Below are 72,089 nucleotides of genomic sequence, written 5' to 3' on the forward strand. Positions count from 1 at the left end.
CTAAAGAGTAAACTCCAATCTTGGTGACAGGTGGTGCTTTCCTATTCCCCATGATCAAGTTTATCTTCCCATGCTCCATATCCCTACTTCTTCTTAGACCCTGCAAATCAGAACAAATGTGAAAATCACATCCTGTATCAAGAACATACTCTTTGTCCTCGTAGCGGGTGACCATGCGAATGTTGTGGATCCAATCATTAAAATTGGACCCATCGAATATCACCCTCCCACACAAGTTCATGAATGAGAATGAGCCGGAAGGGGTCGAGCCAGAAGCATTGTTGTTGTTCGAAGTAGACATCTGAAATAGTAAAGGAACAAAGTTTAGATTAGATAAGAATCCCCAATTAAACTCCCAAATGAGAAATTAGGGCTAGGACCCAACACAATTATTTACAATTCAGAAGAGGGATGCTGTAATCTAATTGCAAATAATTTGAAGGTAGGTAAATGACGATTTACCAATTTCCACCATGAAAAACGTAAAGAACAATTAAGTTTTAAATGAATTGAAATTCCTAGATTCTTTTGAGATTCACTTAACTTTTCAATGGCATGTTTAATCTCGATATGCCCTTCAAGTTTGTGACTAGGATACCGAGGATCACAAACAAGGTGTTAATAACCATGCAAATGTAGTTGGTACTCTCGATGTCATTTACCACCTAATCAATGTGTCGGTTAGCCACACACGCTCCATTGATCTATGTTAAACATCGATCTACCCTTTGCCACCTTTGCTAGTCCCAAATTAGTGTGTCGGTTATCCACGCACGCTCCACTAACGACTTGGCAGGGTGCAAAGTTTAATTTCATGGAATAACATCATTTCACATTTTTTCCTAAAGTAACTAAGATTGGGAATTTTATAAAAACATTTAGTTACTTTATTAAAATCATTATACTTATTAATGAGGATTTAGTTGCCCTATCCTACCCGTTCGGCTACCGACCCTCCACCAATCAAGGAAGTGGTGGGTGAGAGTGGAAACCCATTAAACCACCATTTTATAGGTAGTAACCTTATACCCCCTTATAGATCGGCTTCGTGAATGAGGCCTACTAACGGTAAGACTAGCTTATCTTTTATATATATATATATATATATATATATATATATATATATATATATATATATATATATAGAGAGAGAGAGAGAGAGAAAGAAAGAGAGAGAGTTAGGTTCAAATGTTTTCACTATCTATTGTGTGTATTTATGATTGATTATGGACCAATCATTTTAGTTATTTTAAGAAAGTAATTAATGCATATTAAATGCTGAAAATGTAATTAATATCCATTATATTTTCAACATTTAACATGCATTAATTACTTTATTAAAATAACTAAAATGATTGGTCCAGAATCAATCATACATGCACACAATAGATAGTGAAAACAAAATAACCTAACCCTATATATATATATATATATATATATATATATATATATATATATATATATATATATATATATAATTATTAATCTTATAATATTATAATAGTATAAGGGTTGAATTTTAAACTTGTAAAACTCTAGGGTTTAGGATTTAAGTATTTCAAAATTAAAACTTTTAAGTAAAATTTTAAATCCCAAAATTTAAGGGCAAGTTTTGAAACTTTTCAAAACATCTTATAGATCAAATTTAAAAAAATAATTAATTAATCATATTATTAATCTTTTATCACATAATTTGACATAATCTATTTTTTTGACAAGATAATTCAAAACAAAATACAAATAATTAATATTTATCATATAAAACAAGTAATTATCTTATTTATGACAATTATCTTTGAATTGCATTAGGATAATCAATACCTTATTGAAAAAAACGGATTTTATCACTCAAAAACGTTTTTGGTAATTATCCTAACTTTATGTCAGTCAAAATCCCAAAAAATCAGCCACCAGACGACCCAACTCGCCGAGTCACTAAATGGACTCGTCGAGTTCATCAGGCAGAGGCACAAATTTTTTGATTTTCAGCTTTGAACAAATTATCAATGCATCAAATACAAAAGAAAAACGACCTAGGCTCTAATACCACTGTTGGGTTATGAGCAAAACATCAATCATATGGTGTATATGCAAACCCTAAAGCTTTGGATCTAGGTTTTTCTATTTGTATATGCAATAATCATCCAAAGCTCTCAAACCCTAATACTAGCATACTAAAATCGAAATTAACATTTAATAAACAAGTTAGAAAGTTACATTTGATTGTAGCCTGATGATCTTTGAGCTTTTGAGAACCTAGCACCTCAAATGCGATGCCTCTAATGAATCACAAACACCAAAACAAATGGAGAATCTTAGAGAGAGAGGGGAGAGGTAATTTTCGGCTCTTGGAATTCTTCTAGGGTTGTGGTAGCTGAAAAAGGTGAAGCCAAGGGGTTCCTTATATAGGTGAGTTGCTAGGGTTTCAGTCAAAACCCTAATTAGATTGCTTAGGCCTTAAGCAGTCCACAAGATCCTTCCAGAAGGCCTCTTATGGACAATTTCTATGTAGGCTTCCCCATAGAATTCGTTCATCCCTTCTTTAGGGTTCCTCTGCCCATATTGCAATTATCACATAATCACAATATCACTCCCCTTAATTTAATTAATCTCTTTTGACCATAAAATTAATTCTAAATTAATTCTTGATCAATATTAATTAAATAATATGATTTCTCTTTTAATATATTATTCAAATAATATGTTAATAAATCATATTTATCCTCTTTCTCCATTATTCTTCCAGTCAAGTTGCTTTGGTGAAGGCAGCCCAAAAGGACTATGCTACAACCGGGTCAAGTACATACCAAATATAGTTATGACTTAGACACCTAATCCAACGGTAACTACACCCTAGGAGGTTAGATCTACAGTTTGGAGCCTTGGTTTCGCTTAAAAGCATCTGAATGAGAAAAGGACCGAAGAAACTCGACGAGTTGCATAGTTAACTTGACGACTTGGATGAGGGTTTCACGCTTTCTGGATTCTACATGAACTCGGCGAGTTAGTGAGATAACTCGATGAGTTGGTTAGGGTTTTTCCCGATATTCTGGATGTTGCATGGACTCGACAAGTTACTTGGTAACTAGGCGAGTTGACTGGGGTTTCCACGATTTTTTGAGTTCTGAAGGAACTCGGCGAGTCTATAAGCTACACTCGACGAGTTTAGTCAACATGGACTGTTGACCTTGATCGTTGACTTTGACTTTGACCAAGGGTTGACCAATTTTGACTTTTGAGGGTATTTTGGTAATTTGGGAATTGATGGAATTGGATCAATGGTGGTTGTATGTGAGTTGTCCTCACTATACTAACAGGGTCGAAGGCACCAATGTGAGGTGAGTTGTAGGTGAGTTGGCATCAATGGTGGAATTGGAGCCGTGTTTTGGGAGTTTGATCTTTTCAGTTTTGTTCGACATTGTGAGGTGAGTTGTCCTCACTATACTAACAGGGTCGAAGGCACCAATGTCGGCCCTTTTAGATTGTTATCCTGGTTATCGCATGATGATATGCTTAGTGACCGTTAGGTCGGTATCCTGGTTTATAGGATGATGTTATATTTAGTGACATGTTAGGTCGGTATCCTGGTTTATAGGATGATCTTATGATTAGAGATCTGTTAGATCAATCTGACTATTTATATATGCTAGAAGTTGTTATCTATGTGTTGATTGTATGTTCAGGAGTGGGTTGAGGCGGACCTGCTTTGTGTTGTAGGCCAACATAGCCAGGACGACCCGGATAGACCGCGGGCCCAATGGGGAATATCAGTCAGGCCGAAGGCCCAGAGAATGGTCCAGGAAGGCTGAAGGCCCGGAATGGCGGACCAGACATGCTGAAGGTTTTGAGAGTGGGCCAGATAGACTGAAGGACCGGTGAAGGCGATCCAGTCATATTGTAAACTCTATATGCATGTTGTTTATTATGATATGGTTATGGTTTGTATGACGTTGGTATTTTGGGGGAACTCACTAAGCTTTGGGCTTACAGTTTTGGATTTTGTTTCAGGTACTTCGGATGATTGCAGGAAGGAGAAGGCTTGATTGTGCACCTCCTCGCATTTTATGATTTTGATTTCTAGGATACTCTGATATGAAACTATTCTGAAAACATTTTGTAATAAATAATGGTTTTTGAATGCTTGAAAAAGTTTTAAATTTTCATGAATTTTATGGATGTTACACTTTAAGGATATGAGTTCTACCCTTGTTCCTCTCATTTTCTCGCTTTTGTGGTTTATTTTTTTTTCAACTTAAGATGCTGGCGTGGCATGCCACGTACCACTTTAGTAATGCTTTCACCATAGGAAGTGATATGGGTAGGGATATCAAAAAGTATTGTGGGGTCCCGTCCCGTTTGGAGGTATTTATTAAAAAAATTAAGGGCGGAGACGGGGGCAGGGGCAAGGTTAAACCCCGTTTTAATTTTGGGGGTGGGGCGGGATGGGCAATCATGTCCCGAAACCTCCATGGGGACCCCATTAATAAATTATACATATATTTATATATATTAATTATATAAATATAATAAACAATAACATAATTTTGATCTTCCAAAATTCAACAAAAACATGTTTTTAAGTTATCAGTATAATGTTTTTAAGATGTCATAACTTTTTATTTTTAACATATAAATTCTGTTATAAATAATTATTTGTTACCTAAAAAATAATTCTTTTAATGCTAACAACTTCTTTTAGCATAAAGAAGGCAGTCCAAAATCAATCGGGGACGGGGACACGGGGGTGAGGGCGGAGGTAATATGGGGGACTCGGGGACGGGGACGGGGACGGGGGCGGGGGTAGGAAAGTTGGACATTTCGGGGACGGAGATGGGGATGAGGAACAGGAAAATTTCGGAGACGGGGAATGCACTTTTCATCCTGTTTGCTCCCGTTGACATCCCTAGATATATAGAGGCTACTTACTAAAAGGGTCAATAAAGTATGAAACTGAATAATTTAGCCGGTTTTCTTATTCGAAAAAAATATATATGTGAATTTTTGAAAATATTCACCAAAATATTTGGATTTTACTCTAATACCCTTATAAATAATAATAGGAATTAGAAAAAAAAAAAAATACCCGATGGACCATTTATGAACTTTACACAGATATATATTGAGATCAAAAAGGACCAGCAGAGGGCAGTAATTCACATCCCTCGATCGTTACCTCTCCTGCAGTCCTGCTAATCCCAAAGCAACATTCTCAAGTCTCGCCCATAACAGTCAACACAACCAACACTCTTGCCACCATGGTTAAAGCAATTAGAGTTCATCAGAACGGTGGCCCTGAGGTCATTGGTCACCTTCTTTAATTACATTGCTTTTTTTCTTTGTTTATTTGAATGGAGACTTAACGGTGTTCATTTCTCTTACAGGTGTTGACATGGGAAGACGTTGAAGTCCCCAATCCAAAAGAGGGAGAAATCAGGTTGAAGCAAAAGGCAATTGGTCTAAATTTCTTGGATGTGTATATGCGTCAAGGTCTGCACAATACGTCTCCACCCTTGCCATATACCCCAGGTATGGAAGGAGCCGGAGTTGTAACAGCGGTGGGTCCCGGAGTAACCAGCTGCAAAGTTGGAGACGTCGTGGCTTACGCTAGCCCGGAGGTGGGTTCTTACGCCCAAGAGAGAATACTTCCCGCAGATCTAGCGGTGCCTGTTCCTTCTTCCGTTGATCCCGTTGAAGCAGCTGCCATCATTTTTAAGGGACTCACTGCGCATTTATTGATCCATAAAGGCTTTAAAGTAGGTGACCCATTCAAATCTTGATATTTATGTATATGTACGTCAACGTGTAGATAATTAAAAGTTTCTTAATTTGAGATTTAGTTTTAAATGGTCAAGGGGGTTGTCTTGTCGATATATAGGTTGAACCTGGGCATACAATCCTGGTACACGCAGCTGCAGGTGGAGTCGGATATTTGCTCTGCCAATGGGCAAGTGCGATCGGAGCCACCGTGATCGGAACAGTGTCGACCAAGGAGAAGGCTGTGCAGGCGAAAGAAGATGGATGTGAGCATGTGATTCTTTACAAAGATGAGGACTTTGTGGAACGTGTGATGGAGATAACATCAGGCAAGGGGGTGGAAGTAGTTTACGATGGAGTCGGGAAAGACACCTTCAATGTACCAAAATCAATTCATTCATTATGATCGATCTTTTAATTAACTTGTTAATGCAACTAACGATGACAACGCGTGTGTTTCAAAATGAAGGGATCGTTAGCATGCTTAAAGAAGCGTGGATACATGGTGCTTTTCGGGGTGGCATCAGGTGCACCAGAGCCTGTACCTGTTGTTAAACTTATACCCAAATCACTCTACTTGACGTTTGCATCTATCACAGAATACACAATTGATAACCGAGAGGAGCTGCTTGTAGCTGCTCAAGACTTGTTTTCCAATCTTGCAAATGGAGTGTTGAAGGTTCGTGTCAATCATAAGTATCCTCTGTCTCGAGCAAACCAAGCTCATGCTGCTATTGAGAACCGGGAAACAACTGGTTCGATTGTGTTGATTCCCGATGAAGAGTGATTTTTGTTTTTTAGATCAAAGAATTTGCATGTGTTAAAAATACACTTCGATCGACTGAAAATAATTTTGATAGAGTACTCTGTACAACTAGGGATGAGCATCGGAACCGGGTACCCGTTTTTGGAACCGGAACCGCCTCAGAACTGCCGGTTTTGAAACGAGAACCGCCTTAAGCGGTTCCGATTCCGGTTCCTAAAGTTATGGAACCGCCTTAAGCGGTTCCGGTTCCGGTTCTCGTTTTTTTGGAACCGCTACCCGCTGGGTACCCGCCGGAACCGGTTATATATATATATATATATATATATATATATATATATATATATATATATATATTACTTAGACCGATTTAGAATATATTGGTCCGATTTTGTCCGTCTTTGGTCCAAATTGATTTGATTTGGATCGAACTAAATTGCGGTTTTGTCGAAAAAAGTTAACAAAATTAATGCGACCGGGTTACCCGCTTCCGGTACCGGAACCGCCGGTTCCGGGACTGGTTCCAAACATTTAAGAACTGCCTAGAACGGTTCCGGTTCCAGTTCTAACTTTCTAAAAACCGCCGGTTCCAGTTCCGGTTCCAGTTCCGGTTCTCACCAGATAAGACGGGTACCCGCCTATGCTCATCCCTATGTACAACGCCAAATGATCATAAATAGACGTATTTAACAATTACTTTTGATATAATAAATGTTTCTTTCCTTATTAAGTATTATTTTCACCAAATCTGCCGCTGATCGAGAAAAATAAAATAGGGGAAATGCAATATTGTGGTGCGTAATTACTCGGGGGCAGGTAGCGACCCATAAACCAATATTTTTATATTTTTATATACATAAAAATATGTGCATCGTCTTCACATGACGGTTTTGGCGGATCAAAACTATATATACATTACATTTCCACTTAAATATCTTTTTGATAGCTATATAAACAATTATTTGTTGTAGTTTACATGGTGGAAATAATAGCTAGAATATTTAAAACCGGTTTAATAAAAACAAACAATTCATAAAGAGTAACCATTATATTACTATAAAGTTACTATAGAGTGATGTCTTCTCTCGCTCATTTTGAGCTGTAGGCTCCAGAATGTTGTAACATATTTCTAGCGAGATATTAAATTAAATGTGTTACCTTCTAGAAGATGTCCTTTAAATGCTGTTAGATTGAATATTTTGGGTTTTTGGTTTCCTTTATTTCCTGATGTATAGTAATAGGATATGTATTGCCAAAAGAGATCCTATTTTCAGGTAATCCATCCTAAAAGAGAGTATAATATTAAACTTAAAAGAGATTCTATTTTGATTCTTTTTTTTTTATAAATTTTAATTTTATCTTTTTTTGTAATTGATTTTTTGTTATGCTTTCATTTTGGGGGTTTTGATTTAATTTGATTTTGCTGTGATGAATTCTATAAAAACAAATAATAAATAATCAAGGCTAATAAAATAGGGATGAAAAAGTCGCAAAGGAAACCCAAACACAACAATCATTTAACATGCTTTAATGGCTTTGATTATCTTTCTGTTGCTGTTGAGTCTAAAGGCAGACCTTGGTCCTCTATTCTATTTGGAACTTTCTTTTTTATTTTCTTTTTTATGAAGTGATCAAAAGCAATTTTTTCATTTTAAATACTTTTTATTTTTTAAGAGATAAAATGTTTATATATATTTATAGAAGACGGAGTGGACCAAACATATATAGTTTGAAAAAGAAAATTGTATTTTAAGTAAACTTTTAAAATAAACTGATTTTTTAACTTAAATAGTTTTCTTAGTTACTTTTTATCGATAGTTATCTATAGTTAATAAAAAAAACTAAATTGCAAATTCAAAATAATATTGATGCATAAATAGAATCAATCAATTGATTTAGACCATTTAAAAAAAATTAAAATGCTATGTATGAGAAAATTCGGGAAACCATCTACGACAAATCATCTAAGTGCAAAAGTAACTTGTAAAAGTAACATGTAGAAATGGTGGAATATGAACGAAATTGATGCTCAGAAGATCAGTTTGATTGAAAAAGTACAATCAACAAGAACACAACGAACAAAGATAACTTTAAAATTAGATTCTTTATTAATAATCGAAAAAGCTGTCTAACAAACAAAGAAAATGAGATACTTATAAGGATGAGCAAATAAGATTCATTCCTTAACCCTTAGAGACCATAATTTATTAGGAAAAAGATCTCCAACCAATTATCTAAATTAAAACTCAAAATAAAAAGTTGTCCCAAATAATGAAAACATAAAAAATAGGGATGAGCAGTTTGTCCCAAATCCCGATCACGTACCAATACCGTATCGGAACCGGTACCGAACCATACCGAATTTGAAAATATGAGACGGTACTCGGTACTCCAAATACATGAAATTCGGGATTCGATACCACCGGTACCGGTACTAGTACCGAAAACCGGTAACATTCCCCGTACCGGTATCGGTGATGTTAATTCAGTTCGGTACTTGGGATTGACTTTCAATAAAATTTGGTTTTTGGGAAATCGGGAACAGTACGAGTCGGCACTGGTTCCATCCCATGCTCATCCCTAATAAAAATGTGTTTTGAGGCCCTTAATGATCCTGAATAGCCGAAAAACACCACACATTACGTCGAAGCTATGAGTTCTCTTAATTGTCCCATTTTACATGTCGTGTGCGAATTTCGTCTAATCCCAAGCTAGTGGACAACTTCGATAGATTTTTAGTTGATGTCATCATACTTTCATCCCTACGAGTGTATACATCATCAATTAAGCCATGCATCAGCACTTGTACCACCTATATAATCCTCCCCCTCTTGAATAGGACTCAACCTCGAGTTGTTTCATCATCAGAATCCCCAACGAATGGTGACAAATATGCAACATTGACCGTAGAGAAAACATTGTAATGACCCGGTAACTCGATTTTGTACGCATTATCGTTGATTTTCTTCAAAACAAAAAAAGGACCATCAACTCTTGATTGGAGATTGCTAAAAAGTCTGTAGGGAAACCTCTATTTCCTCAAATGTATCCATACAATATCATCTTAACTATAAATAACCCGCTTGCGATATTTATTGGCACGATCAACATACTGTTTATTATGCTTCTCAATCTACATTCGAAACTGTTGGTGAAGCTCTTTAATTTGACTTGATTGCTTGTCACCTTCAACATTAAACTAATCAACAATAGCTAGAAGAGCTAAGTTAAGCAGGGTTTGGTATCAGAGCTCAGCCGAGATGGTTAGTTGTGGAAGATCTCATGTAGTAGCCGACGCTAAAGAGTCACAAGATATGTAGATAGAGCAAACAACATTATGATCGAATACATGCGACGATAAGTGCAAAAAATCGAGTTGGTCCATCAAGAGTCATCGGGAAAAGAGACTAAATCATAACCGAACATTTGGGATGACGGCTGCGAGGAGGTCAATCATTTTTCAGTGTTAAGACGAGATCCTCGCGAAAGAGGATACCATGATGATTCATTGAGGAACATTGATGTAAAGACCGAGAATCCTAAATTCATTGGATTAGAAGTATGCCTCTAGAATTTGTATGAAGCTAGCCAAATCTTTTGGGACGAGGAGGATAGAGGCAAGAGTAATCTTTTTTGTGACACTAATTTTGTTTATGGCAAGGAACCCGTCTACAACACCGAAGATGAAGGCGAAACGTTTAAACAAGAAGTTGGTGTTCAAAATCAAATATCATCACCAAAGTTTGTGATTACAGAAACCAATGGATATAATGTCCACAAAGTGTTTTTAGGTTTTTACATTCTTTATAGACATAATCTTAATCTTATAACTACACAAGAAGTAATTTAAGAAATTAATAAGTATACTAGAAACATCTTTGATTGAGAGTGTTTTCCCATTTTGCTACATTTATGTTCGTTTTAAAGTTTTGAAGTTGTTTTCCTTTTGGAAGTCATAAGTAAGAGTAATTATAGATGAATACTCGGGGTTAGAGATGAAGACTCTAAGATGAGTCTTTTTGAAAAGGGGAGAATGATGTAGCGAATTTCAAATATAATTTGAAGATTTATTTTTCTTAGATAAGATTTTCCCTTTTTTATTAAGATTTATTTTAATTAGGAAGTGTCTCCTAATTGAATAAAATATTTTGAATTTATATTGTTTCATAAATCAGATGATTTTTGTCTTAATTATAAGTCATATTAGGGTTTCTCTATTATTATAAATAAGATATTTGTCATAGGATTATGTAGTTTTTGAGATTCAATAGATTTTATGAAAGAATTTGTTTGTTCTTGTTGTTCTTTGTTCCGGTTTGTGTTAATTTTGCTTAAGAAATTATGTCTTTTTAATTTTACCATGAATACATATGCAGACTTGAAAAGAGGTAAGTACATGCCTTCTCTAAGAAGAGGACACACATGGCTTATTAAGTTTGCGGTCTTCGAAAAAACATACGGTCTATTGGAAGAAATATTTGCACGTTATTTGCACGACGCAAACCAAAGATGTCAGGAAGCTCTTCTTGAGAAAAAAAAACACCTTCATATCTCGTACTGGAGTGGTGTTTCGGAGAAGATGAACTTTATACATGTTTATGCCCCCATTGATATTGATGAAAGACCGCGGTTTTGTTCTGATTTATTACGTATTAAATAGGATACACAAGTTATGAGGAAATTGTCACTAATAGACATTTTTGGGGGGAAATTCCAAAATATGGACACAAAAAACCAAATTTTCGGGTATAGACATGGATTCCGCGAAGGTGAGCTCCGAGGGCTCCATGGAATCAGCTTAATCTCCGAGGAAGTGATGTGGCAAAAAAAATCTCAAGATCCATTATGCGGACCTACCTCCGAGGAATGAAGTCATTTTGCGGAGGTACCTCCAAGGAATGGATCTTCAGTTTTTTTCACATTGATTTTTCAGGGTTTATACTCATTTCCCAACTAATTATTTTCAAGAAAAGAGTATGATGGTATGAAATTTTCTTGACAATGTTTGAAATGAATGTGAGGTGGGAAAAAATTGTCTTTTAATCGGAGTATAAGCCAAAAGAATCAATGTGGCAAAAAAAATTCTCAAGATCCATTCCTCGGAGGTACCTTCGTGGAATGACTTCATTCCTCAGAGGTAGCTCCGTAGAATGGATCTTGAGATTTTTTTTTGCCATGTCGATTCCTCGGAGATTAAGTTGATTCCGCGGAGCCCTCGGAGCTCACCTCCGCGGAATCCATGTCTATACCCAGAAGTTTTAGTTTTTGTGTCTATTTTTTGAAATAGCCCCCCCCCCCCTAAAAAAATGTCTATTAGTTGTAATTTCCCCAAGTTATGTGGCATCTTTTGGGATATTTTAACGAGGTTAGGTAAAATAGTGATAGGTTTTCAAAGAATGATTATGCTATGATCATAGAGGCTTTCAATGTATTCATAGGGGTAGTAGAGCTCTTTGATTTTGTCACAATGGTCTATAACTTTGGTTATTATTTTTCCTTGGTTGTATTTGGACCATAGTTCAGTGATTCTTGTGAGTGAGTTCTTTGACTATAGCCCGATTCTTTAAGACTTTTAAACTCACGGTTGTTACCAGAAGGCATTCATGACACAACTTTGGACTCTTAGAATGCTTTGGCGGTGGAGGATAAGGCAAGCAAGTTGTTATTGAAACTTAAAACACTAAAAGTCAATATTAAAAGTTGGAGACATTATATACAGATCATAGAATCTAGAGATCTCTTTTCTCCTTAGAGATGTGCTAGAAAATAATTGAAAAACAAAGTGTTAGATATTGATACCTTCAAAAGGTTGGATCTTAGACAAAAAGGAAGAATATGGGCAAGGGAAATGCCAATGGAGATGAAAACATTAAATTTTATCACATAGGTTTAAAAGGAAATGGAAGGGAAAAAAGATAAACATGCTCACAATTAATGGTGAATGATCGACGAATCTTGAAAAAACTAAAGATGAGGCTTTGAAGTTCTTTTCTTCAAAATTTGATCAAAGTGTCCCAGATAGATAGGCTGAAGTTGATAAATTTAAAATTCAAAAAGTTTGACAATCAAAGATCGTGATATTTTTTATTGTCCCTTCTCACTTTCGGAGATAAAGGAAATTATTTGGTGTTGTGGAAACGAAAAAACTCCGAAGCCTGACGACTTTACTTGTAAATTTATAAATGTTTTTGGGATATTTTGACAAGTGATATTTTTAATTATATCAAAAACTTTGAATTAACAGGGGAGATCAATGGGGTAGCAACACATCTTTTATCTCGTTTATCCCTAAAGTTAGAGATCATTTATCTCTTAAAGACTATAGGCTAGTGAATCTAATTAGGTACATGTACAAAACTTTATCTAAAATCCACGACTTACATCGCAAGAAAGTGATAGGTAAAATTGTGGGACCGGATCAATCAAATTATATTGAGGGGAGAAGTATATTTGATGATCCTTAGTGATCAATGAGTTGTTGATATAAACTTATTTATACATTTATTTTAGCTCATTATTTTAATATTATTAGACTTCACTGGTATATTTAAAGATAAATGATACTTAATATGCTTTTGAATCGAATAAATATAAGAAAATTCATAGCTAATGAGCAAAAGGAAATGATTAGGACAAGAATGGAGTTAATAAAGATAAAGATCAAAACTTACCAAAAATCAAGAAGACGTGACGCAACAGAACTATGTTCGATCCATGAAAAAGCCTCATAAGTCGAGCACAATGAGGATACTTAAGGAAACGCAACACGACTTTGTACCTTACACGACGCAAATCTGAAGATTTTTAAATGTCTATAAATAGATGTCCTCTTCTATTAAAAACAAACGTTGACTTGGGAGACAAGTTATATTATGAAAAATCAAATTTTAAAAGGGTTTTGAAGCTGAACAACATGAATGTAGTGTTGTTTTTGTTGATACATGAAAGTGACCCTCGACAGATAAGGTAATTATTGTGGATGCAAAGAATTGGTTAGATGATGAAGCGAAGAGATGTTTTGTGTTGACATGCTGAAGAGATTCTTGTTTTGATAAGCGGAGAGTTTGTGAAGACCATATATGCTAAAGAAGACTTGGCGAATAGTTGAATGGAGTTTTTCTTTTGCGATACCGCAGTGTCAGGGTAATAAACAACTTTTACTGACAAAGAGTGTTAGGTTGGTTTTGCTCGTTCCAGACGTGGGAAGCATGGTCGTCAACGTTAGTATTATTTTTATATTATCCAGTAGTAGACATGCACTCTTTCCTCCTATAAATAAATGATCTTGTTGATCGATAGGAATGTGTCTGATCTTACTTCCTTTTGTAATTTGCTGCTAGGTTTGCCTCTCCTTGACAATGACACTTTATGCCCTGCTTGTGAGTGTGAAAAAAAAAACGAAGGGAAGTCATTCATTGATCTTAGGTTCCTCAATTATTAATCCTTTGGAATTACTTCACACTAATCTTTGCGGCCCATCCATTATTGCCAGTATTCATTATAAGATGTTCATTTTAGTCATCGTTGATGATTATATTCGCTTTACATGGGTTTTCTTCTTGAGACTAAAATCAGATACACCGCAAACTTTGATCAACTTCATCAAGGAAATCAAATTACAGATCAAGCTTCCCATTCAAAATATACGAAGTGACAATGGAACAGAATTCAAAAATCAATTTCTAAACGACTTCTTGGTGTCTAAAGGAATCAATCGCAACTTCTTGGAACCATACATACCATATCAGAATGGCGTGGTAGATAAAAAGAACATAAATCTTGTAGAAGTTGTTAGGTCTATTGTAACGTCCGGGTTTCAGGGCTAAGCATTTTTGTCAATGTAATAGTCTAGGTCAACTCTTGTAACTCTTTTTGAAGTAATAAAGATGAAATATTTGAGTATTATGTGAATTATGTGTGTTTATGTGTTTATTATTTAATTATAAGTGTATAATTAATAAATAATAAAAATAAGCATCAAAATTAAAGTGTGAGATAAGCCCGATATCTCTACATAAAGTTGTAGACTATGTCTCAAGGTTTCCGTACATATAAAGAACGCCGAAATTCGAGTTATAACGAAGAAGTTATGGCCCGTCGAAGTTTTACGGCAAAACCGGCACGGCACCGGGAAGCGTAAATAGTGAATTTACGATAGAGTGAGATTTAGCCTTAGCAATCTAAACAAAAGTTGTAGAATATGTTGAACTAAGAACTTCGGTAAAAAGAACGCCCAAATCTGACTTCGTATGAAGAAGTTATGATTTTTCGAAGTTTTGAAATAGCAGTGTACAGCCCGAAATTCGAATATTAGATCGAGCGATTTTTAGCCGACGCAACCTAAACGAGAATCGAAGATCTCGTTGAGAGTAGCATAACGAGAAAAAGATGGGCGAAAACGGATGTCGGATGAAGAAGTTATGAGGATTTAACGGACCAATCATGTCCCGGCCCGTTAATAATATAAAATTTAAAATCGAGCCAAAATTAGCCGACGAAGTCTAAACGAAAGTTGTAGAGTACGTTCCCACCTTCGCGTGGATATAAAGAGCGTCAAAAACGGAGTTCGTATGAGAAAGTTACGAATTTTTAAAGTTGGAAAGTAAACTTGCGAAACCGATGCATGAAAGGATGACGTGGCCGAACTCCCAGCCGTCGGATGAAATCGCTTCGGATGGTGACACCTGGTGCGAGGGTTACGCCCAGCGTAGCGAGGATATGCCTAGCGTCCGAGGCCAAGTACGCCCCGCGTACTTCGGTTCTTATCCGTCCGATGGAGTGCAAGACAGCTGGTCCGAGGCTGGCAATCTTATCCGAGGAGTACGCCCAGCGTACCCTCGGTACGCCCAGCGTAATGTCCAGCGCCAGACCCTATAAATTGAGGTGCGAGGCTGCCATTTCTCTTCACCCCAAAACCTCTTCTTTCTCTCACTAGTTTCTCTCTCTAGCTCATCTAAACCCTCCTAAGCCCTAGGTAAAACCCTTAGCACCCTAGGGAAGCCCCGAGGCTCCCGGAGTCCCGAGAAAAAGGAGTTTTTCGGTTTCGAAACGCTGCTCCAATCAAGTCCCGGTTCTCGATAAAATTCGCTGTAAGTGTGCTACGCTTACGCAATTTTTAATATAGCTTTCAAATAATTATAGGAATGTTATTAGGTCCTTAAAATAATTATTTGGGCTATTATTATGAGTTATATCAAGTATTATTAACGCTTAATAATACTCGGACTAATTAATTTGTCGCGGTTATCGTTAAACTAAACCCTAGTGGTATCGATACTAGGTTTTATCGAAGGAATATCGTTTTGAGAGTATCGAAGCGTTGTCCGAGTGCTGAGTCACCACCTAACCAGGTGAGTGCATAGTTACTTTCAGCTTACACATAGATATGAAGTATTTTATATAAATTACGTGCTATGTGTGCATATTATTTGAATACTTGCTATCTATGCTGGATGAACATTGTTATACATGTTTTCAAAGATTTAAACTGTATATGTATTTTATATCTACGAAAATGTTGGGGTAAAACATGGGTAGATGTAATAGCTGATGTGTGATAAAATGATGAGAGGCCTCGATGTTGATGTTGTTGTTTCTGTCATCTAGCGGAGTATGGATGACGACCACAGACTCTTCTAGACAGTCCAGTGGAACACTAGCAGGCTCGCAACCTGTAGGTGTTTGTGAACGATGTGTTCACCGGTGTACTCCATCCCCCACATGGTTGCCTTTAGGACATTTATTGCCGAGGAATCCCCTTAGCGGTAGTGTCCGTCCCGATGATGATCCTTAGGCTAGGTCCCTTATGATAGGTGTTTAGGGACGTAAAGTGAGGATAACGGGAACGGGTAATCGAGTTATTGTTGATTGATGAAATTAATAAACTTATTTATTGTGGGTTGAAAACCCTATGTGCTCACCAGGCTCCCAAGCCTGACCCACTCAGTTTTATGTATTACAGGTAGTGGCGCATGAGCATAGATGTGATGTTTTGGACGAGGGATTACGGATATAGGCCTGTAGATATGAAATAATGTAGTAAGGCTTATATTGTACTGTTTATGCTTTTGATCTGTACGAACATGACATCCCAAGTCTTTTAATGAAATACATTTCTATGGAAATGCTTTTGATAAATCTTTATCATATCTTGTTTTGGGACGAATTCCGCAACACTTTCATTTAAAATGTAACTCTGATTTTTAAACAAAGCATAAACAAACCGGTCTTTTCTGGCCGTGATTTTGGGGATGTCACATCTATGCTCAACTTCGCAAATTTGTCCCTCTACTTTTGCGCAGAAGCAGTTGCAACAACTTGCTTTATTAAGAACTGAAGCATCATCACCAAACGCATCAATAAGACTTCGTACGAAGGTTTGAACAATTGTAAACCCAATGTTCGTTTCTTTCATATTTTTGGTTGTAGGTGTTTCATGGTCAACAACATAGAGCATCTAAGCAAGTTCACACCCAAATCAGACGAAGGAATCTTTTTGGGTTATTCTACAAACAAAGTTGCATACACAGCTTTGATCCGAAGAACAAGAATAATTGAAGAAACTTCGATGTGAAATTTGATGATTTCTAAACCCGGGAGACTGATCCAATCAATGAAACAAAGTTCATTATGGAGCATCACATTTATATACAATCCAGACCTCTCAACATCGTTGAAGTTAACTATGATACTCTTTTTGATCATCTGTAGATGGAGAGACTATCCGAGATCTTAGTCTCACCTTCTGTACAATTACAACATATTGAAGACTCTAAACCCTCCTTCTCTAAAGACTCATCATATGTGACTTCCATGTTGTTGGTTGAGGGGGAAATCATGCCCTCTGATCCATCAATAATGTTGGGGGTCAGAAATGGCTCGGTCTTCGCGATGCGTAAGGAAGGTTTCCTAGTTGCAGTCGAATGTCGTAGGCTAGAGGGTTGAATGTGCTATATGTATAACGGTTGTGCCTTTCCTGAAACCAATTGGTTTTTGGAGATTTGGTAGCGCCCAAGGTCCAATAAGTGGTCAGAGCTAGGTTCGTGGGTTCGATTCTCTCAGGGAGCAATTTTTGATGGGGGGATTGTTGGGGTTAGAAATGGATCAGTCTTCGTGATGCGTAAGGAAGGTTTCTTAGTCGCAGTCGAATGTTGTAGGCGTTAGAGGGTTGGATGTGCTATATGTACAAAGGTTGCGCCTTTCTGAACACCAATTGGTTTTGGGAGAGTTGGTAGTGCCTGAGGTCCAACAAATAGTCGTACCATCGAGGTTCTAGTCAGAGACGGATTTGTTCCAATAGTTCATAATCGATCGCATGTCTCTGAAGAATCAGAAGAATTCGAAGAAGATGTTGAAGAAATATAAACATGTGAAGCTCCCATAATTCCCACTGCTTCAATCTAGGGGGAACCATCAACTTCTCAAGAGGGACCTTCATCATAGTAGAGCAACCAGCTCCTAAGGTTTAAGACTTGTCTGCGAGATGTTCTAAAATCGAGGGGGACAAGTTCAAAATGTTCAAAGAGAAGTACCTCTCGAAGTTGAAGACATTTCATTCAATGCAGTTGTTGAACATCATCCATCATGTCTATATAACTAGACTAGAGATCATCCACCTGACCAAATATTAGGAAGTCCTTCTGCAGGTATTAGAACTCGGTCCTTTGAAGACTTAACCAAGCATTGTCACTATGTGGAATTTATGTCATCAACTGAGCCCATAACCATCAAAGAAGCCCTTATAGATCATGAATGGATCGTTGCTATGCAAGAGGAGCTTGCATAGTTCAAGAGAAACAAGGTTTGGCAACTTGTTCCCAAGCCAAAGGGACATACCATAGTTGGAGCTCGTTGGGTATTTCGCAACAAATTGGATGATACATGTGTGGTAATCAGAAACAAAGACAGACTTGTAGCAAAAGGTTATTAGAAGGAATTTACTACAACAAAACATATTCTCCAGTTACGAGGCTAGATGACATACACATCTTCCTAGCGTATGCGCCACATAAAAATGTTGAAGTACATCAAATGTATAGAAAAAGTGCATTCCTCAAGGCTAGAGAACATATGCATCTCTCTTTCTCTCTTAATATCACTTCTAGTTATTTTTGGTTATGAGGGCAATCCAAAAAGGATTTTGCTTCTATTTACAAGTTTATACCAATTTAGTTATGAGCTTAAACACCTTAATCCAACAGGAACTTAGGTGTAATATACTTCTATCCTATTTGGCATTAGAATTTGTTTATACTAGGTGAGTTACTCAAATTAACAAGTAAAACTCAAGTTCATGCCCCTAGGGTGCAAAAAAAAAAAAAAAAAAAAAAAAAAAAAAAAAAAAACAACAACAACGACGATAAGTTGGTTGGAGAATAATAACAATAACCATTGATTTTTAGATGTTTTAACTTTTAACATTCTTCTAACATTTATTAATTTTAAAATAAAATAGGCTTGCAACTCATTGCTTACCCCCAACCCCACATATCAACGTTCATAAAATGTTTGCATTGGTTCCCCTCTCCTCCGGCACCACCATTCTACACAACCACCCCCTTTAAAATTGAATTGATGGGTTCTTTGACTTTCATATAATCTATTTTGGTCCTTACGATGTTTGGATGAAATCAGTGGCAGACCTTAGTGGTGTCCCAGGGGTCCCGGGCCACTGCTCTGACGCCGGCACGTAGTGTAAAAAAAAATTAATGTTTTTTTTAATGTTTTTTCTATTGGGTGCACCGACTTAAAACATGAGTGACACTACTAATATAGATTTTTTGGATTTTTTTTAGTGTCACCCCTACGAAAATGTTTTGCGTCCGCCACCGGATGAAATCAATCAATCCGGAAGCGTTTTAGTGTTAGAAATGTTGTGTATTAAGAGGTTAATATCAATGCTTACAAAACCCTATATATATTTCTTACTAGGATTTTAAACCTTTTCGCTATCAACTAAAACATGCTCTATTGGATAAGAATAAAAACAAATGCAAACAAACAATTGTTTAGTTTCGCTGCTTGTGTAAACTCTATCAATCAAATTTGTACAATGCTATTTCAGTATATTTTTGAAGATATTCTAATTATTTGACGTGCATAACGAAGTTTGTAGTAGTTTCAAATGATCAATTCCATGATTTTTTTTCATTGGTAGTTTTATTGCGTGTAAAAAATCTTAGCAATTTTTTTTTCTAGTTTAAAATATCTAACTATCAAAAAATAAAAAATAAATAGAAAAAATAAATCAAACAGTTAAAATAATCTTTTTTAAATATGGCATTGACCAATCTACAATTAAACTAGTTCATAAGAATCAAAACTGCAACTTTAAAAGTCTTTGGATGAAAGCCAGAAAAATCATCAAACAACAAAGATATTTTTGCAATGTTCTCTAAAAATAATGTTGTTATCATTATTATTATTTTGGTAATTTTTAGTGTGATGTAATTTTATAGGAAAGCTGCAATTCTTTTCAATGGAGACACCCCGAAGGCTAGAACCACCATGGTCAAAGTAATTAGAATAATTCTTCATGGGAACTTTTAGACACCAACTATCTGATCATTATGCTTCTCTAATTCAAAGAACACTGGTTAACAAAGACCCGTGTGCGGGAAAAGCGATTCATGCTAGTATAATCAAGTCGGGTGTCCATGTTGGTGTGTTCCTTACGAACAATCTGATGAATTTGTATGCGAAAACAGGGTTTCTTGTAGATGCTCGTCGGTTGTTCGATGAAATGCCTGTTAGGAACGCATCTTCTTGGAACACGATTATATCTGCTAATGCGAAACAGGGAAGGGTTGATTATGCACGCCACCTGTTTGACGAAATGCCCGAACCTGATTCTGTCTCATGGACTGCGCTGATGGTGGGTTATAATCAAATGGGTCGCTTTGAAACTGCTGTCAGAATGCTCGTCGACATGATATCTTCCAAAGTAATGCCAACACAGTACACATTCACTATCGTTCTTGCCTCCTGTGCTGCCATGAACAGGTTAGATATCGGGAAGAAAGTTCATTCATTTATTGTTAAAGTCGGGCTCAGTAACTACACCAGCGTTGCTAATTCTCTGTTAAACATGTATGCAAAATCAGGCGATCTGTTGACAGCGGAATCAATCTTTGGTAAAATGAAACCAAAAAGCACATCAAGTTGGAATACTATGATATCAATGCATATGCAATGTAGACGGTTTGACCTTGCACTTGCTCAGTTTGACCAAATGTCCAATCGAGATATAGTTACATGGAATTCAATGATTTCAGGGTACAATCAACACGGTTTTGACTCCGAATCTCTTCATATGTTGTCAAATATGTTAAAGATCAAGAATCCAACACTCAAGCCAGATAAATACACGTTAGCAAGCGTTTTATCGGCATCTACAAACATTAACAGCTTAAAATTAGGGAAACAAATCCATGGTCACATTATCAGAACCGAATTCGATCTATCTGGAGCTGTTGGAAACGCTTTGATTTCAATGTACTCTAAACTTGGTGACATCAAAACAGCTCAAAAGATTGTAGAAAAATATAAAACATCAAACGAAAACAACATAATCGCATTCACATCTCTGTTAGATGGATACATCAAAAAAGGTGAGATGGGTCCCGCAAGAAAAATATTCGATTCATTAACCGATCCTGATGTGGTAGCATGGACAGCCATGATTGTAGGTTACATGCAAAACGGGTTCAACAATGAAGCAATCGATCTTTTTAGATCAATGATCAAATCGGGTCCACAACCTAATAGCTACACTCTAGCAGCTATCTTGAGTGTAAGTTCGAGTCTTGCTTCTTTAAACCATGGGAAACAAATTCACGCAAAAGCTATAAAAACAGAAGTAGCATTATCGGTTTCTGTAAGTAATGCTTTGATTAACATGTATGCGAAATCGGGAAGTATTGGTAACGCGAAACGTGTGTTTGAAATGATAAGTGGTTTAAAAGATAATATTTCTTGGACTTCCATGGTTATTTCTTTAGCTCAACATGGCCATGGAGAAGAATCGTTGAAATTATTTGAGAAAATGTTGGATTTTGATATAAAACCGGATCATATAACTTATGTTGGAGTGATTTCGGCTTGTACCCATATGGGTTTAGTGGAAAAAGGTCGCGGGTATTTCAAAATGATGCAAGAAAGACACGGGATTGAACCGACTCATAGTCATTACGCGTGTATGGTTGATTTGTTGGGACGTGCGGGGAAGCTTCTAGAAGCTTATGATGTCATCAAGAACATGCCGATTGAACCGGATGTTATCGCGTGGGGTTCGCTTTTATCTTCAAGTTTTGTTCATAAAAATATGGATCTTGCTAAAATTGCAGCCGAACGGGTCCTACTGATGGATCCGGATAACAGTGGGGCCTACTCGGCGTTGGCCAATGTGTACTCGGTTCATGGGGAATGGGAGGAATCTGCTAAGATACGAAGGTCGATGAAGTTTAAAAAAGTTAAGAAAGATCAAGGGTTGAGTTGGGTTCAAATAAGGGATCAGGTTCATGTTTTTGGAGCTGAAGATGGTGTTCATCCTGAAAGGGATGGGATTTATGAGATGATGGGGGAGATTTGGAAGGGGATTAAGAAATTAGGGTTTGTACCGAAAACTGAAGTGGTTTTGCATGATCTTGATGAAGAGGTGAAAGAGGAGATTCTTATGCATCATAGTGAAAAGCTTGCTATTGCTTTTGCGTTAATGAAGACTCCTAAGAATAGTAGTTTGACGATTATGAAGAATTTGAGGGTGTGTAAAGATTGTCATTCGGCTATTAAGTTTATTTCCAAACTTGTTGGTAGGGAAATTATAGTTAGAGATGCAACTCGGTTTCATCATTTTAAAGATGGAGCATGCTCCTGCAATGATTATTGGTAGCCAAAATAGCTTCTACTGCATTTGATTAGGACCGAATGTGATGTTAAAAAAAAAAACATAAATTATAATATTTTAGCTCGCCCAAAAGTTGGAATTGTGTGGGAAAGATAATTTGTGTGGTTATTTTACATCGCAAAATTCAACAAATATTGTTATTTTCTTAATGTTTCATAGGTTTTGACTTGTTCAAGCATTCAACTATATGTACTCTATTGATATTTTTATTGCTTTATGCAAGTGAAAAGCTGAAAAATAAAAATTAAAAAGAAAAATAACAAAAATCCATCCCTTCAGAGTTTAGACCAAAAGTTTGAAACCAAAAAAAACGGAACTAAATCGATTTTTGGGGGCAAGAAACCCAGACTTTTTGGATACAAAATTAAGAACTCATAGCAAGGGTAGTTCCGTCTTTTGACATTGTGTGACGGTAACGGTACTCAACGGCCAAATTAGCCGGAAAAAATCATGGATTTTTGGTAAAAATTGATGATAAAAAATATAGGACCGATATAGTAAAAATTACAAATGGGAGGACTACTAGCTTTCGTTTTTTAAGACAAGCAACATATCTACTTTGGAAAACGTGGAAGTCGAAGAGAGACCATCGAATTTTCCGTCTTGCAGCTTCCGTTATAAACAAAATTTTCTTTTATTGATCTGAAAAGGGTGTAGAGGTTCAATTCCACCCGACAAAGTCTAAGAAAATTTCATCAACAGGACTCAAAAGAATGGTAAAAGCCATTAGGGTCTACGAGCTTGGTGGCCCTGAGGTTCGACCCTCTGTCTTCTAATGTCTGCACCCTATATGTGTTTTGTGTTAAGTTATGTTTAATTTCAGTTATCATTAGTCGAAGAGAAGTTTTGTTGTGTTTCATGATAATTTCAGTTATCCTAGATTTTGTTGTGTTTGTAGTTGTTGCTGAAGAAACTGTTTTACAGGTACTAAAATGGGAAGATATGGAAATTGGGGATCCTAAAGAAGGAGAGATCAGAGTGAAGAACATGGCCATCGGTGTGAACTTCATTGATATATATTACCGGACCGGAGTTTATAAGGTGCCTGAAATTCCTTATACACCAGGTTTCTCTTCCGATTCCGACCCCTTTAATTAAAGATAACCCATCCATAAAAACTATATATAATTAAGTTGAAGTTGAAGTTGATACGATTAAAGTTCCGATTTTAGGAGTGGAGGCAGCAGGTTTGGTGACAGGGGTGGGGTCTGGTGTAAACAATTTGAAAATCGGAGATGTTGTTTATCATAATTCAATGGGAACCTACACGGAGGAGCAGATTGTTTTGGCTGAAAAAGCGTCTCTCTTACCTCTCATCGATCCTTTAGTCGCCGCCTCTGCCATGGTCAAAGGTCTAACTGCTCGTTTCCTAGTCCGAACATGGTTCAAGGTATTATCATGACTTTTCCTAGGTTTCACACAATTTACGTTATATTATAAAAGAAAATCATAAAAATATATAGGTAGAACAAGGACACACGGTGCTCGTCCATGCAGCAGCAGGTGGAGTAGGATCTTTGTTATGCCAATGGGCAAATATGCTTGGTGCCATTGTTATCGGAACTGTGTCAACTAAGGAGAAGGCTTTGCAAGCAAAAGAAGACGGATGCCATCATGTTATTCTCTACAAAGAAGAGGATTTTGTTACCCGTGTTAATGAGATAACATCCGGACAAGGAGTCGAAGTTGTCTTCGACTCCGTAGGGAAAGACACTTTTCAGGTATGTCTTTCTGTATTAAGTCAAAAAGAAACATTCATATATAAGTTAGCTTACCAGATTAAGTCTGTGTGTTTTAGGGATCATTGGCATGTTTGAAAGCTCGTGGATATATGATGAGTTATGGTCAATCTTCCGGGACGCCTGACCCTGTTCCTTTATCTGCATTGGCTGCAAAATCCCTGTTTTTGACGAGGCCTTCTCTGAGGACATCTAACATTTCTAAGGAGGAGATGCGTGAAGCCATTGGAGATGTAGTTAGTAAGGTGGGGTCGGGTGCCTTGAGGGTCCGTGTAAATCATACGTACCCATTGTCACAGGCTGCTCAAGCGCATGCTGACATGGCAGCTCGGAAAACTTCTGGCTCCATTGTGTTGATACCTGATGGATCAGGGCACTGAAGTTTGCCACATTTTAGTCCTGCTTTTGCTTGGTTTGCATGAAAGAAAGAATTGATGCAAGTTATTAGACATTAGTTATGGTGCAATATTTATACTTGTACTTTTACATAAATAATAATCTGTAAAAATTAATTTTCTTTTTTACTCCTATTCTCATATATTCTTGTATCTGGAATCCCGACTCCTGATTTACGTTGTTATTTGTCTTGAAAGGACACGCCCATCTTTGCATGCTAAGAATGAAACCCAGGTTAATTTTTACTTTCGACAATATATTGTTTGGCCCTTTTTAGGTGATCTGCTATTTTGTCATGCATCGTAAGTAACGTAACTTTTTATTGCTTATTTTAAATTTGCATATTTTAGTTATTTGAAATGATATATCTAAGTGGTTGTTTGGTAAATCTTTTATTGGTTTAATTAAGAGGTCAACTCTAAGTAACTCAGCATTCAGCTGATTGGTAAAACAAGCTTTTACCTCTGACCGAACCAGAGGGCGCTGAATGAATCAGTCTTCAATCTAAATAACTATTTTCTGTGAAAAACACCAATGTCGTCCTCATAACCTAGTAGGCTAGTACCGTGTTCTGTACTTTCATTTTTCTTAAGAGTTAGCCTTCCTTACCAATGAAAGCCACCTACCCGCAGCCCTCGTGCCACCCTCCTCGCATGGAGAAGAGGAATTCAAAGGATGAATACAAGTTTCATGGGCCATAGAAAAAGAGCTTTGATCTCCAAGGCGCACCACTCTATTTTTCATGATGTGTTTGTATTGCGTTTCGAACGATGAGGGAGCTTATGTATTTATGGCCAAGGGATTTAGGGTTTTATTTTATAACGTTTTATGGATTCTCGATTGTGTATACCATTTACATAGGTATTTGAAAACCGCTTTTTATTTGGTTTATGCATTGTCTTTGACATTTGAATATGATTTTCGTCTGTTTTCTTTTGTCGGATATTGTGGAACTTTTAAAAAAGTCCAATTGATTGTGGATAGTAATATTATGATCCTAAAAATTATGAATATAGTTTTTTTTAAATAGTTTTGTCAATGGTGTTTGGATAGGAAAAAAAAAAGGTGTTTATTGCTTATTCCCACAATAAGCTAATTTGAGTGTTTGGATAAAATTCAGTTTATTAAGTTAAATAAGCTAATTTTAATAAGCATCCCTCTCCATTCTTATTGTTTATTACTTATTCCCACCATAAATAAGTTATAAGCAATAAGCTAAAAAGCTAATCCAAAATCCTCTTAGAATCAATTATTAGTGCAGCTAGTTACCTATTTGCCTTTAAAAAAAATTTAGAGCTTTGTAACTGTTCGCTATTTTCATAAAATGACATAAATTGTTTATAGAACTAGTGGAATTATTTTCTGAACCCAATTTTTAACGAAAACTCAAGAAAAAGGGCTAAAATTGCAGGCCCACCCAGAAGACATTCAGTTAAAGCAGCCCAATTCATGAGCCCCGTTTTAATCAACATTCAACACAACCGGCACCCGCGAACGGCCAATCCCATCCGATACCAGCACAACCAACGGAAGATATCACGCATCACTCAATCTGTACATCTGTTCTATCTTCACGGCTCTCTCCGGTATCCCCTGACACCACCGCCTCCGCCCTCGACGTTGAAGAATCTTATGGAGACTCTAGAGGCGAACTATATCGAATCTCTGCCAACGGTGAATCCTTTAGAATCTGAAACCCTAGTTTCGTCCTGCGATTTTCAAAATTCTGACTCAATTAACCATAATCAGACCCAAGATGCTGATACGAAGAATAATATTCAGCCTAACGGGCAGGCGGTTGGTACCTCCTCGAAGAATCCATTAATTAAGATTATTCAGAAACCGTTGTTGTCTGAAACTGGTCCCACAAACAACACGAATAGTGGCACGGATAAAGATTGTTCAGGTGGCGAAGAGGAAACAACCAGCAGGAGACGGAGGAAAAGCCGTTGGGATCCTCCGCCAAGCGAAGAAACCGGTGCCGTCAGCGATGGAACCGGGACATCGGGCACGAGAAAGAGGAAATCGAGATGGGCAGATGATGAACCGAAGCCACTCATACAGCTTCCTGATTTTATGAAAGATTTCACATTAGGTATTGACCTTGATCCCGAAATTCAAGCACTTAACATTAGGCTTCTTGAAATAAGTAGAAAATTTCAGTCAGGGCTTCCCTTGGATGATAGACCTGAAGGTGCTAGATCCCCTTCTCCCGAACCAATTTATGATAACTTGGGCATTCGAATTAACACAAGAGAATATCGAGCTAGGGAAAGATTAAATAAAGAGAGACAAGACATCATATCACAGATTATAAAGAAAAATCCATCCTACAAGCCCCCAGCGGACTATAGACCACCAAAACTTCAGAAGAAGCTTTACATACCTATGAAAGAATATCCAGGCTACAACTTTATCGGACTCATAATTGGGCCAAGGGGGAATACACAGAAGAGAATGGAAAAGGAAACAGGTGCCAAAATTGTAATCCGAGGTAAAGGGTCAATGAAAGAAGGCAGAATGCAGCAGAAAAAGGACTACAAACCCGATCCCTCTGAAAATGAAGATCTGCATGTTTTGGTGGAGGCCGAGACACAGGAATCACTTGATGCTGCTGCAGGTATGGTAGAGAAGCTTTTACAGCCTGTTGATGAGGTCCTCAACGAGCATAAAAGACAACAACTTAGGGAGCTTGCTGCTCTTAATGGAACCATAAGAGATGAAGAGTATTGCAGATTATGTGGCGAATCAGGGCACAGACAATTTGCATGTCCTTCACGTAATTCGACTTTTAAAAGTGATGTTCTTTGTAAATTATGTGGAGATGGTGGGCATCCAACTATAGATTGTCCAGTCAAAGGGTCAACAGGTAAGAACATGGATGATGAATATCAAAACTTTTTAGCAGAATTAGGAGGAACAATCCCTGAATCTTTGACCAGTCAAAGCTGTTCGACTCTTGCTCTCGGTCCATCTTTGAAGGAGTATGATGAAACAAACTTGTATATCGGGTCTTTACCACTTGCTATGGATGATGAAAGTTTGCTCCAACTGTTTGCACCTTTTGGTGAAATTGTGATGGGTAAGGTTATTAGGGATAGAATGAGTGGGGCTAGTAAAGGGTATGGTTTTGTGAAGTATTCAAATGTTGAGCAAGCTAATACTGCTATTGCTAAGATGAGGGGTTATTCTCTTGATGGAAGAACAATTGTTGTTAGAGTTGCTGGAAAGCCTCCTTCTCAAGTGGGTGTGGGAGTGACCCCACAAATGCCTCCTTCATATTCAAATTCAGCCCCTAATTTTGTTCAGTATTGTCCACCTCCACCTCCTACTTATTCTCCTTACCAACCTCCACCTCCATGCTCCACCATGCGACCACCATTACCGTTATTACCATTACCCTCTACTTATGGAGGAGTACAATATCCTGCAACTGCATATCCAACAACTACATTCGCCTATGCACCTTATTATGGTGTACCTCCTGCACCTGCACCTTCACCTAGTAGTAATACTATCAACATTGCAAATGCTCCCTGGGCTTCAAATTCAACTGTTCCTCCCCCTGGTGTTGGTGTTGGTGTTTTACCTGAGACAAATAACACATCTAGTGGGGACATGGCATATGAGAAATTCATGGCAGAGATGAGATGAAATGATGATGATACTGGAGGAAAGGTATCATGCTATAAACCTTTGTCTTTGTGTGCTGTTATTTTTAAGATTTCAAGTGTTTCTGTCGAGTGGGAAATTAGCATGTGTGATATGATGATTTTTGTTTTAGCAATTTTTTTTTTTTAAATTATAATAAATAATATTAACCAGCTTTTTTGTTTGTGATGATATTGTTGTAGCTTTGGCAGGGGATTGAAATCTTGGAGATGAGATTATAAACCAACCAGAACCAATCACAATTCACAACTTTAACTTGTTATGCTGAGTTTGGTGTTGTGACATGTGCAGAAAGCTGGTGCGAAAGTCATTGAGACACATAATTATACTTGTTTTGTGGTTTTTTATTATGTTTTCTCATTTTGCAGCTGTTGCTAACAACAACTTTTGCTTTTATTACTTTTTGTTACTAATGTAGTCATCATTTCAGTTAAAAGAAGACCCAGGAATCAATGTATGTTCCCAAAATGGTGCTATCTGCCATCAAAGAGTACAGACCCTAGACCATGTTATATTCCCATATGATATGGAACTAACCAGTAACCAACCATATTGGATAACATAATATGCATGTTAATGACTTTATTTTGTGAATTATAATTTTTTTACGAATTGATTTGAATGCATCAAAACTTATGAGCCTATTAAGTAAAAACTTACACTTGCATGGATACATACAGACATCGATTGTGCCAACAAGCTTTTTTGACCACTTGGCAGTAAGCTGTAGATGGGACCTAATTTCTAGCCCGATGGGATATTAACATGATAAATACAGTATATGTTAAATTTATTTACTTTTAATTATAAGACTAAAAAATTCAAAACATTAAATGTGAACCATATTTTTAATACTTGCACTTGATTGTGGATGTTTGGAATCTTGTCGGGCGATGGTGGGATTTGAATTACCCTAATTCCAATTCAGTTAGTGATTAAATCATCGAATCATGTGGGAGGATGCTTGAAGCTAGATGCGGTGCAACATAAATATTTCGATGCGGTGATTATTATTAATGTCTGGGTGGTATGGAATTTTCGAAAATCATTCTTTTTTGAATAACTAAAGTTACAAAGTAGATATTTTGATGACATTGTACCACAATCTTTTTTAATGTATTATAATAGGCATAACACTACAAGATGAACTGGGTTGTACCACACTTTGTTGTCATCTCGTGGTAATTTGGTTATACTAGCTTCTTGCTATTGTTCCAAAATAAATCCTTATATTTTTTTGACACATCTCTTATTGACGTTTTTGCAACTATCTATATAAATCTTCATATAATGGAGCATCATTGGTGGTAATTATCTACTGGATAGAAGTCTTTATGGCATGAGCCAATATCGGAGATTGGGTTGTAGATCGATCAATTTCGTTCATTATTGTCGAAGTTGTAATGATAACCAATTTTGTTGGTATTGAACAAACGTACGACTTTTTAACCCAATTACCTTTATTAACCGTTGTAAATGATCTAGAAGACATTTTTTTGAAGAAAAAGAAAGAAAATAAATAATTGATTTGAGATTGTAGGAAAATAATAAAAGTCTTCTTTTTTGTAGGCAAAAATAAAAATTGGTTGCAAACCAACCGTAATTAATATCAAAATAGAAAATATAGGTCAATGTTCCTTTCGGGCAACTCCAACCACAAAACATTAAAATGATGAGTTTTTAATACAGAAAAACATTTTTCATTCCAACCACCCACTAAAATTTTACACTAAAAACATATTTTAATGTCATTATATTAAAAAAACCAATTTCATTATTATTATAATTCAATTTAAAGCCACTACATTGAATATTATATTAACATATTTGATGTTGGATGAGAAGCACCTCTATATTTGAGCCAGATTTTTTCCACAAAAATAGAGGTCAATTTAACGGCTGATTGAAACAAAGTTTAACACCATTCCACTATTTTAGTGGCCGGTTGGATTTGGTCTTAGTAACGTAGTGAAGGATTTCATAGCAGTCTATTATAAAATTGGTAATCATTTTTGTTAAAACTGAAAAATAGGTCCCTTGTTTCTTCACAAATTTTGACCCATTTTTATTATTTTCTTGTTTTATTATATATAATGTTGTCCATGTAACTTATTAACATTACAATTTGAAGTTGCGGCTTCCTGGTTTGTTGCAACTCCAATATCGCCTGGTTTTGAGTCGGACTTGCTTCAAGGCACCCACATTATCCTTCAATCCATCTCTTTCGTCTCTTATGTTTACCACCATCTTCTTTTTTTCTTCTATCTGCTCCAAATTATTATCATCTTCTGCCTATTTTCGTTGTTATTGCTTTCTCTCAAAATTCTACCACAATCCTTGAGACCACCTCCTTGAGGAAGAGAGGTTTATCAAGTTAGGTAGTTCTGATTTGAAGCTCAAAAACATTGGGATTTAAGTTTGTTGACGATAGTGGCGGTTGGAACAATTTCAAATGAATGGTAGTTTGATTAAATGTTGAAACGTTTTTCTTGTTTTTTTAGAAAAATTCAGTGAACTTCTTAAAGTATGATTATGATTAAAAATGAAATTATATAATATAATATTGATCAGAAATAAAATATGATACTAGTTTTACAATTTACACACTGATTGATTATTTTCTTATTGGCAATTGACTTCCCTTTAAATATTTATGTTTCTAAAGTTCTACAAAACTCTTCGGCTAGCCTAATGGAAGAGTCTCATTTGCGTTCTCCGTTTTACCCAGGTTCGAAACTCTTTGCGTCATTTTTAGGTTATTTTTTTGTCTGTCAAACCCTAACCCTAGATTCTACGTCGTCGTCGTCGTTGTTTTTCAGGCAGATCTCCGGCAAATATCTCACCTCCGGTGTCGATCTCTGCTAAGCAGCACCCATGGACATAGACCCCCCAGTACCACCATCCTCAGCTCCCAAGAAGGTCTCAACTTCATATGATTTCTTATAGTTCTAATCGCAGATCTGAATCAAAAGTTTCAAAGCTAAAAGAACGACGACCGGAATCTAACTTATATGTCATATTACAGCCGAAATTCACCCCCAAAGCACCGTCTCGCAGGAAAACCGGTCGCCTTTTGCCTAAAAAGTATGTTTTCTGTCTACAATTTTGGATTCTCTTTTACTTCTTAAAAGTCGTCGTAGTAATTTTAAAAATTTATGTGGCGATGGTAGTGACGATGATGTTGAAGCCGATCCAGAATTACTCCGCAAACTCCATGTAATCCCCCTCTCTCTCTCTCTCGCTTTTAATTTACAAGTCATCATATTCTTTCTTTAAAACGCACGCAAATATCTTCATATGAGCCACTCGCATTTTTTTAAATGGTTAACTATTCGATTTTCACTTTCCTTTCAATGTTGTAGAGATTTTAAATTCTTTAAGTTTGAGTAATCCATTAGGAACATTTGTAATTTTTTTAATACTATCTAGTCTAGTTGAAATATATTAAGTTCAAATATTAAATTCGAATACAAAATATATATATTCAGTAAGACTCATTTGTTGTTATCTTTGTATCTTACAGGAACGCCATGGCACACGAAAGCCTAAACTCGAAAAAAATTGTAATTATTATTAAATCATTTTTTAACATAAATCGATTCATGATTTTTTTGTTTCTTGTCTTGACTTGTTGAGTCTCGGATTGAAGCTTCAGGCAATGTTACAACATCACATGGAGCTGGATCATCATCATCATCAACAACCCCATTGAGAACGATAGATGGGAGCAGTAAAATCAGCTCGGATTTTAGAGATAATGTTCATAAAAACAGCACAATTGGTAAACAAGATGGAGATGTCGATGATATGTTGATAGATGATAAATTTAAATCCTCAAGCAAGACCAAAAAGAAGTATAGAGAACGATGGGTGAGTGAGACATACCTCTGTTATTACCCCGTCTTAAATGTTATATAATTATTAGTGTGAATCGCAGGATCCCCATTCATACTATCCTATCACTCTTCCTTGGAGACCCCTTGGCTCTGGAGATCCAGGTACGGTTTTAAAAAATATATATTCTTTTTTTTAATAATATATATAGTATTAGCTAACTTTTGTTATTTATTTATTTTGTAGAGATTCTTAATGAACAAGAATTTGGAGAAGAAAAGCAATATGATGAAAACAAAATCAACTCCGCCTCTGAACTTGGACTGTTGGTGGGTTGGGCCATCTTGTTGTTTATTAACAAGATTTTGATTTTCTTGTTACATTTTCACCAATTTGAACATTTGTTTATGGTCAGGAGAAAAATGACGATGAAAAAAAGATGATCCTGTTCAAGTTCCCTCAAAAACTCCCCTTAGATAACAAGCAATCAAAACGAGTTCCAATTAGCACAAAGGGCAAAGAGAAAGAAGATGCTTCAAACAAATTTGTTTATGGAGGTTTAAATGAGTTGCCAAATGGACACATAGGAAAAATGCTGGTTTACAAAAGTGGAGCAATCAAGCTCAAGCTTGGTGACATCATCTTCGATGTAAGTTGAGTTTCCCAATTAACTGACTATTCCCTCTGTCTTTAACTATATTCCAACATAATAATAATAATAATTTGCTATTTTCTATAGGTTTCATCTGGTGTACTTGATGAATGTGCTCAAGATGTTGCATTGATGAATGTTAAAAGCAAGGATTGTTGTGTGGTTGGACAAGTTGATAAACAAGCCGTTATAGTTCCTGATTTGGATTCCATCTTGGACAACATTGCCAAGCAGTAAATGCTACACAAGGGCATTATGGTAAATTTGTCAACTCGAGTGCCAGTGTATATCTCTAACAATTAGAACCTGCCTATGAAACGTAGGAAGCTCATCCTTCATAGTAGAGTGAAAAAGGAGTTATATAGCTTAACTGATCAAGATTCAAGGGCTTAATGGGACAACTATACATGGTTGTTGGTTTGTGACTTAATCTGGACAAACTGATTTAATGGTTATTGTTATGAAAATGTTGAAATGAAAGGGTAAAAGTGTTATGTAGTACTATCAGTTTATTCATACAAACATGGTTACTCTATCAGGCAATCTTATCACTTGTTGGCTCTGCTCACAACTACAATCAGAAGTACCATAACTGAAAGCAAGAAAGAACTTGTTAGTTTTTTCTCAAAGGATTCTTCCATGGCTGCATCTTCATCTGTGGCCTTCTTCCTGTCATTTCGTGGAGACTGGAACAAGCTGTTCATCATCTCTGTGATTTTCTCAAATATTTCCATGGCTTTTGCCTTGATGTTGATAAAGATCCAATTTAGAATACCAGAAACTGGAAATGAGTCATCACAACCTTCAATCTCCCCTGGAATAATACTCTTGTTGGCTGCAAAATTTTCCAGATTAACTATTTAAATGTCATTATATATGTGTATATAATATTTCAGTTTTGTTATTCATCATTATTTTTCATGGGTAAAATAATTATCTACTTATAAGTTCAATACAAATTAACCTTCATAGACTGAATCTCTAAGCTCACGAACCACCTCATTGTTCATAACAGCGTCCCAAACGGAATTATCAGATGCCAACGAAATCACCATTCTCTAAACGATAAGCAACATATAATTTTATAACATAAAATTAGAATATTATTGTAAATCAATCTTAAATCCAAGTAAGTACCTTAACAGAAGGCTCGGTTTGTAGTAAATGGAAAGCATCATAAACACTTTCATAACCAGGAGACTGTAGCATACTTCTTGAGGGCTCAATCCAGTCCAACTCCGGAGGATCAATAACCCTAATAAAGTTTCATAGATTACAAGCTAATTAAATTCACACTGATTATTTAGCGATAATTTATAATTTGATTTATATAGATCAAATACTTACTGTTGAAGAGAAGAGACCGCATCATGAACTTCATCCATGGATGGAACAGTACAAAAAACATAATCATCATAAAATCCATTTACACCATCATATTCCTCACCGGTCGTCGGAGATATTGAGTTGGCCCTGTTCCTGTTAAGCTGGTTCACGGAGGAGGAAGAATAGGTATTGGAATTATAATCAGATGAGGAAGGTTTATAACTGGGTCTTGATGTGGGAGAGGTGGTGGTGTTGCTGCTATAATGAGTGGTGGCGCAGCGAGAAAAGGATTCTTGGGATGAGCCACGGCCACCGGTGCCGGCCGAAACGGCTTTGTGAAACGTCTTCATTATCCCTCCGCCGCCGCCGCCACCTCCGCCCATTGGTCCGCCAGCTCCCTGCCCGAATGACCTCCACATATAGTACTTATCTCTTCCTACTTTTTTGGTTTTTCAAGGGTGGTCGAATAGATTCATTGGGGAAGTATTTATGTCTTTTGGTTTTTGCCAGGAAGTTAAAGTTTTGTTGAAATTTTGTAGTAAGTCCCTGAAACTTGTAGTATTTAACTATGCAGCCCCTGGATACTTTATGCTCAAATGGATCACCATTCCTACTTCGGAATTTGGAAGCGAAATTCGGCTAGTCTCAAAGGACTTTGACCCGAAGACCATGGGTTCTCAAAAGCGCACCATGACATGCGTCAAGCCATGGTGTGGCTACATATATGGTGGCTATGTTAGCCTCTTAGTTATGACACATATCAAGACGAGTTAAAGCAAGCCAATACATATTATATCGCGAGTTTTTTTTTAGACTCGTCATGTTTTGGAAAACGTAATGACTCGTCATGCCTTGTAAAGTTTGAAGTTTAACATTGTCATCACATCACGGTTCAAGCCATTTAGAACTTTGTTAAAGACCGATCTTAACTTTGTTAAAGACCGCCATTTAGAACTTTGTTAAAGACCGATCTTCAACCAAAAAACACCAAAAGTCACTAATAAACTCCAAACTCTCACAAACGAGGCTTAAACTCGAGATTAGGGTTTTTGAGGGAAGGTGGCTGATAAGGAATGTCCAAGGGAGGCATAAGGTGACTTAAATAGGGAAGCAAACCCTTAAAATTAGGGTTTTGATGTTGAACTAGTAGCCTGACGTACCATACGTACGCCTAACATACTAGCATGTCCTCCGCGATTTGATCACATGAGTATGCTGCACGTACCCACATGTACGCCAAATGTATGGGATGAGATGCAAAACTCTCTAAATGGGACCAAATGCACAAACTAAAATAGGTTAAGGCTAGAAATAGAAATATCTGATATTCGGATGCTACGGTTATGTTCAATTTTTTTAGTTGAAAATTTATGTGTTATTATTAATTTTAAAAGGAAATAAAAGAATATAGATTCTGGCAAACTGTTATGGCCAAAGTTGTAGATGAAGAAGAAAATAGAGTTTTTGAACAAAAAAGAAAAAGAAAAAAAGGCAACTATCATTTTTTTTATTGTTGAATCTTCAACATTAAAGTTAAGTCGTATTCATAATATGTCCATTCTTAAACTCATATTGAAAACATGTTAAAATATTTTGGTTGTTATAACTTTCATCGTTAGATACGCTTGCATATTACTAGTGATGATATGCTTAATACGATTATCATTGTCCTTCAATCTCAATCATACAAATAAGTATTTTTTGTATCGATGTAAAGTCATACTCTAATATTGCTAGCGGAAAAGCTTATAAATGCAAAGTTATAACAACAAATTTTCTTTTAGCACATTGAAATGTGGTTTACTATCTTTAATCTTGTGATTAAATTTCTCAACTACATTCAATGATAAGTTGCATTATATTTGACAACATACTTAACCATCATAGTTGATGTAGTTGTCATCTTTTACTTATGAATCTTCAATGATATTGGCTCATTGATAACATAAAGATGTATCTCAGTTATGACTTGTCATATTTACATTTTACAAAGTCGTAGTCAAAAATCACTTCACCTCATAGTTGTCACTATTTTAAACAAGTTTTTAATTATTAGTCCATTGTAAATATCACAAAACTTTCTTGGTTGCTTTTAGTGATCTAGACAATGATTTGACTGATAACAACCCGATATTCTAGCAACTTAAACGATGGTGTGATAAGTATGAACTTATGTATATTTAAGTTTCCAACTATCGAAGCATACATGATTAACTTCATTTAATCTAATTCTACATTTTTTTGTAAAAACCCAATTTTGACCACTTTGTGTTGTGCCATGCAACACTTTTTAAAAGTCTTCTAAATAATAACCTCTACTCGTGTGCTTCTTGGTACAACATTGAATCAACCACTTCAAAACTCTTCTCAACCCTAATAAAAAAATACCAGAATAAAAAAAACACAGGCGCCACTCCTTCTCCATACTCTTCCTTTTCCACTGATCATCAGCCTCAACCCATTCGTCGGCACACCACGCATGGATTGTTTCTTGTCGGCGCATACTGCAAAGCTTCAGAATATCATCGACGGGTATGATCATCAGCAAACTGAAATCAATTTTCTGAACTGAAATCGATTTGTTAAACTGAAATCCATTTTCTAGTATGCTAAAATCGATATTCTGGTATGCTGATTTCTTGTTAAATGATTGTCCACTTCTGATCGATTTTCTGATTTGCTTCACCTTTCATGGATTTTGCTTATTTGCTTAAATGTTTGTTGATGTTGTTGTTATACTAATATCCTATAATGTTTGCTGAAATGCTCATATTTGTGTCTTGAAATGATATTATTGTTTAATCATTCTTGGATTACTTTATTTGCTTGCTGAAATGCTCATATTTGTGTGCTGAAGGATGTCATATTTGTGTGTTGAAATGTTATTATTGTGTTCTAATTTCTTCATATTTATGCTGATTGTTGGAAAAATCTTATAAGGTTATATTTTTTTGTTATTAGGAATAAGAGATAAACATACATGGACCAACGAACAAATAAAATGTTTATTCGAAACATGAATTGAAGAAGTAAACAATGTAGGTAGAAAAAGAATGAGTTTGCAGAAACACTCATGGAACAAGTTATGAACAATTATTAAGGAAAAACATAATGTGATTGTAACATCCATAAAATTCAAGCCAATTTAAAACTTTTCAACTATTCAAAAATCACTAATTATTACAAAGTGTTTTCAAAATAGTTTCATATCAGAGTATCCCATAAATCAAAAATCATAAAATATGAGGAGGTGCACGATCACGCATTCGCCTTCTCGCGATCATCCGAAGTACCTGAAACAAAATCCAAAATTGTAAGCCCGAAACTTAGTGAGTTCCCCCAAAATACCAATGCCATATAACATAACCATGTTATAACAAATAAACAACATGCATACTGAGCCATCAACCTATCTGGACCGCTCTCTAAGCCATCGACACGTCTGGACCGCCTCGCGGGCCTTCAGCCTATCCGGATCGCTCGTCGGGCCTTCGGTTTGACTAGTACGCCCTTATCGGGTATGTAGTCTATCCGGTCTGCCCTAGGTTTGTTGGCATTTAGCACAAAGCAATTCCAACTCAACTTATCCCCAATCACATAATCAACACATAATATCAAATGCTAGCATATACAAACAGTCAAACTGATCTAACATATCACTAATCATAACATCATCCTATATACCAGGATACCGACCAAACAGGTCACTAACATAGTATCATCCTATATACCAAGATACCGACCTAACATGTCACTAAGCATATCATCATGCAATAAACCCAGATAAAAATCCAAAAAGAAGGGCCTGCATTGGTGCCTTCGACCCTGTTAGTATAGTGAGGACAACCGACCTCGCAAGTAGTGTTGAACTGGACTGAAAGTCCCCGACCGCTGTCTCACCGAAAATCCTGAACTATCCAAAATAACGAATACTAAGTTAACACATGGGATATCAATCTTGACTAAGGGTCCACATAGTCCATTTTGCCTTTTCTCTAATTTGGGCCAACGCCCAATTTCAAATCCGTTATCCAAAAGTCCATATACATAAGTGATAAGTTTTGTACAAACAATCCTATGTGTGCATGCAACCCTAGAATTGGATCTATGTTTTCACTATTAGATACACAACAATATGAACACATATAGAAACCCTAATATGCTTCTAGGAATTTCGAAATCCACAAGGAAAGATGAAATACATACCTCTTGTTGTTATATTGTAATAACAACTTAAATCTTGAATCTTCTTGTCTTTGAAAGCAAGTACCACAAGTGTAGTACCTCTAATAGCTCACAGACACCAAGAGCAAATGGAGAGGCAAGAGAGAGAGAGAGAAAAAAAAGATATGAAATTCGTCCCTAGGAATCCTAGACAAGGCATGGACGAATTCTTATGGCCTTAGGGGTCTTTATATAGGTGTATAGATTAGGTTTTCAGTCCTTATCCTTATCTAGTTGCTTGCCCACCAACTAACCATAAGATAAGCCTTGAATGACCTTATCTTTGGACGATTTCAAGGATCCTTATCCCCTTGAATTCGTCCAACCCATATCTAGGATAATCCTTACCCTACTTTGTAACTATCACATAATTACAATTCAGCCCTTCTAGTTTAATTAATTACACTTTGATCACTAAATTAACTCTTAATTAATTATTGACCAATATTAATTAAATAAATATGATTTCTCCTTTAATATATTATGCTTATAACATATTAATAAATCATAATAACCTCTTTCTCTATTATTTCTCCAGTCAAGTTGCTTTGGTGAAGGCAACCCAAAAGGACCATGCACAATCGGGTCAAGTACTTGAAAAATATGGTTACGGGCTTAGACACCAATCCAACGGTCTCCCACTTGGATAAGTCTAGTAACTATAATAGCAAGTACTACCCGATTAGCAATCGTAGCTCTCAAAGACGCTGTCGAAATCTGATCTTATCAGTAACTTGTCATTTAGATAAGGGATCATATATTCCTCCATTCTAGATATCGTATAGACGTGAGACATGGATTGAAATCATTCTCTCAGTTTATGTGTTTTTCCCGATTTTCGATTTACGACGACTAATTGAACAAATTAAATTAGCCCTAGCCCGGCCGAGCATTTACGTTTGTCATCACTAAATCATCGAGGGGCCCACATATATCGCTTTTATCCCACTTTGGGTAAAAGGAACGAATAAACTTCGACTCAATGTTTGCTTGCACTCACTCACCAAATCACACACAACAATAAGTTTTATAACACCAAGTTACTGGTGCGTTTACATATTATCAATGTGTAACCGATTTGCAAGATACAACTCACACATCTCGGTTTCAAGAATACAAGATATTATCGTCTCACCAATCGCTCATGATAAAATCCATGAAGCGATCCAAGTGAGTGTGGGTTTAATCCAATGCTCAAAATCATATTCATAAGCACTCATGAACGTTGTAGTAAACCTTTGCTATGTTTAATACACTTTAGACAATCTACAAACCAATTCATGACAGTCTTCATTCATATCTACTTCCAACATATGAACGACTGTGGACCATTCGAATAATTTGATTATTCTGAAATAATTAATTATTCAGGAAGTCAAAACATGCAAAGTGAAACACAAGAATAATACTAATCCTATATGGTCCCAAACCTTTGGGTATAAATAAAACACCTTTTATTTATCACCATATTGATTACTCATTATCCATTGTTTAATGTTTCAACTTTATAACTCGAATCATAACCACAATTGTCTCATGCTCCAAGCATGCACACTTTGGTTTCCTATGGTCCATACTTTGTGAAATAGATCAGTTGAAACTTTTCAAATGCAACTCATTTCATAATCCCCAATCCTTATAATTAGTGTAAGAATACCAAATTCTTGCCACCTTTTAGAATATGTCAAATTCTAATATTTTATGCAATGATCCTCTTGTTAAGTCACGGCACAAAAATCACAAAGACTCGGGCAACAAAATCACAAGGTACTCTATCAAAAATTGTTACAGAACAATTTTATAGATGTGATGTCTCTCACTCAAAGTACATTCCTTTGAACATCCTTTTGCATAAAATTTTCTAATCTAGACATAAATTCTTAATTTCCAACTCCCAATTATGGAAACGTTTCCATATTTACCATTTGACAACTCATTCTTAATAGAATCTTATCTACTCATAATAATGTCGATATGGTCCATTCAATACAATACTTCCAACTACTCACAAGCGACCAATCCTCAGCGAACATGGGATCGTCCTTTGATAGTTGTTTAATTATCTTAGTCAAAACCGATTCTTGTCCTTTTTCCCTCTTAATGCGCTATACATTTGGAAAAAATTTAGAATGGTCAAATATTATAGCACTTGCAATCGATCCTTTACCCGAAGCGTATGGGACACGATGCATAATGTCTTACATAAAGATACGATACTCTATCAATCTTCTATCATAATATTTTATGTTTGACGTTCTTACAATTCGAACTATGAAAAGGGATACCGTAATCATAATCGAAATTTAAGAACACAATATGTATCCTTTGACTAAATTTATTAAAATTTCTCAATCTAAGCTTTAGATTTTGAACGAAGTACAATATTCTCTCCCTTAATTATAGAAAAACAACTTTTCAACTCTTACAACTTTGCAAAGCATAACTCTTGTTTTCTATAATTAATATTGCTAACTTGCAATACTTGGCATAATAATCATGCTCCCACTTACATGATGATTATTTATTTACCAGCATAACACTTATGCTTACATTAGCTTCGACATGTATTCAGAAATCAGTTGAACTTCTAGAAAACAATTTCTTAAGTTCATATTTCTAATACTAGATGCTTCGATAAGACTTTATTTAAGCTTCTTAACCTCATACACTTTTCCTTGGACAGCTCATATGCATATGTCTAAATGATTCTAGGACTCATATCAACAAGTCTAAAATGTTCATACCCATTTGCCATTTCCCACAATTCGAGCTATGAAGAAGTATGTCGTAATCATAGTTGAATTTGAGAAACCCAAATCACATAATGCTATCTTCAAAATATCTCTTAGTGAAAGCGTTTCCTCACAACCATTCTCATGAATGAAAGAAACCTTATGACACTTAGATTTTGTGGTGTATACGTTCCCATCCATGTGAATTCGTCATAACCATAATCACAAGATAATGCCAGTGACAAATCCAAACTCTTATGGATAGAACTTGTTTTTCTTAATTTCTTGCCATCAAGGGTCCCACCATTACTTCCAAGTTATTGAGCAGCCCACCCCTTCATTTCAATGTACTTTTCATTGAACAAGGTGTCTTGCCTCTATACAATCTATTGAGAACTCGTAGAACTCACGTATACAGAAAACTCAATTGGAATGACACAGAAAACAAAATAGTGTCAACATGATAGGTTGTAAACCTCGAGTCATGTGCTAGTGATGATTGATAAGGTTTATTTTTTATTTGTTCTTAAAACCTTTCAAGACCATTAAGACTCCCACTGACTCCTTGACATATAAGGTTCTCTTGTCAAGAAATATTTCTTGACAAACAAATATTCAAGAGTTAGTGTAGCTTTTATCTAGACAAAAACACTTCACATAATTGGTCCTAGTTGGTCTTCGTCTTATCTAAGACATCACAACTTACCAATTTCAAATGTGCAAGAATAAGAAAATCCTTTTTCCAAATTCCACATTTGATGACTATTATAAACCTTCTTAAGACTTGTCACTCAATTCACAATCTTGGAGTATAACTCTAAGACTTGATGTTGGAACGAAGTATGATTGACTTCTTGATTTAACCATTTCCACAATTCTCGATTCCTCTTTTTAGACATACAAATTATACTAAGACTCACTTAGAGGATCAATTGAGATAAGGTTCTTAATCATTAAGACTTATCATAAAACATAATAAAATGTACTCTCCCTTCTTCTTAGAATAGAGAAACTTTTATCTTTCTGCATACTTGATTCTTCTTATTTGTTTTGCTATTGATTGAAACTCTTTCAATCAACTTAGAATTATACTCAATCTTATAGGTATAACCATATTCACTAAACTTTAGTAAATCATGACGAATATCTTTGTCACTCTTGTGGTAGACTTGATCAATGCACGCCCTAGTGTATTTGATCTCCTAGTCCTTCAATTGACACTTTGTCAAGGAATTAGTCCAAATTTCCAAATGTGAAAGTTTCCATTCATCATATAATACTTGTTATACGATTCCAAGTTCCTATCCACTTGAAACTTGGGCGATGAGAAACTCTCCCTATTTGGTAAACTCTAGACACTTCCATAAATAACCTAATTAAGAATCAAATCCATTTTGCTAATAATAGAAGTACACAAACATCAATTTTTCATATATGCCATTGTAAGGATAAACAAATAAGATAAAACCAAAATTTATTTTATTCATAAAAGCAGCGGAAAACATGTCCTTACAATGCAAAATTCAACTGAAAAACTATGTAATCAAATACTCCTAACAAATCTATCATAACTTCCTAAGCTCAAAATCTGATCTTCGAATCCATGCGATCGTAATCCATTTCTTCGTGATCAGACTCATCTTGCTCTTCCATCAAACTTCCTCTTTTTTCTATAATCCATGCAAATGTAATCTTATCACATTATATATAAAGAATAGGAATTTAATGGAGTTAGATATTGGATTTTATACCTAAAGTAGAGCCATACTTCTTGACTCTCCCATCCCTTAGACTCTTCAAGTCCTTTGGGCAGCTTCGTATCCATTGCCCCTTCTTTTGGCAGTATAAACACATGGATTCTTATGGAATGGTACACAGGACTATCTCAGACTCAGCCTTTCTCTTTCATAGAGAAAACCTTTCTGGACTTCCAATGTTTCCATTGCCCATAGAAGGTTGGGATATTGATTTATCATAAAAATTTGCTCCACCAGTGCACCAAATCATTTTTGATTCAGCAGCAACAAGCAAATAAGTCAAATCAATCAGGGTCACGTCGTGGTCCATCATATAGTACTCTCTAACGAACTTACCATATGATTCGAGAAGTGATTGAAGAACCAAGTCAACAACCAACTTCCTTAAGACATCGACACTCAACATCCTTAACCTGTCAATGTGTGACTTCATCTTTAAGACGTGCGCACACACATACTTTCCATCTCTGTGTCTTATTGCCAATAGGGTTTGAGTGACCTTGAACTTTTCAAGTCTTCAAACAAGTGGGTCAGGGAGAATTATTAGAGGATGTGGAGGAAATGAAGCATGATTTCCATTTCCACAATCTAATCGTGGAACATCATCTTCATGTGGAAAACCTTTTCCAATTGATTTAGGAAGACCATAGTTGTCAAACTTTCACATCTACAAACGGGAGAAGTTTCAAGTTAGTTGATTGAATCCTTAATGAAACACCCAAATGAGACATTAAGGCTAGGATCCAACAACATTATTTACACATTAGAAGAGGGATGTCGTAATCCAACATGCAAATAATTCGGAGGTAAGTGAATGACGATTCACTAATTCTTCACCATGAAAAACATAAAGGCTTAAGTTTGGCATGTTTAAATCTCAATATGCCCCTCTCGTTTGTGACTGGGATGTCGAGGATCACAAAGTGGGTGTGAATAACCATGCAAATCTACATGGTGCCCTCATTGTTACAGTCACCTATTCGATGTGCCGGTAAACCACACACGCTCCATCGAACTATGACAAACATTGAGTCACCCTTTGCCACCTTTGCTTAGAACCCAATTAGTGTGCCGGTTAACCACACGCGCTCCACTAACGTCTTAGCAAGGGTACAAAGTGTAATTTCATGGGATTGCATCAATTTCACTTTTGCCTAAAGTAACTAGGATTGGGAATTTGTAAAAGCGTTTAGTTACTTTACATAGATTCATTATACTTATTAATGAAGAAAGGATTGCCCTATCCTACCCGTTCGGCTAACGACCCTCCACCAATCAAGGAAGCGGTGGGTAAGAGTGGATACCCATTAAACGACCATTTTATAGGCCATAACCTTATACCCCCCTTATAGATCAGCTTCGTGAATGAGGCCTACTAACGGTAAGACTAGCATTTAAGTTATACATATATAATATTAGACTTTTAATGTTATATATAGTATAAGGGTGTATTTTACACTTTTAAAATACTAGGCGGTTTAAATTTTATAAATTACACTTAAAATATAAACTTTATCATTATGGATTTATTAACTCACTTTTAATCATACACTTAATTAATTTAATAAAACCATAAGGGTGTATGTAACAACCCAATTTTCACGTCCAAAAATTTCGTTTTTAAAACATTACTTAGAAAACATTAATAATTAAAACATTGTTTAATTAAACCATTTCACATCGAAACCAAATTTGAAATCCACAACATTTGAACAACCAAAATATTAGAGTATCAATCCCAGAATAAACTCATAACTGCGGAAACAAGAGTGTGTGATAGGCCGCTACCGCGTCGGCTCCTTCCCCTTTGAAGCAGAGGTACCTGAAAACCAAAACTGAAAACCGTAAGCACAAAGCTTAGTGAGTTCCCCCACTGTACCACATACCATATAATCACATAACATACATATATTGTCAGGCATATCTGGGTGCCCGACCTACCCCTTCGGTCCTCTCGACCGGATACTGCCTAGCATATCTGGGTGTTGGCCTCCCCTTCGGTCCTCTCGACCGGATATTGCCTAGCATATCTGGGTGTTGGCCTCCCCTTCGGTCCTCTCGACCGGATACTGCCTAGCATATCAGGGTACTGGCCTCCCATTCGGTCCTCTCGACCGGATACTGCCTAGCATATCTGGGTGCTGGCCTCCCCTTCGGTCCTCTCGACCGGATACTGGGGAACTATTTCTCCCCTCTACTACTACCACATAACATGTATCACAATATCAGAATCTATCTAACATGGCTGGGTATGACTACCCCTTCGACCCTACCGACCGGATATCTCGGGGACTATCTCCCCTACTGTCACTAACACATAGCATCATATCATACTAGCACATAAACATAACACAGGTAGTAGTAATCCCTAGATGAATATCACAGAGACAATCATCTACATACAACTCCTACTGGTGGGCCGACATTATGGCCGTAGACCCACCGCTACTGGAAGGTAACTCACCTCGAAGTAGCTGCTGATCTGATCGGGAACTAACTGTCTACTGTTGCTGCTCCGGAAATCCTCCGGCTGTAATTCCCACAACATACTCAATCAAACACTGCTAACTGCCCTTTGGGTAAAATGACCATTTTACCCCTAATCATGCCCTAAGTCAAAGTCAGAGTCAACTTTCAGTTGACCCGACTCGCCGAGTTGGCTCGCCAACTCGCCGAGTCCCTGTCCATCGACTGACCTGGATCCCGTCTCTACTCGTCGAGTTAGGCGTTGACTCGACGAGTTCTCCTTCCAAACTGATGTTCAACTCCTTCATCCTACTCGTCGAGTTGTATGAACAACTCGTCGAGTTCATCTTCATCTGATGAACACTTATGCTGAGACTCGTCGAGTTGTATGAACAACTCGCCGAGTCTGTTCTTGATCTAAGAAGATTGCCTTGAACTCGCCGAGTTAGGGCAATGACTCGCCGAGTTCCTTCATGGATGAGTCTGGCTTCCAACTCGCTGAGTCACACCCCGTGACTCACTACTCTACTCGACACAACGAAAAGGGGACAAACTCGGAGACTCACGAGCAGACTCGCCGAGTCAGATGAACGACTCGCCGAGTCGCTACCATGCAGTCTCTATATGGTCGATTTTGCTTGAATCCAGCTTATGCTATCCACAGATCTGGGTTCCTAGAGCATGAATAACACGTAAAGTTTCCAACTTTACGTGTAGATACTCACTAATGAGGGTTTTAGGGCTCAAAATGCACCAAAAAGAGTAGATCTAGGGTGTTCATGCAACATGGGTCCATAAAGGCAGTAGATCCAAGCTCCTGGAGCTCGATCTCACCTAGATCTAGAAGTTACCCACCTTATCACGAGTCCACAAGCATACATAAGCTTGGAAATGGATCAAAAAGGGCTTTAATGAAGCCATAAGCATAGAAACAGAGGGAAACCGAGTTATACCTCCAAGAAATTACTGAGAGAACACAAAGATGCTTGGATTCCTTCCCTTCCTCTTGATCTACTCCTCTTCCTTCCCAAAATCTTCAAGAAAACACACTAAAAAGCCTCAAACTCACAAGAACAAGGGCTAGAATGTATGGAGAGCTTCTGAGTGTGAAGGGGGTGAGTTGGGGCGCAAATGGTTGGTTTAAATAGGGTGCAAACCCTTGGAAATTAGGGTTTCAACAGACAGCGCGGACTCGTCGAGTCCATAATATGGACTCGCTGAGTCGCCAACTTAACCGCGTCCCAAGTCCCGTCTCTACTCGGCTAGTTGGGCCTCCAACTCGCCGAGTCCAAGGCCAATAATACAAAATACTCAGATAAATCTTACATACCAGGAACCAGGTGCTACAAATCTCCCCTACTTATTTTAGACTTCGTCCTCAAAGTGTGCTGCTCGATCCTGAAACAGCTCGGGGTAATGCTCCATCATCTCTTCCACCGGCTCCCAAGTCCACTCCGATCCCTTCCGGTGCTGCCATTGCACCTTCACGAGTTCCACTCGCTTGTTCCTCAAATCCTTCGACTTCTTGTCAAGGATTGCCATTGGACGCTCAATGTAATTCAGGCTGTCATCAACCTGTATATCCTCTAACGGCACTACCGTGGAATCGTCCACTAGGCACTTCTGCAGCTGAGAAACATGGAAAGTGTTGTGGATCTGGCTGAGCTCAACTGGCAGATCCAGCCTATACGCCACCTTGCCCACCCGGGCTACAACCCTGAACGGACCAATATACCTCGGGCCCAACTTGCCCCGCTTCCTGAATCGAATGACGCCCTTCCAAGGCGACACCTTCAGGAGAACCATATCCCCAACCTGGAACTCCAGGTCGGATCGGCGCTTGTCGGCGTAACTATTCTGCCGACTATGTGCGGTTTGAAGCCTGCTCCGAACCTGATGAATCCTCTCGGTAGTCTTGAGCGCCACTTCGGTGCTCCCCATGACCCTCTGACCAACCTCTCCCCAGCATATCGAGGTCCTGCACCTCTGTCCGTACAACATCTCGAATGGAGGGCGGTCGATACTCGCGTGGTAGCTGTTGTTGTATGAGAACTCAGCCAAGGGAAGATAGGTATCCCAGCTACCACCGAAATCTAACACGCATGCCCGCAACATATCCTCCAAAGTCTGGATGGTCCGCTCGCTCTGACCATCCGTCTGCGGGTGAAAAGCAGTGCTAAAATGCAGACTAGTGCCCAAATCCTCATGAAACCTCTTCCAAAACCTGGAAGTAAAACGCATATCCCTGTCCGAGATAACCGATACTGGCACCCCATGCCGCGCCACAATCTCCCTAATATAGATGTCGGCCAATTTCTAGGCCGATATGCTCTCCTGAATCGGAATAAAATGAGCACTCTTGGTCAACCGATCCACGATGACCCAAATCGAATCTACTCCACGCGCGGTCCTGGGAAGCTTCGTGATAAAATCCATCGTGATATCCTCCCATTTCCACAACGGGATGTCGAACGGATGCATCTTGCCATGCGGTATCTGATGTTCGGCCTTGACCTTCCTGCAGGTCAAGCACCGCTCAACGTACCAATCCACATCCTACTTCATGCAGGGCCACCAATAATCTAGACGAAGATCCCTATACATCTTCGTTGCCCCTGGATGAATAGAGAATCGAGATTTATGCGCCTCCTCCATCAAGATCTGACGCATGCCTCCGTGATATGGCACCCACACCCTACAGTGTAGTGTCAATAGTCCTCGGCTATCATAATCGAAAGAGGAAACCTGACCCGCCACACGCTCGCTCTTCCGATGCTCCTTCTTGATAGCCTCCCGTTGAGCCTCCCGAATTTGCTCCAACAGGGGAGTCACTACAGTCATCCTCATGCAAATATCCCTGATTGGCGCCGCCTTGCGGCTAAGTGCATCGGCCACCACGTTGGCCTTCCCAGGGTGGTAGAGGATCTCGCAATCATAATCTTTTACCACGTCCAACCACTAACGCTGCCTCACGTTCAGATTCGGCTGATCCATGAGGTACCTCAAACTCTTGTGGTCCGTGTAGATGGTACATTGAACCCCGTAGAGGTAATGCCGCCAAATCATGAGGGCAAAAACCACCGCCCCCAACTCCAAATCATGCGTCGGGTAGTTCGCCTCGTGAGGCTTGAGCTGCCTCGAAGCGTAGGCAATGACATGCCCCCTCTGCATCAGTACCGCGCCCAACCCTAAAATGGACGCGTCACAGTAAACCACAAAATCCTCTACACCCTCTGGCAGGGCTAAAATTGGCGCCTCGCACAATCTCTGTCTCAGTGTCTCAAACGCAGCCTGCTGCTCGGGTCCCCACTGAAAGACAATGACTTTCTTCGTCAGCCGCGTCAGGGGTACGGCTATCTTGGAGAAATCCTGAATGAATCTCCGATAGTATCCTGCCAATCCTAGGAAACTCCGAATCTCAGATGGAGACTTCGGAACCGCCCACCTCATCACGACCTCGACCTTGGCCGGATCGACCAGAATCTCGTTCTGGTTGACAAGGTGTCCGAGAAATTGCTCCTCGCGCAACCAAAACTCACACTTGGAGAACTTGGCATACAAGCTCTCCCTCCTCAGGGTCTCCAATACCTCCTTCAGATGCTCCTCATGCTCCTCCTATGTCTTGGAATAAACCAAGATGTCGTCAATGAAAACTATCACAGACCGATCCAGCATCGGTATGCATACGCGGTTCATGAGGTCCACGAACGCGGCAGGAGCATTGGTGAGCCCAAACGGCATCACCACGAACTCATAATGGCCATAGCGCGTCCGAAACGCAATCTTCTGGGCATCCTCCTCTCTGACCCTCATCTGATGGTATCCCGAACGCAAATCGATCTTGGAAAACCAAGACGCTCCCTGAAGCTGGTCAAAGAGATCATCAATCCTCGGGAGTGGGTAACGATTCTTCACTGTTACCTTATTCAGCTCCCGATAGTCTATGCACATCCGATGCGACCCATCCTTCTTCTTCACAAACAGGTTCGGGGCTCCCCAGGGTGAACTGCTCGGACGAATAAATCCCTTGTCTAGCAACTCCTGCAGCTGCGTAGACAAGTCCTGCATCTAGGGAGGAGCCAACCGATACGGTGCCTTGGCTATCAGAGCCGCACCAGGAACGAGGTCAATCCTGAACTCCACCTGTCGCTCCGGAGGTATCCCAGGAAGCTCCTCTGGGAAGACATCTGCGAAATCTCGCACCACCGGAACCTCGCTCACTGTCGCCTTACCCGCCTCCCGGGTATCCATCACGTACGCGACGTATCCTGCGCATCCCTACTGAAGGTAGCGTCTAGCCCTCGCTGCTGAACATACTGCAGGTCCACACTGTGGCCTCTCGCCATGAATCACTAACTCTCCCCCACCTGGGGTCCTGACTCGCACTAGCTGTTGTGTGCAATCTATCACCGCCCCATTAGGGCTCAACCAATCCATGCCTATAATAACCTTGTTCCCACGCAACGGAATGGGAACCAGATCCACCAAATAGCACTCCTTGAATAACCTCAGAACACAATCTCTGAATACTGATGACGCCCGCACCGATCGATCGTCGGCAATCTCCACCTCCAAAGGGCAATCCAACATGCCCAAAGACTCAGGAAACTTCTTGCTAAGCACAAGGGAAACAAATGATTGGGTAGCACCCGAGTCGAACAACACCTAAACTGGGATACCGTTCACATGGAACGATCCTAACACATATATATAAACACACCGAGCACATATCAATATCATAACATCATATAAATAAATGAGAGGGAAAGAATCATACCCGTCACCACATCGGGTGTTGCGCGTGCCTCCTCGACGGTCAGCTGAAATGCCTGGATCCTCACCACTGGAGCCTCTGCCTTGCCCTGTCGGCCATCTGTGATCTGCAGGGTCGCTGGAGTTGGCGCCTTCACCGGCGCTGATGCTGTCAACTGGGGGCAATTGGCCTTCTTGTGGCCCCTCTGGTTGCAGTGGAAACACAGCAACTCAGACGTCTGAATAACTGCTGCCGGAGCAGTGCAATCCCTGTTATAGTGCCCAGACTTGCCGCACTTATAGCAGCCTGATGATCCCAACCTGCACGCCCCCTCGTGCGACTTGCCGCATTTCCTGCAGCGGCCCCGTCCCTGTTGGCCCTTTGGCCCCAAATCTGATCCCTTGGGCTTCTTCCCCGAAGCCCCTCCTGGCTGTCCCTCCTTTGCCTTGCGTTTCCGGATGTGCTCCAAATCTATCTCCCTCTCCCTTGCCCTGGCAATCATAGAGTCCAAGGTGGGGCAAGCTGAAAAACTAACGTGCTCCCGGATATCAGCCCGGAGCATGTCATGATAGCGGGTCCTCCTCATGTCCTCATCGCCCGCATACTGGGGCACCAACAGTGCCCTCTCCCGAAACTTGGCGGTGATCTCCGCCACAGTCTCCGTCGTCTGTCTCATGTCCAAAAACTCCCTGGCCAGCTGCTGAAGCTCGACAGCCGGCGCAAACTCTACCCTGAACCTGGTCACAAAGTCCTACCATGTCATAGCCTCAATAGTTGAGGCTCCTAACGAGTCACCCACTGACTCCCACCAATCTCGAGCTCGGTCTCGTAACCACCCTGCTGCATACCTCACCTTCGACCCCTCTTGGTAGAAGCTAGTCAACTGTGCAGACTCGATGTCCGCAATCCATCACCTGGCAGCAATGGGGTCTTTCACCCCGTGGAAATCCGGCGCACCACTGCCCCTGAAGTCTTTAAAGGACAGCGTGCGAGATCCCGACTGGCCAGATGCCATGTCACTCCTGAACGCCCTGAGGCGATCCTCCATCAACTCGATGATCCCTTCCTTCATCGACCCGAAGATAATGGGGGTCGACTCAAGGATACCCCTGGTGATCTCTGACGCGATGAACTCGTGTAGTCCCTCATCTACCGGCTCGAAACCTGATCCTGAACCTGACCCCTCTCCTGAACCGCCATCTATCGGCCTCAATCGAAGTACCACTATTCTGCAATACATAATAACAATCATTAGTGATACTGATACTTCTTGAGGGTTCACAACTACTTATAAGTTCCCTGGTCTCATCTTGGCCTTCCTTGGTTCGGGTACAGATCCTCTGCTTTCAGTAGTACGGGCCCATACTACCTTCCACATCTATCTGTACCTTCTTCAAGGACTGCCTCGACTCCACCAGATCCCTTCCACTACGGCTGATCACTGATATACTCATCCTAGGCTTGCCCTAGGGAAATCTCAGGCTCCACCCTACCAGGTCCTCAGCTGCTGAAGGCCTCTTAGTAGTGACAATTAACCATTACCTGAATACCATCACATGTGGTGAGGCTCGGAGAATCCTTCGAGTAACAGGCTCATCCCTACAACGGTTAGACTCAAACGAGAGTTGCGCAATAGGGCCAAATCCAGCACTCTAAGATTATTCAACCCTGATCACATGTGAAGTGACGTATTCACCTAATGGCTACTCCCACCACTCAGAGTCCCACAAAGCACAAAGCAAGCAGCATTCGAACTAAGGGAACAATCTCAAGCAAATCCGCTCTCATAGAGAGAAACTGATCTAGCATACAGAGCTAAACTCATACTATCAGGCACAACCTAACAGGCTATCCTACTGTTGTCTACTCGATTCTAGCATGCAATTTTCATACACTGAAGCACATAAAGCAGGCACATAAGGCATCACTACTAGATCATTAGTCCTATTCTAGCATGTTGTTCTACTGAATCTGATAAACACAACATAAGCTTGTATGGGTACTTTGGGGAATACTTACTTGAGCTCGGCCGGTTGCGCACATCACACACTTCGTTTCTTCTTAAAATACTTTACTTGACTTTTTAGAAAACGTTTTCTTTTTCAAAATCTTTTGACCCCTCGATTTGAGTTCAGACACCCCCAAAGGTGTGTCTGAATCCCTCAAACCAGGGCTCTGATAACAACTTGTAACAACCCAATTTTCACGTCCAAAAATTTCGTTTTTAAAACATTACTTAGAAAACATTATATACATATATTAAAACCCGTCGTGGTTATGAACAGTAAACTTTATATGTTTCAGATTTTGTGACATCCCCAATTTCACGGCCAGAAAAGACCGATTTGTTTATGCTTTGTTTTAGAAATCAGAGTGATCGTTTAAAGAAAACGGTTGCGGAATTTGTTCCCAAAATAAAATATGATAACCTTTTATCAAAACATTTCTCAAAGAGAATGTATTTCCATTAAATAATAAAACCTCGGGATGTCATGTTCCGATACAGACCAAAAGCATAAACAATATAAAATAGACCTTACAATAGTTATTCAACTACTGATCTATAATCCAAAACCTCTCGTCAAGTCCACCAACTTATACTCTTGTGTCATTACCTGTAATGCAAAGAAAACTGAGTGGGTCAGGCTTGGGAGCCTGGTGAGCATGTAGGGTTTTCAATCCACAATAATACATTTATTATATTGAATTATCAAACAATCAACCCAAATACTCATTCCCATTATCTCCTTTATTTCTTAAGGATTTACCCTAAGAATCAACTATCCTTTATCCATTTATTCCTAAGGATTGACCTAAGGAATTGACACAAAGTCCACCACTGCCAAGGTCCACAAATTACGATTGGTAAACACTTAGTTCAACATACTTAACAAACACCTAGTTCTAACACTCCTAGTGAACCATTAATTCAAAACATCTGGTGAATACTTAGTTCTAAAACACTTAGTGAACACACTCAGTTCAACAACACCAAGTGAACACATCTAGTTCAAAAATACTTAATGAACACATTGAGTCCAAAAATACCAAGTGAACAAATAGAGTTCGGAAATAACTAATGAACACATTGAGTCCAAACACTAAGTGATCACATAGAGTTCTAAAATACCTAATGAACACATTGAGTCCAAACACCAAGTGAACACGTAGAGTTCAAAAATACCTAATGAACACACTGAGTTCTAAAATACTTAATGAACACATATAGTTCAAAATACCTAATGAACACATTGAGTTCAAGGACACCAAGTGAACACATATAGTTCAAAATACCTAATGAACACATTGAGTTCAAAACACCTATTATTTCGTCTCACATCAACTATTTCATCTACCCATGTTCTACCCAACATATTTGTAGATGCAAACACATATAAAGTTTAAATCTTTTAAAACATGTATAACACATTATTTCAACATTTATCTCAAGTAAACAAACAATGTATAAACACCTAGCACATACTTCATAGCAAATACTTCATATCTATGCGGTAGAAGAAAGTGAATATACATTCACACATATAACAACAAAATATACACATAACATGTATTTCGTATAAAATACTTCGTATTTATGCGTTAGAAGAAAGTAACCACACACTCACTTGATCAGAAGATGATCAGACAGCACTACGACTTGCAGAAGTAGTAATCCTCAGCAGATCTGGAAGATCTTCACAAAAATCGAACTTCTCGCGGGCAGAGCTTCGGCTCGGGAACCGCACTTCTCGGGATCTTCGGGATATCGGGACTTGCTTCGGGGCTCGAGAATAATACCGGGGCTTCGGGGTATTTTTTGGCACGCAAATCGATGCAAAACGGGAGAGAGAAGAGAGAAAATAGCAACCCTAAACGTCTGGCCCTTCAAATCTATTTATAGGGCAAATTTGGCCCTTGCCACGTCGTGGCAACCTTGTTCCACGTCGTGGGTTTGGTCGTCACTGCATGCGTCATCCCAAGTTGCATCTGGGGGCCTTCCGGAGGTGTCAGGACACTTGCCACGTCGTGGCACTGCTTGCCACGTCGTGGTCTCTGACAGTTTTGGGGTTTCGCGCCCCGAACTTCAGAAATTCATAACTTTCGCATACGAACTCCGTTTTCGACGTTCTTTATATCGCCGCGAAGGTGAGATTATGCTCTACAACTCTCGTTTAGACTACATTGGCTAATTTTGAATTGATTTTTAATATATTATAAGTATATTACTTATATAGTATTTTTAGTAGGCCGGGACAGGAAAACTTCGTTCTAAATTCATAACTCCTTCATCTGAACTCCGTTTTCGTCTGTCTTTTTATCGTTGGACTACTATCGAAAAAATCTTTGACTCTCATTTAGATCACTAAGGATAGATATCTATCTGCCTTAAATTCACTATTTACGTTTTTGCTGGGTCGCGCTAGGTCGTGTCGGTTCTGTCGCGAAACTTCGACAGGTCATAACTTCTTCGTTATAACTCGGATTTCGGCGTTCTTTATATGCACGGAAACCTTGTGACATATACTACAACTTGGTTAACATTAATCCTTCTAAATAATCTTCCATCAAAAAGTCATTTTTGATGCTGATCGTCTCTAAATTGACTAGCCCTAATCTACGGGCGTTACAGATTTTAACAACAATAATCTATAGTAATTAACTTTTGTCCTTCAAATTCCTGTTTCAGATTTTAACCACAATAATTTGTAGTAATTGACTTTTGTCCTTCAAGTATCAACATATGTCTTCCCCGATCGTATACTCCCACCAATAATGCTTTTCATATGTTTTTCTAAAATCTTTGAACTTCATCCTTCTTCCTTTCCGACTGCCTTCCTTTCACATTTACGACTTATTTTCCTCCAAGAATTTTGGGTTTGAATTCCATCTCTTATGAGTCATAAGATATTTCAAATCCATTGTGTATATTTGATTCTTTGAATTACTACTTATTTCCTTTTCATATGTCTCTTAATTTATTAGTTCAATTGACTTTTTGTTGTGAAGAATACGAAGATGCAGCGAATTTAATTCCACCGGAGATGTCGTCGTCTACTGTTTGGAGTTTTATTTTTGATAGTGGAACTTTGCATGGGCAGTGGATGTGCTGGAGAATTTTAATTCATGTGAAGCAAAATCGGGGAACCAACATAATGGTGACTGCGATGGAGGTAAGGAATCGTTCAATGAAGGCGAAATCAATGGTCTATTTTATCCTAGAACACTTACGCAGAACAATTTTCAAAGAAAATCATACGTTTATTACAATTTTCCATGAAAACACTTGAAAATTACTCTTGATTTTACGAATTCCTTATTAGATGTCTAATTGTTTACCCTGATTTTTGGTGTTGAAGACTTCGGTTCTTCATGTGAGCCCTAATATTTTACAATTTGTGGCTTTGTTGTTCATGATTTTGGGATTGGGCAGATAATTTGCTCTGTTGGTGTTCTTCATTCCGATGCTCTTCCACCGCCATCGGATTTTTTTTGGTTGTTATTATAGAAATTAGAAATTGAAGATTGTTTGTTTCGTTATCGTACAAACCAAACATCGAAAATGTGTAGGAACAATAGATTTTTCTTTTTTCAGACCGTCTAAGATCATAAACCCCGCTTTTGAATTCAAAATTCAAGAGGATGTTGCATTCCTAATCTGCTTGAACGCAAATTGTATAATTATTTTTCAATCTCATGCTTCATTCATACATGTAAGAATCCACATGACACTTAGATTTCTGTCAATTCACAACAATAGACAACCATAAGACCAACAATCATATCTATGTAGAATTTCCAACAACAAAAAAATTGCCCTAATTAATTTACTGTCACTAAATAAAGGCATCCAACTCGCATGGAAGAACATACATAAATTATTGAAGAATGATGGTCAATCGCCATTTTCTTAAGGTTCGTTTGCATATCTATTATCTAGTTCTTAGTTTTCTGATCCAAATATATACACATACAATGCTCTTTAACAACATATTGAACGCTATTTTTGTCATTTTGTATAGGGTGATCAGGTTGTGCTTATTGAAATGCTATAGCGGGTTCTTTAACAACATATCTATTATCTAATTCTTAGTTTTCTGATCCAGATATATACACATACAATGTTCTTTAACAGCATATTGAGGGTTATTTTTGTCATTTTGTATAGGGTGATGAGGTTGTGCTTATTGAAATGCTATACCGGGTTGAGTCCAATTTAAATTCGACTTCAAGACAGTTGTTATTACACATGGACGCCACGGATGCTTCAAATGACAAAATGTTTCTTAGTTCTGCCACTGTATCGATCATCAACTTTTCCCAAGTGTGGTTATCTGTTCAACGACTTTATTCCACATTCCAAAATCATTAAATATTAATTTCAAAATATATGTTACTCTCAATTGAAAACTTTAGTACATTTGGTCAACACCTTTTCTAATGGATTCGTGAAGTAAAAGATTAAAGACTATTATCACCCATTGGACACCATCACATAATTTTCTTTGGATTTGTTGATCTAATTTGTAAATTCCTTGAATTCAGTTATGAACAAAAGTTTTATTTTAGAGTTTAAAAAAATAAAAGGAGTGATTTCTTGATAAAAAGGAACAACAAAAGGAGTGATTTCTTGATCAAAAGCTTTAGTTATGAACGAAACATTACTATAATATTTACTTATGAACGAAATTTTACTATAATATTTACTTATTTTGTCGTTTCATATTGAACTTAGTTAGGATCTTTTTCGTTTGATAGAATCGAATGATGGAAGAAAGGAATAAGTCGTTAATATGTTTAGTTAGATTTCTAAAAAAAAAAAATCTGAGTTATAATGCTGAAATTTTTTTTACTGATTTTTGGTCATACAAGCTTCTGTATATCCATTTAGTAGTGTTTAGGAACCAACTGCCTACTGTTTTATAATTTTTATTATATGTGACATTACATACTATTTATTGTGTTTAATGTCAAGTTTTGTGTTTGGTTTTCTGATTATCCAGATGCCGCAGAGAGTTAGGAATGCTAGACGGAGGATGAGCAAATCGGTGGTATGGGAACTTATCCCACATGGACAAAAAGTGAGACTTGTGGTGCTCTTATTGTTTTTTCTATAATGAAATTGGTTGGGAAACTCCAAGATGGAACTCCGTTTGTGAATAAAGGACACAGTAAGACACCACTTCAGTTCAAGATAGATGAAGGTGAGTATCATTTTGGTGTTTAAAAAGAAAAATGAAAAACACGAGCTAACAATGACATGGTGTTGTTTTTCTTTAATGATACAACAAGTTATTGATGGACTTGATAGAAGTCTAAAGAAAGGTGAAGTTGCAGTGTTAACTATTCATCCAGAGTATGCATTTGGTTTAACTGAATCACATCAAGAATCATCAATTGTTCCTGCAATACCAACATGTATTATAATGTTGACTTGATTTCATTTGAAAATGTATGAAAATTGAAAATTTTTAATCTCTTTATACTTCTTGAACAATTTGCAAGGATAAAATTGGTTTTAAGTTGTTACAGGGAAAAGACATGTGAGAATTAAGTACACAATAAAATATCAAAACTTCAAGGAGAAAGAAAGAAGGGAACCACACAACAATTTACACAAAGAGTTTTTTTTAATATTTTTTACTATTACTCTGACAAATTTAATGTGTCAATATATGATATAGATATAATTTAGAAAAATGTTGTTCATTAACAACATATAATGAAAAGGTACATAGGATTCAAATGCAAAGAGTGTTGTTAACAGGTATGTATGTTTTTTACTGTTGCTTTTGGTTATATCATTTGAATTGATCATGATGATGGTGATGATTTGGTGTTAGTTTTTGTTGTTGGTATTATAGGGTTTTGGTTGATAGTAGTTAATATATAGCTGCAACTCGATATACTGTAATTATTTTATACATGTATTATTATGTTAGTATATGTACAACTTATGTGTCTATTGACATGAATTCATTAGGTGTTGCACTAAAATCATATTATGAGTTATGAGTTAAATAGAAAAAACCCAACAAAAAACCGACCCGACCCGACCCGTGGTTTACCACGAGTTCACTTACTAGTTAATAATTAAAACATTGTTTAATTAAACCATTTCACATCGAAACCAAATTTGAAATCCACAACACTTGAACAACCAAAATATCAGAGTATCAATCCCAGAATAAACTCATAACTGCGGAAACAAGAGTGTGTGTGATAGGCCGCTACCGCGCCGGCTCCTTCCCCTTTGAAGCAGAGGTACCTAAAAACCAAAACTGAAAATCGTAAGCACGAAGCTTAGTGAGTTCCCCCACTGTACCACATACCATATAATCACATAACATACATATATTGTCAGGCATATCTGGGTGCCCGACCTACCCCTTCGGTCCTCTCGACCGGATACTGCCTAACATATTTGGGTGCTGGCCTCCCCTTCGGTCCTCTCGACCGGATACTGCCTAGCATATCTGGGTGCTGGCCTCCCCTTCGGTCCTCTCAACCGGATACTGCCTAGCATATCTGGGTGTTGGCCTCCCCTTCGGTCCTCTCGACCGGATACTGGGGAACTATTTCTCCCCTCTACTACTACCACATAACATGTATCACAATATCAGAATCTATCTAACATGGCTGGGTATGACTACCCCTTCGGCCCTACCGACCGGATATCTCGGGGACTATCTCCCCCTACTGTCACTAACACATAGCATCATATCATACTAGCACATAAACATAACACAAGTAGTAGTAATCCCTAGATGAATATCACAGAGACAATCATCTACATACAACTCCTACTGGTGGGCCGACATTATGGCCGTAGACCCACCGCTACTGGAAGGTAACTCACCTCGAAGTAGCTGCTGATCTGATCGGGAACTGACTGTCTACTGTTGCTGCTCCGGAAATCCTCCGGCTGTAATTCCCACAACATACTCAATCAAACACTGCTAACTGCCCTTTGGGTAAAATGACCATTTTACCCCTAATCATGCCCTAAGTCAAAGTCAGAGTCAACTTTCAGTTGACCCGACTCGCCGAGTTGGCTCGCCAACTCGCCGAGTCCCTGTCCAATCGACTGACCTGGATCCCGTCTCTACTCGTCGAGTTAGGCGTTGACTCAACGAGTTCTCCTTCCAAACTGATGTTCAACTCCTTCATCCTACTCGTCGAGTTGTATGAACAACTCGTCGAGTTCATCTTCATCTGATGAACACTTATGCTGAGACTCGTCGAGTTGTATGAACAACTCGCCGAGTCTGTTCTTGATCTAAGAAGATTGCCTTGAACTCGCCAAGTTAGGGCAATGACTCGCCGAGTTCCTTCATGGATGAGTCTGGCTTCCAACTCGCTGAGTCACACCCCGTGACTCACTACTCTACTCGACACAACGAAAAGGGGACAAACTCGGAGACTCACGAGCAGACTCGCCGAGTCAGATGAACGACTCGCCGAGTTGCTACCATGCAGTCTCTATATGGTCGATTTTGCTTGAATCCAGCTTATGCTATCCGCAGATCTGGGTTCCTAGAGCATGAATAACACGTAAAGTTTCCAACTTTACGTGTAGATACTCACTAATGAGGGTTTTAGGGCTCAAAATGCACCAAAAAGGGTAGATCTAGGGTGTTCATGCAACATGGGTCCATAAAGGCAGTAGATCCAAGCTCCTGGAGCTCGATTAGATCTAGAAGTTACCCAGCTTATCACGAGTCCACAAGCATACATAAGCTTGGAAATGGATCAAAAAGGGCTTTAATGAAGCCATAAGCATAGAAACAGAGGGAAACCGAGTTATACCTCCAAGAAATTACTGAGAGAACACAAAGATGCTTGGATTCCTTCCCTTCCTCTTGATCTACTCCTCTTCCTTCCCAAAATCTTCAAGAAAACACACTAAAAAGCCTCAAACTCACAAGAACAAGGGCTAGAATGTATGGAGAGCTTCTGAGTGTGAAGGGGGCTGAGTTGGGGCGCAAATGGTTGGTTTAAATAGGGTGCAAACCCTTGGAAATTAGGGTTTCAACAGACAGCGCGGACTCGCCGAGTCCATAATATGGACTCGCCGAGTCGCCAACTTAACCGCATCCCAAGTCCCGTATCTACTCGGCGATTCGGGCCTCCAACTCGCCGAGTCCAAGGCCAATAATACAAAATACTCAAATAAATCTTACATACCAGGAACCAGGTGCTATAGTGTAATTTGATTTTTTTCAAATTTAGGGTTTTAGAATTTAACGTTTTTCAAAATTAAAATTTTTATCAACCAATTTAAATTCCAAAACTTGAGGGCAAGTTTTGAAACTTTTCAAAACAATTAGGTTTTAATCTCACTTTAAAATTTTCGAATTCAAGACTATTTAAATTAAAGTTTTAAATATTAAAACTCTTGATTTAATAATTATCTTGAATTAAACTATTAATTTAAATTATTAAATCATAAGGGATTATCTAGATCATAAATGATAATTACCAATTAAACAATTAATTTATCCTAATCTTTTTAATCCCTCTAAATTTTGAAAATCATGGGATAGGATAATTCAAAATCTTTAATTACCATATATTACCATTAAAGGATAATTACAAGATATAGGATAATCAAAATCCCTAAAATTTAGGATCTTATCTTGGGGAGGAGGCTAATTTCGAAAATCATGGGGTTTTACAAACCCTAGATTTCGAAATCTTGAGGCTTAAGGAAAGGATATGAAAAACCTTTCAAATTTTTGCAAATTAGGGTATAGAAACCCTAATCTCGAAATTTCAAGCCTCCTAGGGTTTATTGGATATAAACCCTAGTATGTCAAGTTCATACAATTGTATAATACTAATTGAAAACAAGTTAACCAAAGGCTCTGATACCACTAATGGGTTTTGTACAAACAATCCTATGTGTGCATGCAGCCCTAGAATTGGATCTATGTTTTCACTATTAGATACACAACATTATGAACACATATAGAAACCCTAATATGCTTCTAGGAATTTCGAAATCCATAAGGAAAGATGAAATACATACCTCTTGTTGTTATATTGTAATAACAACTTAAATTTTGAATCTTCTTGTCTTTGAAAGCAAGTACCACAAGTGTAGTACCTCTAATGGCTCACAAACACCAAGAGCAAATGGAGAGGCAAGAGAGAGAGAGAGAGAGAGAGAGAGAAAAGATATGAAATTCGTCCCTAGGAACCCTAGACAAGGCATGGACGAATTCTTATGGCCTTAGGGGTCTTTATATAGGTGTATAAATTAGGTTTTCAGTCCTTATCCTTATCTAGTTGCTTGCCCACCAAGTAACCATAAGATAAGCCTTGAATGTCCTTATCTTTGGACGATTTCAAGGATCCTTATCCCCTTGAATTCGTCCAACCCATATCTAGGATAATCCTTACCCTACTTTGTAACTATCACATAATTACAATTCAACCCCTTTAGTTTAATTAATTACACTTTGATCACTGAATTAATTCTTAATTAATTATTGACCAATATTAATTAAACAAATATGATTTATCCTTTAATATATTATTCTTATAGCATATTAATAAATCATAATAACCTCTTTCTCTATTATTTCTCCAGTCAAGTTGCTTTGGTGAAGGCAACCCAAAAGGACCATGCACAATCGGGTCAAGTACTTGACAAATATGGTTACGGGCTTAGACACTAATCCAACAATAAGGCCCATCATGGCCCAATTTTCCCAATTGGGCCCCAACTCCCTAATTGGGCCTCATTTTAAGATATATTACCACTACTTTCCCGAAACACATTTATTCAGAAAGCCCAACAAGGCTCATGTCAAACTGGCCCAAAAAGGAGCCCAATCCCGAAGTCCAAATCGGCAAAAGCCCAATAGAGGGCGTACGCGGGGCATACTCTTCTGGTACGTTGGGCGTACTCTGCTTTGTGTTGACCACCATCGGGGTGGTTGACTTAGTACTTTGGGTGTACAAAAATTATGTGGCGCGTCCGCAAGTTTCACCAAAATCCCTAATAAGTGCTTAATGACTCGAGCACTTAAGCCCAAACTCCGGATCCATCGACCAAATGTGCCTTAGAACCATAAAGTATTGAGCTTTAAGACTTTGGACATCCAAAAAGTTCTTAATACATGGTCTTAACCCATTAAGACCTTTCTACTACATGCATGGGACACTTTCAACCATTGGGATATCATTTTTATCACTTAGGACCCTTTTTAGGGTCTGAAAGGACAACTTTTTTCATTCAAAAGGTAACATGCACCAACTTGGGACTTTTGGGACAAGAAATGGTTTCATAAAGCTAGCATGGCAAGATCTACATCATATGTGACATCCCCAAAATCACGGACAGAAAAGATCGGTTTCATTTATGCTTTTAAAATAATTTCAGAGTAAATCCTTTTGATTTAAAAGAGTTGCGGAATTTGTTCCCAAAAACAAAATATGATAAAATAATATTTACCAAAGCATTTCATAAAGAAAAGTATTTTCATTATATAATCAAAACTCGAGATGTTATGTTCCGATACATACACAAAAGCATAAACAGCAAAAGATAGACCATACAATAGTTACATATAACAACTGGTCTCATATCAAAAGATCTTGATAAGTCATCCAGCTTATGCTCTCGCGCCACTACCTGTAATACAACAAAACTGAGTGGGTCAGGCTTGGGAGCCTGGTGAGCATATAGGGTTTTCAAACCGCAATAAATAATTATATTTGATTTCACCAACCAACAATAACCCGATTACCCATTCCCGTTATTCTCACTTTACGTCCCTAAAACAACATCTATCTTAGGGGACCTAATCTAGGATTTTCATCGGGACGAACATTACTGCAAAGCGGTTTCCTTAACAGTAGATGTCCTAAAGGTGACCATGAGGGGGGATAGAGTACATCGGTGAACACATCGTTCACAACACCTACAGGTTATGAGCCTGCTAGCGTTCCACAGGACTGTCTAGAAAGAGTCTGTGGTCGTTATCCATACTCCGCTGAATAACTAGATTAACAACAACAACATCAAGGCCTTTCATCTGTTTATCACACATCAACTATCTACCCATGTTCTACCCAACATATTAGTAGATAAAAATATATATTTTTATACATAGTTTAAAACCTGTATAGCATTCTTATTCAATACATATTCCAAACAACATATGAGACACATACACATAACACGTATTTCATATAGAATAAATCATATCTATGAGATAGAAGAAAGTGAATATACATTCACACATATAACAACAAAATATACACATAACACATATTTCGTATAAAATACTTCATAATTATGCGTTAGAAGAAAGTAACTACACACTCACTTGATCCAAAGATGATCGGACAACACTACGACTTGTAGAAGTAGTATTCTTCGGTAGATCTAGAAGATCTTCACAAAAGTTGGCTTCTCACAGGCAGAGCTTCAGCTCGGGAATCTCACTTCTCGGGATCTTCGGGGCTCGGTATTAATACCGGGGCTTCGGGATATTTCTTGCACGTAAAACGGGGTAAAAACGAGTGAGAGAGAAGAGTTTGAACAAAAGAAATCGGCAGCCATCGACATCTATTTATAGGGTATTGAAACCTCGATTACGATGGGCGTAAATCTAGGTATGTTGGGCGTACTAGGCCTTACGATGGGCGTACGTGACGTCATTGCATGCATATGTACTCGAGTGACGTCATTGCATGCGTAGCTGAGGCGGTTCCGGGTACGCTGGGCGTACTCGATTAAGTAGACTTCAAACTTGCGTAACTTTCGCATACGAGCTCCATTTTTGACGTTCTTTATATCCACGCGTAGGTGAGACTATACTCTACAACTTTCATTTAGACTCCGTCGGCTAAGTTTGATTTATTTTTAGTAGGCCGGGACATGAACACTCCGTTATAAATTCATAAATTCTTCATCTAACGTCCATTTTCGTATGTCTTTTCACCATCGCACTACTAATAACAAGATCTTCGATTCTCGTTTAGATTGCTTCGACCAAAAATCACTCGATCTCGAATTTGAGTTTCGGGTTGCATACTGCTAAGCTGAAACTTAGAAAAATCACAACTTCCTCATACGAAGTCAGATTTGGGCATTCTTTTTATGCACACTCTTGGTTTAACGAACTCTACAACATTCGTTTAGATCACTAGGGCTAAATATCGCTCTATCTTAATTTCGTATTTTACGTCATTCAGCGTCGTGCCGGTTCTGTCGCGAAACTTCGACATATCATAACTTCTTCGTTATAACTCGGATTTCGGCATTCTATATATATTCGGAAACCTCGTTTCATCTACTACAACATTATCCATAAATATCGGCTTTATCTAACATTTCATTTTGATACTTATTGTCATACTTAATTTAATTAAGACATACAATTAAGCACAAAACACATAATACTCAAATAATACACTTCAATTATTTTGAAACAAGTTACAAATGTTAACCTAGACTATTACATCAACATTAACGACAAGCCCAGAAACACAGGCGTTACATCATACAAGCATAAAGGTTGGAGATTTTTTCCTCCTAGAGCTTCTAGAGCACAAAGAAACCTCAGATCTACAAGCTTGTCTTCCTTCTCCAACTTTTTGATGCAACACCTTCTTCTCCAACTACTCAAAACACACTCTTTTAGCTCACACACTCAATAAAGGGGGTTAGGGTTTGGGGGAAACAGCTCGAAACTAAGGAGGTTGAGATGATGGAGGGTTTTGAGTTCATAAGGATGTTTATAAAGCACCCAAACCCTAAATATTAGGGTTTCTATCTGTTCGTGAGTATGCCTAGCGTACACAAGTGTACACCCAACGTACTAGGGCGCGCCTAGTATGCTTAGCGTAGCTTATGTATGCTTAGCTTACTCGTCTTGTTCTCAAATTTGCAATTTTAGCCCTTAGACTTCGCATGGCTTGACTCTTCCAACCCCAAGGACTACAAATGACAAAATAATAAAAGAGAGGATTCAAAAATACTTGCAAATCTCGGGATCTTACAGTGGTTTTGGTTGTATGAATTTTGTTTCAAATTGTTATTGTAAGACTAATTTGATTGTATAACTTTTATTTCAATGTTTTAAGACTATAATTATTAAAATTTCGATGTTAAAAAACTATGTTCAATTTGTAAAATCAGTTTATTTAAAATTTAGTTTATTGTAGCAGCTTGCAGATGTTAAAAAAACATGTTTCTTATCACAGGTTGCGTCCGTTTAATCACTCTCTTTTGCTAAAGAGGGTTGCAGCAGTGGTCTGCAAACTTCATTAATTTTTGCTTTGAAAAAACAAACAACACCTAAACATATATGCCTTTGGAGAATCATAAATGTTCTTTGATTTCCATTTTATGTATTTATATGCCTATAATATACGAGACTTCATTGAGATATTTCATATTGAGGTGATTTGATAGTAAGTGTTTTAATTCATACAAACATATCAATGTTATTACGCATCAGAAGAATGTTATCTACATATTATATGAGTTTGATAAAGTTCATACCACCCATGTTGAAGTATAATTGAGCCCACGTTTTACTGCGCGTTTTTACGTGTTTTTTTGCATATTAGGAGTGAAAATTGACTTACAAAGTTGAAAGTTGAGAGAGTTAAAGTAACATTTAAAAAAGAGAGGAGTTGAAAATGCATTTTACAAAGTAGAGGAAGTAAAATCGTATTATATATATACTAGAGGACAAACATGAAAGTTTAAAAAACCAAGACGTGAAAGTGATATTTTATAAAGTTGAAAGTTGATGGGTGAAAGTGACATCTTAAAAAATACATGGATGAAAAATATCATTTTTGCAAAATAAAAGGGCAAAAAATAACAGATTATACAAAATTAAGAGATTGAAATTGTACCTTATGTAACTTGTATATTGTTCATTGCATCTTGTACAAATAGCTACAATACTCATGTCTTACAAAATGTAAGTTTAGTTCTTGTATATATTTATAAACTACTTAGGCCTTATTTGATAGACATATTATCAGGTCTAAACAGATCTTTCTGACTGAATGTATCGAAAAAACTGTTTGATATGCACAAAAAATAGGTATTTCCCGGTATGATATGTCGTTCTCATAAAGCTCTAAAACCATATATTTCTGGCTGAATATGCTAGAGTAAGGATGAGCATATGGACCGGGGAACCGGCCGGAACCGGTACCGGCACCGGAACTGGAACCCGATGGAACCGGTCGGGCCGGGACCGAGACGTTATTTTTGTGGATTTTTGGAACTGGGAACCGGTAGAAACCGGAACCGATATAACCGAAACTGGTAGAACCGACAAAAACTGGAACCGTATGATGCAATTTTTCGAGGACCGGTTCCAACATTTAAAGACACGACAAGAACCGGTAGAACCCGGAACCGGTAGAACCGTCGGGGCCGGTTCGGTTTTTGATTTTGGCCGAAGCCGGTTCCCGGTTCCGGTCCGGTTCGGGCCGGTTCGGTCCTTTTGCTCATCCTTAGGCTGGAGAGACAATTGTTCCCTAAACTCTGCTTCTTACTTTCTTAGATTATTAATTTATTTTAAATAATTTTTTTAATTTCTTTTTATTGGATTATTATATATTAATAAATATTATTTTTAATATAGAATATTTATGTATTAATTGATATTATTTTATTGGATTATTTTTTTAAATAATTATTTTTTTATTTCTTTTTAGTGGATTAATTTTTTTTAAGTGGATTATTACATATTAAAAAATATTATTTATAAATATATAATACTTATATATTAATAAATATTACTTTATTGGATTATTAATTTCTTTTAGATAATTTTTTAAATTCATTTTTTATTGGATTAATTCTTATTTTTTTGGACAATACCATCATCATCCTAATATATTTTTAAAGAAATTCATCAATCTCACCATTATCGGACATAAACCGGGTCAAGAATCACATGTTAAGTTATAAAAAAAAGAGAAAATTACACGGTTGGTCCCTATGGTTTGCTCTTACTTGCACGCTTCGTCCCTGTAAAGAATTTTTAACTCGGACAATCCCTATAACTTTATTTCGTTACCCGCCTAGTCCCTTAGTTAACTTTCCGTCTTATTTAGGGTTAGGAACTACTCACATGAGTGGCACGTTGGGGGCATTTTTGTCCTTTCAACCCTACAATATATTAGCGCCATTTAGAAGACGGATGGTTTTACGATTCCGATCATCGTCAAACCAAAACACACACAAACACACACTTGTCAGACGAATTCCCTTTTTTCTCTCAAACGAAAACCCTAGTCGCTAGCTAAAACTTTGTATGCTTTTCCAAATAATCAACAATGCCGGTTTGGAATTTAAGTGAAGCACGAGGACGGATGATCAGTGAAGCAGAAGTTCGTCTTCAATATGGTAAGTCCGCCTAGTCCCTAATCTCGTTTTTATTTGCATTTGCTTCATGAAATCCTACAAGCCTAATCAAATGTTAATCAAAATTTTTGGGGCATTTCCTTAATAGGTGATCATCCGACCATGTTTTGCATGCTATTAAACCATGGTGGAAAGTTTACTGATTTTCCTGGAAGGAAAGTATGTAAACGGAAAGAGACATTACGTTGAGTTAATAGACATCGAGACTTTCTGTGTTCACGATATTGATGACATGATGGTGAAACTTGGGTATATCGATGAAAACCTACATGTGGAGATGTACTATCATTTTCGAAGGCCACTGTGCGATTTGGATTTTGGCTTGTTTGCTTTAGTTTCAGATGATGATGTAAGGCATTTAGCAAAATATGTTGGCCAGCATAAGCTAATAGAGGTGTATACAGAGCACGGGCAAACGAAATTACACACATACTCGATGTCACCAAACCCATCTAAGGTACATATAGTTGAGATTGATTGTACCCCAAAAAGATTGTTTTTGGAATGGCATGATACACAAGTTGAGCCTAATGATGTGTTGACATTTGAGCCTAATACAAACAACCCTCCTGTTTCACCTACTAGAAATGAGCCTTCAATTGACAAGGTGGACATGGTAAGTGATAATGCAAACATCATGGAAACTGAAATTGAACATAGTAGTGATTATAATAGCAGTGGTGATGAGATCAACAGTGGTGATGATAGTGAGAGTCAAGATGGTGACTTTCTTGTGGACGAAGACAATATCATTGATGATGTTGAAGTTGACATGAGAGAATTCCACTTGAATGTTGACCCAGATGTTGAGTGGATTGGAGGTGCTTCTAAAAGAAAGAATCATGTAGTTACAGAAGATGGGAATGAAGCAGACCTTGAAGTTATAGATATGGAACTTTTCTTGTCTGACTCTTCATCGGATGATGGGATAGAAGGAGAAAGAAACAAAAAGATTAAAGCTATTAGAAGGGCGCATGAGAACGAAAACGCCCAAGTCAGTGAGCCTTTCTATTTATATCAGAAATTTAATTCGTCAAAGGAGTTTAAAGATAGGGTTAACCAACATGCAATAGATACAAGAAGGGAGTTGGATTTTGAGAAGAATGATAAAAACAGAGTAAGGGTTGTATGCAGGGGAACCATAACAAGCCTAGGTGGTGGGACCGGTCAAGAAGTAGTCAATGAAGAAGGTAAGTGTCCTTGGGTTCTTTTAGCCAGTAAGTGGAAACGTGACAAGGATTGGACAGTTAAAACATATGTTAGTGAACATAAATGTCTTCAAACAAGAAAGGTTAGGGCTTGTGATTACAAGTTTCTTTCAAAGCAAATTCTACAACTGGTGGAAGCAAACCCAAAAATTCCAGTCAAGGCTTTAAGGGAACAACTTCAACGTATCTACAAAGTAGATATTTCTAAGATGAAAGCTTTTAGGGCAAGAGAAGCAGCCTTAAAAATTATCAGGGGTGATTATGCCACTCAGTACAAGATCTTACAAGATTATTTGTTAGAAGTGCAGACTCAAAGCCCAGACACCACTATCAAGCTTGATGTCGAAAGTGAACCAAATCCTGATGTTGAGACAAGAACCTTCAGACGTGTGTATGTGTGCCTTGGTGCTTTGAAGCAAGGATTTGCAGCAGGGAAGAGGGATTTTCTTAGGGTAGACGGGGCTTTCATGAAAGGACCTTTCCATGGTCAAATTTTATCTGCTGTGGTACGTTTTCTCTTATGTTGTGGTTGAACCATATATTTTGATTTATTTTTTACTTTTATTTATTGGATTGTATTGCACAGGCTTTAGATGGGAATAATGGAATATATCCTTTAGCATATGCTGTGGTTGAAGCTGAGACATTGAACTCTTGGACATGGTTTTTAACTCACTTGGGTGATGACCTAGGGTTGGCTTCAAATTCAAATTTTACATTTATATCAGACAGGCAAAAGGTTATTTTCTTGTGTTTTGAATACTAATATATAAAGGAAAAGAAATCATTGACATAATGTATATTTCTTGTAAGGTTTAAGTTCTGCCATCGCAGATTTGTTTCCTTGTGCAGAGCATCGTTATTGTGTTCGCCACATACACGAAAATATGAGGTCACGTTGGAGAGGGGATAAGTTTAAAGAACTGCTTTGGAATTGTTCAACAACATATATTGTGCAAGGGTTTGAAAAAGAAATGGAAGAAGTTAGAAAACTAAACCAAGAATGTTATGAGTGGCTTAAACAAATACCACCTCAACATTGGGCACGTTCTCATTTTACAGGTTTGACCATGTTATATATTATAATGTATGATAACTATTGTTGTATACTCTAATGTTTGCTAACCAATTATACATGTATTATATTAATTAATAGGGAGAGCACATTCTGATATTGTGATAAACAACATATGCGAGTGCTTTAATAGCAAAATAATAGACGGACGTGACACACCAATTATCAATTGCTTAGAGTTCATCCGGGAGTACATCATGAAGAGGATTGTGAATGTTGAAAAAGAAATTGACAAAGCAACAGGCCCTTTGACTCCAACAGCTACCAAGCTATTGCAAAAGATCAAAGATCAGGCAGAGGAGTATACAACATCATTTTGTGGAAATGGGAAGTACCAAGTGAGTGGACCTTGGCAAGATCAGTGTTAGTGAATGTGAATCAACGAACTTGTTCATGCAAGAAGTGGGAAATAACTAGAATGCCATGCAAACATGCTGTATCTGCAATCTGGGACATGAGGAGAAATAATGGTGCAATTGGTATTCCGGAAACTTTTGTTCATGAATGTTATTGGCTATCAACCTGGAGGAACATGTACTCTTTCAAAGTGGATCCGATAAATGGTAGAAGAATGTGGATTAAGTCACCTTGTCCAACTACTTTGTTGCCTCTAAAACACTGTGTCCCAATAGGAAGACCAAAAAAGAAACGAAGGAAGTCAGCTACAGAAAAAGAGGATATGATCAAAGGGAATACAGTTTCTAGAGCACAAAAAACTGTTACATGTACCAAATGTAACAACAAAGGACACAATGCCAGGACTTGCAAAGGGCAGTTACCAACTGTTGGGAAGAAGAAGGGAAAAAAGAAGAATGAAAAAGGAAAAGAGAAGGAGAAAGGAAAAGAGAAGGATAAAGGAAAAGAGAATGAGAAAGGAAAACAGAAGAAGAAAGGAAAAGAGAAGGATCCATTGTAAACTCTTTTATCATGTGATGCTCTTATTTTGGTTAAACTATTATGTAATGTGATGTTTGTATTATGGTTAAACTATTATGTCATGTGATGTTTGTATTTTGATTAAACTGTATTGTTTTTAGTATCACCAAAACAATTGCAGTTGGTACTTAGACATTTGTTTTTGGTTAAACTCTTATGTAATGCTTTTGTTTTAATGTTATCTAATGGATCAATTATTGGTATGTTTTTGGTCATTTCATTTGGCATGTTTTTGGACATTTCATTTGGCATGTGTTTGATCATTTCATTTAATGTTATATAATGGATCATTTGGCATGTTTTTTGGTCATTTCATTTGGCATGTTTTTGGTCATATGTTAAATGAAAAATACCAAAAGATTACAGTTGCATTGCATCTATTAATTGTACCAATAGATACCCTTTCTCTCCCAATTCCATCAATACAAGATGGTAATAATCCATTGTAATCTTTTATAAGACAACAAAGTGCAACTATTAATTGTACCTAAATATACCATTTCATTAAAATGCAGCAATACAAACATGCTAATATTACCCTTTCATTAGATTATCTTCAACCAAAAACCACTACTGAAATACCTAATACTACAATTTGTAAACAATTATCCCAAAAAACAAAATCCAACTGACAATTAACAACATTTTAAGGTTCCGATTTTGGATTTCAAGTTCTTCATTCTGGATTTCAAGGTCACGATTTTGGATTTGAAGTTCTTCATTATGGATTTCAAGCTCAAGATTTTGGCTTTCAGCCTCATACGTATGCTTTTCTTCATCTACCCACGAAATAAATCCACTTCTTGGTCCCTGAAGTTTTCAATACCCTCGATTAGCACAAACTAGGGTTCATCCTAGAAATTACCAAAAAAAATTGATAACTCAATACCTGTAAAGGGCATGCATAAAAAGGCCTACCAGGATTTCTCTTTGTTCCTGAAGTTCGTATGATCCCTACAGCTCCACACTTGCATTTCACCATAATCAATTTTGTGGATCTTCAATCTTCACGAGCAAAAGAAATGGAGTAGAAGAGGAGAACTGGAAGCACCGATTGAGAAAAGAAGGAAGGAGAAGTAGTTTTAAGTCCGTTGTAGGGTTGAAAGGACAAAAATGCCCCCAGCGTGCCACTCACGTGAGTAGTTCCTAACCCCAAATAAGACGGAAAGTTAACTAAGGGACTAGGCGGGTAACGAAATAAAGTTATAGGGATTGTCCGAGTTAAAAATTCTTTCCAGGGACGAAGCGTGCAAGTAAGAGCAAACCATAGGGACCAACCGTGTAATTTTCTCTAAAAAAAATTAAAATTGCTGGAAAGAATAACAACGTAACATCAACTTGAAAAAAATAAAAACAACTTAATCGACTGTAAATATTGATAAATTAAATATCTTCATACTTTTCTTCCTACATATCTTTCTACCTATTTCAAATGATGATAAGTGTATTAAAATATCATTAATCTTATCAAAATATAACATATGTCAA

General features: G+C 37.7%; 6 protein-coding genes across 7 annotated transcripts; 5 read left to right on the top strand and 1 right to left on the bottom strand.

The window, feature by feature from the left end:
* The first annotated feature begins 5,140 nt into the window (after positions 1 to 5,140).
* Positions 5,141 to 6,613, top strand: LOC145088743 (uncharacterized). The gene is made up of 4 exons (XM_079027146.1): positions 5,141 to 5,297; positions 5,382 to 5,753; positions 5,876 to 6,133; positions 6,224 to 6,613. The coding sequence occupies exons 1-4, from the start codon at positions 5,256 to 5,258 to the stop codon at positions 6,539 to 6,541; spliced, it is 990 nt and encodes a 329-aa protein (XP_078883272.1). The 5' UTR covers positions 5,141 to 5,255; the 3' UTR covers positions 6,542 to 6,613.
* Positions 6,614 to 19,832: 13,219 nt separating this feature from the next.
* On the top strand, positions 19,833 to 22,534 carry LOC145088744 (pentatricopeptide (PPR) repeat-containing protein). The gene has a single exon (XM_079027147.1). It carries the CDS (start codon positions 20,052 to 20,054, stop codon positions 22,404 to 22,406), a length of 2,355 nt encoding a protein of 784 aa, XP_078883273.1. The 5' UTR covers positions 19,833 to 20,051; the 3' UTR covers positions 22,407 to 22,534.
* A 422-nt stretch (positions 22,535 to 22,956) lies between these two features.
* On the top strand, positions 22,957 to 24,684 carry LOC145088745 (uncharacterized). The gene is made up of 5 exons (XM_079027149.1): positions 22,957 to 23,176; positions 23,346 to 23,487; positions 23,594 to 23,811; positions 23,885 to 24,142; positions 24,220 to 24,684. Exons 1-5 carry the CDS (start codon positions 23,135 to 23,137, stop codon positions 24,538 to 24,540), a joined length of 981 nt encoding a protein of 326 aa, XP_078883275.1. The 5' UTR covers positions 22,957 to 23,134; the 3' UTR covers positions 24,541 to 24,684.
* A 1,347-nt stretch (positions 24,685 to 26,031) lies between these two features.
* Positions 26,032 to 28,860, top strand: LOC145088746 (splicing factor-like protein 1). 2 transcript variants are annotated; one of them, XR_013701202.1, is made up of 3 exons: positions 26,032 to 28,234; positions 28,411 to 28,526; positions 28,659 to 28,860. XR_013701202.1 is itself a non-coding variant. In XM_079027150.1 (2 exons), the coding sequence occupies exon 1, from the start codon at positions 26,189 to 26,191 to the stop codon at positions 28,208 to 28,210; it is 2,022 nt and encodes a 673-aa protein (XP_078883276.1). In that variant the 5' UTR covers positions 26,032 to 26,188; the 3' UTR covers positions 28,211 to 28,234; positions 28,411 to 28,860. The 2 variants fall into 2 exon arrangements, 1 of the variants encoding a protein (XP_078883276.1); XM_079027150.1 differs by having other exon boundaries at positions 28,411 to 28,860.
* A 2,023-nt stretch (positions 28,861 to 30,883) lies between these two features.
* Positions 30,884 to 33,194, top strand: LOC145088747 (uncharacterized). Its single transcript, XM_079027151.1, has 10 exons — positions 30,884 to 30,956; positions 31,048 to 31,147; positions 31,254 to 31,312; positions 31,399 to 31,444; positions 31,752 to 31,791; positions 31,878 to 32,098; positions 32,166 to 32,226; positions 32,309 to 32,391; positions 32,478 to 32,711; positions 32,802 to 33,194. Exons 2-10 carry the CDS (start codon positions 31,103 to 31,105, stop codon positions 32,949 to 32,951), a joined length of 939 nt encoding a protein of 312 aa, XP_078883277.1. The 5' UTR covers positions 30,884 to 30,956; positions 31,048 to 31,102; the 3' UTR covers positions 32,952 to 33,194.
* LOC145088748 (uncharacterized) lies at positions 33,184 to 34,514 on the bottom strand. Its single transcript, XM_079027152.1, has 4 exons — positions 34,062 to 34,514; positions 33,852 to 33,969; positions 33,679 to 33,772; positions 33,184 to 33,549 (listed from the first exon to the last, which is right to left on the bottom strand). The coding sequence occupies exons 1-4, from the start codon at positions 34,457 to 34,459 to the stop codon at positions 33,263 to 33,265; spliced, it is 897 nt and encodes a 298-aa protein (XP_078883278.1). The 5' UTR covers positions 34,460 to 34,514; the 3' UTR covers positions 33,184 to 33,262.
* Between the last annotated feature and the right edge of the window lie 37,575 nt (positions 34,515 to 72,089).

The sequence above is a fragment of the Lactuca serriola genome, chromosome 2, assembly GCF_051521515.1.
Source record: "Lactuca serriola cultivar US96UC23 chromosome 2, Lser_US96UC23_V15, whole genome shotgun sequence".
Classification (NCBI taxonomy): domain Eukaryota; kingdom Viridiplantae; phylum Streptophyta; class Magnoliopsida; order Asterales; family Asteraceae; genus Lactuca; species Lactuca serriola.

Bases quoted from the DNA above. Each gene is read 5' to 3' on its own strand.
- LOC145088744 (XM_079027147.1), top strand. From the start codon at position 20,052: ATGGGAACTTTTAGACACCAACTATCTGATCATTATGCTTCTCTAATT.
- LOC145088747 (XM_079027151.1), top strand. From the start codon at position 31,103: ATGGACATAGACCCCCCAGTACCACCATCCTCAGCTCCCAAGAAG. The intron at 31,148-31,253 runs GTCTCAACTTCA...GTCATATTACAG, and splicing joins CATCCTCAGCTCCCAAGAAG to CCGAAATTCACCCCCAAAGC. The intron at 31,792-31,877 runs GTAATTATTATT...CTCGGATTGAAG, and splicing joins GCCTAAACTCGAAAAAAATT to CTTCAGGCAATGTTACAACA.
- LOC145088746 (XM_079027150.1), top strand. From the start codon at position 26,189: ATGGAGACTCTAGAGGCGAACTATATCGAATCTCTGCCAACGGTGAAT.
- LOC145088748 (XM_079027152.1), bottom strand. From the start codon at position 34,459: ATGTGGAGGTCATTCGGGCAGGGAGCTGGCGGACCAATGGGCGGAGGT. The intron at 33,773-33,851 runs GTACTTACTTGG...CTTATCGTTTAG, and splicing joins AAACCGAGCCTTCTGTTAAG to AGAATGGTGATTTCGTTGGC. The intron at 33,550-33,678 runs GTTAATTTGTAT...AAAATTTTGCAG, and splicing joins TAGAGATTCAGTCTATGAAG to CCAACAAGAGTATTATTCCA.
- LOC145088745 (XM_079027149.1), top strand. From the start codon at position 23,135: ATGGTAAAAGCCATTAGGGTCTACGAGCTTGGTGGCCCTGAG. The intron at 23,488-23,593 runs GTTTCTCTTCCG...TTCCGATTTTAG, and splicing joins TGAAATTCCTTATACACCAG to GAGTGGAGGCAGCAGGTTTG. The intron at 23,812-23,884 runs GTATTATCATGA...AAAAATATATAG, and splicing joins TAGTCCGAACATGGTTCAAG to GTAGAACAAGGACACACGGT.
- LOC145088743 (XM_079027146.1), top strand. From the start codon at position 5,256: ATGGTTAAAGCAATTAGAGTTCATCAGAACGGTGGCCCTGAG. The intron at 5,298-5,381 runs GTCATTGGTCAC...TTTCTCTTACAG, and splicing joins ATCAGAACGGTGGCCCTGAG to GTGTTGACATGGGAAGACGT. The intron at 6,134-6,223 runs GTACCAAAATCA...TTCAAAATGAAG, and splicing joins TCGGGAAAGACACCTTCAAT to GGATCGTTAGCATGCTTAAA.